Source organism: Bidens hawaiensis, unplaced genomic scaffold, assembly GCF_021521415.1.
Source record: "Bidens hawaiensis isolate Kalapana, Puna unplaced genomic scaffold, B.hawaiensis_p1.1 tig00044022_1, whole genome shotgun sequence".
Classification (NCBI taxonomy): Eukaryota; Viridiplantae; Streptophyta; class Magnoliopsida; order Asterales; family Asteraceae; genus Bidens; species Bidens hawaiensis.
Window position 1 is genome coordinate 53,083 of NW_027505869.1, and position 70,808 is coordinate 123,890.

The 70,808-nt window shown below is 35.3% G+C and overlaps 6 protein-coding genes and 4 pseudogenes across 11 annotated transcripts in view; 4 read left to right on the forward strand and 6 right to left on the reverse strand.

Moving 5' to 3' along the window:
• LOC143615713 (fatty acid amide hydrolase-like) overlaps positions 1 to 2,278 on the forward strand; it is an 8,748-nt gene extending 6,470 nt beyond the window's left edge. For both annotated transcript variants that reach the window (XM_077088774.1, XM_077088775.1), the window contains exons 9-20: positions 60 to 135; positions 219 to 290; positions 402 to 447; positions 543 to 611; positions 723 to 803; positions 897 to 1,000; positions 1,096 to 1,188; positions 1,273 to 1,341; positions 1,609 to 1,673; positions 1,745 to 1,806; positions 1,899 to 1,994; positions 2,075 to 2,278. In XM_077088774.1, coding sequence (XP_076944889.1) covers positions 60 to 135; positions 219 to 290; positions 402 to 447; positions 543 to 611; positions 723 to 803; positions 897 to 1,000; positions 1,096 to 1,188; positions 1,273 to 1,341; positions 1,609 to 1,673; positions 1,745 to 1,806; positions 1,899 to 1,994; positions 2,075 to 2,137 — 896 coding nt within the window. In that variant the 3' untranslated portion in view covers positions 2,138 to 2,278. The remainder of the gene's footprint in view (positions 1 to 59; positions 136 to 218; positions 291 to 401; positions 448 to 542; positions 612 to 722; positions 804 to 896; positions 1,001 to 1,095; positions 1,189 to 1,272; positions 1,342 to 1,608; positions 1,674 to 1,744; positions 1,807 to 1,898; positions 1,995 to 2,074) is intronic.
• A 2,910-nt stretch (positions 2,279 to 5,188) lies between these two features.
• LOC143615724 (disease resistance protein RUN1-like) lies at positions 5,189 to 10,055 on the forward strand (annotated as a pseudogene). The gene is made up of 6 exons (XR_013150524.1): positions 5,189 to 5,658; positions 6,386 to 7,511; positions 7,594 to 7,878; positions 8,394 to 8,737; positions 9,140 to 9,656; positions 9,740 to 10,055. The product of XR_013150524.1 is annotated as a disease resistance protein RUN1-like (transcript).
• A 7,741-nt stretch (positions 10,056 to 17,796) lies between these two features.
• On the forward strand, positions 17,797 to 22,435 carry LOC143615714 (alternative NAD(P)H-ubiquinone oxidoreductase C1, chloroplastic/mitochondrial-like). 2 transcript variants are annotated; one of them, XM_077088776.1, is made up of 10 exons: positions 17,797 to 17,877; positions 18,200 to 18,295; positions 18,382 to 18,448; positions 18,532 to 18,715; positions 18,815 to 18,908; positions 18,988 to 19,200; positions 19,961 to 20,338; positions 20,960 to 21,036; positions 21,360 to 21,463; positions 21,870 to 22,435. In XM_077088776.1, exons 3-10 carry the CDS (start codon positions 18,424 to 18,426, stop codon positions 22,007 to 22,009), a joined length of 1,215 nt encoding a protein of 404 aa, XP_076944891.1. In that variant the 5' UTR covers positions 17,797 to 17,877; positions 18,200 to 18,295; positions 18,382 to 18,423; the 3' UTR covers positions 22,010 to 22,435. The 2 variants fall into 2 exon arrangements, with proteins under 2 accessions (XP_076944891.1, XP_076944892.1); XM_077088777.1 differs by lacking the exons at positions 17,797 to 17,877; positions 18,200 to 18,295; positions 18,382 to 18,448 and having other exon boundaries at positions 18,575 to 18,715; positions 18,811 to 18,908.
• Positions 22,436 to 24,463: 2,028 nt separating this feature from the next.
• Positions 24,464 to 26,027, forward strand: LOC143615722 (F-box/FBD/LRR-repeat protein At1g13570-like). The gene is made up of 3 exons (XM_077088782.1): positions 24,464 to 25,307; positions 25,410 to 25,558; positions 25,637 to 26,027. Exons 1-3 carry the CDS (start codon positions 24,476 to 24,478, stop codon positions 25,922 to 25,924), a joined length of 1,269 nt encoding a protein of 422 aa, XP_076944897.1. The 5' UTR covers positions 24,464 to 24,475; the 3' UTR covers positions 25,925 to 26,027.
• A 2,553-nt stretch (positions 26,028 to 28,580) lies between these two features.
• On the reverse strand, positions 28,581 to 34,524 carry LOC143615716 (TMV resistance protein N-like; annotated as a pseudogene). The gene is made up of 4 exons (XR_013150522.1): positions 33,929 to 34,524; positions 29,984 to 31,109; positions 29,478 to 29,900; positions 28,581 to 29,388 (listed from the first exon to the last, which is right to left on the reverse strand). The product of XR_013150522.1 is annotated as a TMV resistance protein N-like (transcript).
• A 1,109-nt stretch (positions 34,525 to 35,633) lies between these two features.
• Positions 35,634 to 39,441, reverse strand: LOC143615715 (NAD-dependent protein deacylase SRT2-like; annotated as a pseudogene). Its single transcript, XR_013150521.1, has 11 exons — positions 39,246 to 39,441; positions 38,582 to 38,624; positions 38,274 to 38,499; positions 38,141 to 38,206; positions 37,715 to 37,760; positions 37,428 to 37,588; positions 37,194 to 37,323; positions 36,958 to 37,119; positions 36,138 to 36,265; positions 35,949 to 36,048; positions 35,634 to 35,858 (listed from the first exon to the last, which is right to left on the reverse strand). The product of XR_013150521.1 is annotated as an NAD-dependent protein deacylase SRT2-like (transcript).
• Positions 39,442 to 39,951: 510 nt separating this feature from the next.
• On the reverse strand, positions 39,952 to 44,429 carry LOC143615720 (ultraviolet-B receptor UVR8-like). The gene is made up of 15 exons (XM_077088779.1): positions 43,977 to 44,429; positions 43,300 to 43,376; positions 42,916 to 42,994; positions 42,777 to 42,836; positions 42,598 to 42,699; positions 42,400 to 42,493; positions 42,239 to 42,281; positions 42,124 to 42,169; positions 41,975 to 42,021; positions 41,773 to 41,875; positions 41,636 to 41,690; positions 41,476 to 41,542; positions 41,042 to 41,078; positions 40,855 to 40,934; positions 39,952 to 40,757 (listed from the first exon to the last, which is right to left on the reverse strand). The coding sequence occupies exons 1-15, from the start codon at positions 44,287 to 44,289 to the stop codon at positions 40,638 to 40,640; spliced, it is 1,323 nt and encodes a 440-aa protein (XP_076944894.1). The 5' UTR covers positions 44,290 to 44,429; the 3' UTR covers positions 39,952 to 40,637.
• A 6,450-nt stretch (positions 44,430 to 50,879) lies between these two features.
• On the reverse strand, positions 50,880 to 52,582 carry LOC143615723 (F-box/FBD/LRR-repeat protein At1g13570-like; annotated as a pseudogene).
• An 11,013-nt stretch (positions 52,583 to 63,595) lies between these two features.
• On the reverse strand, positions 63,596 to 64,962 carry LOC143615721 (F-box/FBD/LRR-repeat protein At1g13570-like). The gene has a single exon (XM_077088781.1). The coding sequence runs from the start codon at positions 64,716 to 64,718 to the stop codon at positions 63,828 to 63,830; it is 891 nt and encodes a 296-aa protein (XP_076944896.1). The 5' UTR covers positions 64,719 to 64,962; the 3' UTR covers positions 63,596 to 63,827.
• Positions 64,963 to 68,989: 4,027 nt separating this feature from the next.
• On the reverse strand, positions 68,990 to 70,003 carry LOC143615719 (protein DOG1-like 4). Its single transcript, XM_077088778.1, has one exon. The coding sequence runs from the start codon at positions 69,970 to 69,972 to the stop codon at positions 69,190 to 69,192; it is 783 nt and encodes a 260-aa protein (XP_076944893.1). The 5' UTR covers positions 69,973 to 70,003; the 3' UTR covers positions 68,990 to 69,189.
• Between the last annotated feature and the right edge of the window lie 805 nt (positions 70,004 to 70,808).

A 70,808-nucleotide genomic window follows, 5' to 3' on the forward strand; every position in this document is an offset into this window, starting at 1 on the left:
CTGTTTGACCTGTTTCTGTTTAAACCTTTATTATTATACCGCCTGCATTAATTGTATAGGATCTGTGAGAATGCCTGCTGCCCTATGTGGGGTTGTTGGTTTAAAGCCATCCTATGGGCGTATACCGCACTCTGGGTGAGTAAGAAGAATTCAGCTAAACATTACATACAAGATCTTAATCTGTTATACCTAACCGTTTTTTTATGTACTTGTTCTAGTGTTCTTCCCTTGAACTGGACAGTTGGCATGGTTGGAGTACTAGCAGGCACGGTTGAGGATTCTCTGATCGTGTTAGTGTTCTTGATTTACACGCACCTCATTTCATCGTTTTGTTTATGATCTTGTACACGGTTGAGGATTTTTAATTGTGTTTTCATAATGTCCCACTTTGTTATTTTCAGTTATGCAGCTATCGGTGGCCAACCTGAACAACACCAATCAACTGTGGTACCTTCCTTAATAACACAAAACATTAACCTTACCCCATTTTAGACGTCGTGTGCTAATAGTCTTATTCTTATTTTTTTAATCTACATTTGCAGCCTAGACTAAAGTTGCCAATATTGAAGCATTCTAATATGTCTAGTATCAAACTGGCTAAATATGATGAGGTTCTTACTCGGATGTTTAAAAGCTAACCTTTTGTACATTCAACGTTTCGATACATATAATATTCATGACACTTATTTTAACCTTTTGGTTTTCTATCCATGATCCTTCAGTGGTTCAGTGATTGCTCTGATGACATTAGATCTCGTTGTTTGAAGGCTATAGCTAGTCTTCAAAAGTTGTACGGATGGGAGGTATTCAAATTTTGGTCCAATTTATTTAATTTCAGTAATTTTGCTATAATGAGATGTAATAATTTATTTATACTTTTTGGTACATGAATAAAGACAGTGGAGGTGACCATACCAGATATAGAAGTAATGCGTCTGGCGCATTATGTTACAATCGGTTCAGAGTGTACAGCTTCGATTGCTCATCATTTAGAAAATAAGTATGTAACTCTTAATCATTGTACTAAGTTAATTTTTTTTTACTAAAAATTACAAAATCCCATGATGATGAATTTATAAAATTGAAACGAATCAGATGTAGGTCGGAATCAGGGTGGGATGTAAGAGTTGCACTTTCTATATATGGCTCTTTTGACAGTCGGGATTACTTGAATGCACAGAGGATCAGGTATTAGTTCTTACCAATTCCACCGGATTAAATTCTCCCAAAATCCATTTCGGTTATACATATTCATCTATATGTTGACTGTAGAAATCGTCAAATGAGGTTCCATGAAAAGATTTTCAGCATGGCTGACGTCATTGTTTCACCTACGGTCGGGTATGATCTTGTACCTTAACTATAAGTACATTTTGGGCAATGCTGCCTTTAGCTAACTTATTTTTATTTGGTCCGTTTGAGATAAAACACCACACGGATCAGCCCATTCATAAGTAAACAGGTTGAAACTGCAACTTATGTTCATTTGATCCGTTTGAGATTAAACACAACCGGCATCAGCTTATTAATACAAACGGGTTAAAAGCGCAACTTAATTTTATTTGACCCGCTTGACATAAAATGAGTTCTTTTTATTATTCTTGGTAGTGTAACAGCCTATGAAATAAAGGATGATGCTCAGGAGACTGGTGAACTAGACTATGTTAATGGAGGTGTGTATTTACCACTTTATGCTTGGTTTTTATTCCACGTGGCTTTTTTCTTTAATCTATTTTACTCTTAGCCGCACTCGTGCGATATTCAATAGCTGGAAATTTTCTTGGACTGCCTGCTGTAACTGTTCCGGTATGCTTAGTTTCTACTTTTAACCGCTTCTTGAAGTTGTGTAAATAACATTATCTGAACCAAACGTATTAACAGTTTACTGTTTTTGGTAGATTGGGTATGACAGAATCGGGTTACCCATCGGTATTCAGTTTATCGGGAAACCATGGTCTGAAGCTAAGTTGATCCAGATAGCATACGCGATGGAGGTGGGTCCACTAATTACTCTAGTTAGTCGTACTCACTTTGTGCTATTTTTTTCCTAGCTTATACAAATGGTTTGTTTTAGGCGTTGTGCGAGGCCGAATACAAGAAGCCACAAGTTTTCTATGATCTACTAGGCGAGTGCTAATGGGACTTAGAAATGATGAAGATACAATGACTTTGTATGGTGACTCAACTAAAAGTAACCTTTTTTATGTTTATTTGGACCGGACGCATAAAAGTATGTAATAGGCTAATATATACATGTAGTACTTGTTTTCTTTTGTATTGTATATATAGTATGTTGTTCTTTGTTGTGCTTACTTGGAATAATTGAATGTCTTTATAATATTTAGTTCTTCAAAAGCAATCTGTTTGAGTTGATCTTGATGAAATCGTAAAGGAATTGTTATTAAGTGATTATGCATTATGTACATTTTATGGTGCATGAATAACATATGAAGAAGCCATATAGAGGTTTGCAAAAAAGCTAACTTCATGTTTGTGTTGCAACAGCTCCAGTGGCGTAGGCAAAAATATTTTTCTACGGGTTCGGACAATTTCGAGAGATGGAGGACCAATTGTTTATCACTTAGATTTGGGTTTTCTACGGGTTCGACGCTAAAATTTCTACGGGTGCGATCTCAAAATACACTAATATATAACACTAAAACAAAATTTTATACAGGTTCGACCGAACCCGTTCCCCTAAAGCTACCTACGCCCCTAAACAGCTCCCTTGTCGTAATAACGTGACATATTGTCTCAAATCCTATATATGTTTCAAACTAGCTAACATCTTTCGAGAGACTCGGGTTCATGAAACCGATTTAGTAGGATTGCTTTGGAGCTAGATTTGGGTTCATGCATTAACACCCAAAGTATTAAATAACTAAAGACAAGATATAATGTGAATGAAATTTAAGGGGGAGGATCATGAGAGAACTCCTTTTTATGGAGAGAATTAGTGAACTAATAATGAAATATTTTTAATTTAATTAAAAAAATATTTTTAAAATTTTTTTTCTTTCATCCTTCTTATATGTTGTTATTCTTCACCACAAAAAAAATATAAAAATGAAAAAAAATAATAAAATAATAAAAAAAATTAACGAGTAATGCATATATGCAATACACCGACTTTTTTTATATTGCATATGTGCAATAGTGTGCATTTTGATATTTTAAATAGTGTTGAATAGCATATATATAGTTGTTTGTATTGTATATTTGCAATAATGTTATATTATATACAATAATTAAAGAAAATCGATATAGTGCATATGCGTATTAGTGTTGTATTACATATATGCGATAATGTGTTTTGCATACAATTATTAGTGTTGTATTTGCATATATTCAATAGTGTGTATTGGATAATGCAATTGTGTTGTATTATATGCAATAAAACACTATTGTATATATGCAATAAGCATTAGTGCGCATATGCACTACAATACTACACCGACAAGTTTTTTTTTTAGGAACAATATCATCTTATTAGAAGGAGGAAAGAAAAAGAAATCACAAAATATTTTTTTAAAAATAGTTAAAAATAATTCTTTACTAGTTCTATAATTTTCTCTTTAAAAGGAGTTCTCTCTAGATCCCACCCCTGAAATTTAAAAGGCTGTTTTGTAATATATATATATATATATATATATATAGAGATAGGATCATGAGAGAACTCCATTTTATGGAGAGAACTAGAGAACTAATAATGAAGTGTTTTTAATTTAAATTAATAAAATATTTTTAAATTTTTTTTCTTTCATCCTTCTTATATGTTGTTATTCTTCACCACAAAAAATAAAAATAAAAAAAAAAAATAAAAAAATTAACGAGTAATGCATATATGCAATACACCGACTTTTTTTATAATGCATATGTGCAATAGTGTGCATTTTGATATTTGAAATAGTGTTGAATAGCATATATATAGTTGTTTGTATTGTATATTCGCAATAGTGTTATATTATATACAAAAATTAAAAAAAAATCGATATAGTGCATATGTGCATTAGTGTTGTATTACATATATGCGATAATGTGTTTTGCATACAATTATTAATGTCGTATTTGCATATATTCAATAGTGTGTATTGGATAATGCAATTATGCTGTATTATATGAAATAAAACACTATTGTATATATGAAATAGGCATTAGTGCACATATGCACTACAGTATTACACCGACAAGGTGTGTATTTTAGTATCAAGATCATTTTATTAGAATGAGGAAAGAAAAAAAATCACAAAATATTTTTTTTAAAATAGTTAAAAATAATTCTTTAGTAGTTCTCTAGTTCTCTCTTTAAGAAGAGTTCTCTCTACATCCCACCCCTATATATCTATACTAATTAATAAATAAAGGTTTACTTATGTCACATGTCATCACCATGTTAATCCTTACAAAATTTTCCCTCCTCTCTCTCATATTAAATATATTTCTCTTTTTAATATTTCATTTTCAATTTTTAATAATTCCATCTTAATTTAAAAGAATTAATACCATCATAAATATGTTAATTTGTTTAATATAAAATATATTGCATTAGTTATTAATATTAGATTTTTATAAGTAACTAATACGAAACGGGTGGGTTTCTTTAACCGATTAAAGTATCAAACATTGTTCATGACAAAACAATTAAGATTAGAATGACTTTTGATCCACGAGTTGGTTTAAAAAAGTAGTCATTTTCAACTAAATTTTGATATAGAAAATAAAAAAGAAATAATTTATGATTTATGAATTTCTAACAACTTTTTATTTCGTACTGCGTAATGTGTAACTTTTTTACCGTATAATATTATCTTTATATATGTGATACATCTTTTTTGTATTTTACATTATGTTACTATTTAAAAAAATAACTTATTTTAACATGTGTGCTACACGGGTAACTAACCTAGTATATATATATATATATATATATATATATATATATAATACAACTAGTCTTTTATTATCGAGAAGGAAACTTTCAAAGAAATTAAATTAAACAACAAATATGAAAACAGAAAATACGACTTTTGACTTTTGATGGCATGACAAAGTCAGCTTCAACTACTATCAGACATCTAATGTAATAACCAACCAGCCAACCAACCATTTGCTTCATTATCAAATTATTACTAAACCATTGTCAAACTTCCATTTTCATATATCATTCACTATTGTTCATCTTACTGAAATGTCAGGTTATGATGTATTTATAAGTTTTAGAGGTAAAGATACTCGTTATAACTTCACCAATCATCTCCTCAAAGCACTGAAGGAGGCCACCATTGACCCGTTTTACGACGATGAAGGACTCCGGATAGGTGATTTTTTAAAACCTGTATTAGAGAATGCAATTAAATCATCTAAGTCTTCCATTATTGTGCTGTCCGAGAATTACGCGTCTTCAACATGGTGCCTTGATGAACTTGCACTCATCATGGAACAACAGGATCATATTGTTTACCCGATCTTCTATCATGTCAACCCTTCCGATGTCAGGAAGCAACGAAACAGCTTCAGAGAGGCCATGGCTGAGCATCAACATAGGATGGAGGCGGAGCCGAATGCAGAGAAACAAAGTCAACTGTCTCAGAAGATTGAGAAATGGAAGAAAGCCTTAACGGATGTTGCTAATATGAAAGGAGTCGAAGCGAATGGCAGGTAATCATATTTTATAAAACTTGTATATGCTCAGTCGAAGATAAAGTGTTTTAGTTAATTTGTTGAATATATATGATTTGGAAGTGGTCACTATTTATTCCATGAATTTTGTTTGAAATTAGGACAAACAAAAGAGGGTTAAATGGCTTAAGGAAAGAGGGTTAACAATTTTGGTTTGCAGAGTTGTACAAGTGTTGTCAGCTTTTGTCTGGTGAAATGGAAATTTCGTCGGTGTTCTATCAAATGAAATGGCGGAACCAGTTTGAATAATTTATGCAACTGTCATTTGAAATGACATATCTTGAATCATACTTGTTAGACAAGTACATCTTTGATTTGATGTAATAGCTTTTTTCATGGGATATGCCCATAAAAATGGCAAATCTTAAAATATTTAAACTAGTTCCGCATTGAAATGGCGGAACACCAACAAAACTTTCATGCCACCATATAAGAGCTGTGCTAACACAAAGGATCCGGCATTTGAATTGACGAGTCATTAAACACACAAAGAAGAAAAAAAAAACATTTCCCCTTCATTTTTCTATCCATTTTGAAAACAAAAAAAAAATCTTTATTCAATTGTGGAAAAATGCTACGATGAATATATTGCACGTTGTTTTATATAGTTTTGTCAAAATGGATGATTCTTGACAAGCTCTTCATTTTTGTTTATGTAATATTACTTGGGTGGTATCTTCTTGTTCTAATGCGATCTGTTCCACAGCGAGCCCGAACTTATTGAAGTAATTGTTAAAGATATAAGTAGCAGACTGGAGCTACACAAAAGGAGTGAAATTCCAAAATTAATTGGGATGGAGGATTCAGTTAGGATCATCACTTCATTCTTGAAAGATGGATCCGATCAGCAAAGCACAGAATTTTTCACAGTATGGGGAATGGCTGGGATTGGGAAGACGTATTTGGCAGACTATATCTTCAAGTCACACTATCGAAAGTTTGATAGAAGCTGCTTTCTTCGAGATATCGAAAGGAAGTGTACCTCACCAGATGGGTTGCTTGATCTGCAGAAGCAGCTCCTTGAAGATACTAAAGCGAGAAGTTGGGAGGCCATAAAAGATGTTAGCGTGGGCACCTCGAGGATTGAGAAGTCAATTTCCGAGAAAAGAACTCTTCTTGTTCTTGATGGTATAGATATGGTTGAGCAACTGGATGTGTTACTTGGGACAAAAGGCCTTCACACAGGAAGCAAAGTCATTATAACATCTAAGAGCGAATTGTTAACAGAAAAATGTAGGTTGTTTGAAACACAAGCTCCATCAAAGCATACAAAGCTCAAGCTTCAAGGCTTAAAAGATATGGAAGCTCTTCGACTTTTAAGTTGGCATGCCTTTGGACGTAACGAACCTAATGAAAGTGACAAGACGAAGGCTAAAAAGGTCGTAGAATACTGTCAAGGTCACCCATTGGCTCTTAAAGTTTTGGGCAGTTCTTTACGTAACGATGATGATACATGGGATGACATCTTGGAATCACTAGGGAAACAAATTAAACCAAATATTGAAAAGGTCTTAAGAATAAGTTTTGATGCATTGACATCTGCACAAGATCAGAAGTTGTTCAAATATATTGCTTGTTTATTCGTTGGTGAAGATAGAAAGTCCACCGAAGACATACTAAAATCTTGTGGTCTATGCAAACCATCTGGGGTTAAGACTCTCATCAATAGGTGCCTTCTCACTATTGAATATCCTGATAAATTGATGATGCATCAGCTTCTTCAAGACATGGGGCGGGATATAGTCCGCCAAGAATCACCTGAGAAGCCATGGGAGCGTAGTATCTTATGGCGTCATGAGGAGTGTTTGGATGTGCTGCAACATTATAAACAAGTAAATACATATTATTTGTACTTTGATTAATTTGTATATATACACATAACTTCTAATCATTTATTATTTCAAATATTCTTAGAGAACAACAATTATTCAAGGACTTGCCCTTGATATGAGAAGATCTCGTGTAACAAAAGGTTGCTTTGAGACACATGCTTTAAGTGAGATGCATACATTAAGACTGCTCCAACTTAATTATGTACTACAATTCAGTGGATCCTACAAGAATTTTCCCCAAGGTTTAAGATGGCTGTGCATGCACGGATTCCCTTTAAGTTATATACCGTTAGACATACAAATGGAGAATATGGTAGCTCTTGACATGTCTAATAGCAAACTACAACAACTTTGGAAGAAACCCAAGGTATTCCACTTATTTTGTCTGATGCTTTAATTAAAAGGTGATCAACAAGATGTTTTATTTTCTTTGAACTTGATTAGTTAAACATAACTGTAAATAATTGTGTTCAGAACTATTGTTTATATTTATATAAGAATTTTTGTTGTTATAGAAACAAGTTTTCTTTAAACAAATTTATAGTTTATAAAATGAAATACTGAAATTTTGATGTGATATAGAGTCTATATAGTTTGCGATCTTGCAATATTGAAATACGTTAATCGTTAATATATTCATGGTTCTCTTCATGTGATCAAATCATTAGGTTATACAATTTTAAAGTTATATAAAACAAAAATTCGTATATTATATATTACAGATATTTTGAATGTGTTTCTTAACACTTGTGTTTAAATAATCATGTTTAAAAAAAATAACAATATCTTGTTGATCACCTTTTAAGACTTACATAAATGTAGGTTTAGTATCTTTGCAACACTAACATGGATCTTAATTTTATTTATTTTTAAATTTAATAGCAGTTAAGCTCACTGAAGTTTCTCAATCTTAGTAATTGTTATGAGCTTGTTAGCGTGGGCCACTTCTCCGGTCTCCCTCAACTTGAAAAGTTGATCCTTGCAGGATGTACAAGTCTAGTTGAGGTATGTGAATCAATAGGCGTTTCGTGTCAAAAACTTGAAGTCCTTGATCTCAGAAAATGCGATAAGTTGACGAGACTTCCAAGAAGCATCCAAGGATTAGAGAACCTTACTCAACTTCTACTTGATGGCTTTATAAATCTTGGTGAATCATTTGAAGTTGAAAAGTTTGACGATGTTAAGTCGAAGTCTCATGGGACTTCCTTCTCTACCACGGTACCAAGCAGTTCCAAGTCCCTTGTGAGTCACTTAACAAAATCAAAAAGAAGTTCCAAGTCCCTTGTGAGTCATTTACCAAAATCATCATCCCTTGTGAGTCATTTACCAAAATCATCAACAAGTTCCAAGTCCCTTGTGAGTCGTTTACCGAAGTCATCAACAAGTTCCAAGTCCATTGTGAGTCATTTACCAAAATCATCAACTTCCAAGTCCCTTGTGAGTCACTTACCAAAATCACCAGGAAGTTCTGAGTCCCTTGTGAGTCACTTACCAAAATCATCAACAAGTTCCAAGTCCCTCGTGAGTCATTTACCAAAATCATCAACAAGTTCCAAGTCCCTTGTGAGTTTACCAAAATCACCAACAAGTTCCAAGTCCCTTGTGAGTCATGTACCAAAATCACCAATACGTTCCGAGTCCTTTGTGAGTCGTTTACCAACATCACTAGTAACGTTGTCTCTTATAAATTGTAATTTGTCTAATGAATTCTTTCCAATGGAGTTTAGTCGCCTTTCAATGTTGAAGGAGTTAAATTTGGATGGAAATCCAATTGATTCCATGCCTGATTGTGTGAGAAGCCTTAAAAAGTTGGAGAGACTGACTTTTACATGGTGTGATAACCTGAAAACAATCTTGCATGCTCCACTCCAATTAACGTATTTGGGTATAGAACGTTGCAACTCACTGGAGCAAATAACATTTGATCCAGATAAGCCAGCTCTACCTGAATTCGTGTATTTTGATTCTATTAATGTGACTGAGATTCAGTACACGTTCAAAATGCAAGCTCTATCAGAGATTGATGAGGAGGTACTACGCTGTTTAGACTGGATTATTAATACAGAATATTTGGAATATTGTCTGTTTTCGATTGCCGATTGTCATGGATATTACTATTACACCGAAAAAAGAATTCCAATGCAGGTAGAGTCTCTTAATATATAATTAATTTTCCTCTTTTAGTATGCATTTATGTGATTCAAGCTAATAAAAATTTCATGTGACAGATGCTTTTTGAACATGGAATATTCAGTACATATCTTCAAGGGCAAGAGGTTCCAAAGTGGTTCACTCAAAGAAGCAACGGGTCATTGTTTACTTTGCAATCGTCTCCTAAAAATGGTAAGATTCGGGGGCTAAATGTGTGCATTGTGAGGACGGTTTCAAGCATGAAAGAAGTTGGTCCTTCAAGAATTGAAATAAGGAATTTGACAAAGAACACCTCATGGACATACGAGCCTAGGATGTATGTTCTCGTAGATGATGATGAGTTTAAACATGGTGATGAAGTAGTTATAGTATGGTTAAGCCATTGGATGTTTGGAAATAATGAGTTTGAAGATGTTGATCAAGTTATCATTCACTTTAGTGTGAAATATCATTATCTCGCTGATGGACGTTTTTATTTGTGCTATGGTGGCGAGGGACAAGATTATGCAAATGTCAGGGAGTATGGTATCAGCCTTGTGTATGATGACGATGATAATGATGATAACGGTGTCGATGGTGGAAATGAGAAAGAAGATCCCATGGGTTATTACAAGTCTTGGAAACATATCTTCGGTAAGGATCTCTCTGCTTTTGAAGCATCCTCAAGTCGAGGACACTACCTTCTAACACCCTCGCCAAATGATGAAGAATAGAGTTAAATGCACAACAACTAGTTTTAGTTACCAATAATACTCCCATTTGTATGGTTCAACCTTAAAATCTACATGGAAGGCGATCAAACTAAATTTTAGTGATTTTGAGAAGAACGGCTCGGGTTGAAAATGAACAGTTTAAGCTCAAACAGGCTGTGAAATTTGAAGTGTTGAATGGGTCCTTTTGAAAATCGCAGAGGTTGCCCATTTGAAATTTGGTGAGATAGTTTTCTAAATATGAATGTTGAAATGTTGTAATCAAATTGAGATGGAAGGTAATTAAATATATTTTTGGTAAGTTTTATTTTTAACATCTAATGCGAAAATACATAGCGTGTGATGAATCAATCTTGAATATTAATAAAATTAAGGGTTTATTATGTTATTTTACTTATTTGAATTGTAGTAGGTTTAGGAAATATATATCTTGGTGAGCAAGTTTAATAAGTCTATAAATAGGGTCTAGATTATTAGTTTTAAGAGTGAGTTGAGAGAGAGTTGACAGAGAGTTAAGAGAGGGTCAAGGAGTCTCATCTCCATGTATGTTTGACAAGTTCGTGAAGTTCGTTTGTTAAGTTCGTTTGATATATGAAAAGAGTCGTGGGTTGTCACCCCAATATCGTGTGTTCGTTTGTTTGATAAGTTCGTTTGATTCGATTGTTTGATCCGTCTGGGCCAACAATTGGTATCAGAGCTTAGGCTCGTTGTTCGTTGAAGTTTGTGGGTTTCTTGTTTGAAGAGTTTGGAAGAATCGTTGAGCATCAACTTCTTGGGTGGCGTACGTTCTTGCCAAGGGCAACCGGTAGCAAGATTAAGCAAGGTGTGGTTACTTTTGTTCAATAAAAAAAGTTAATTAAAGTTGGTGCAAATTTGATATAATGCCTGCCTACCAGTGTTTTATTATTCAACCCACAGGTGACTTGCTTTCCAATTTGAAAAAGAAGTCCTAATTATATAAAGAAACCAAAGGAGGTTATTTTGTTTTGTTGTGGGATTCAAATTAACACAGCATCAATTAGAAGAATTAATTAAGATAATAAAATCGATTCTTGCAAAGAGTTAATTTGTTCATGCTAAGTTGAATGACTTGTCGATCAAGTAAGAGAGAAAAGAAAAGTTTGTGAGGTTTGGTTATATATTGGAGATTGATTTCGAGATCGGGAATCAATTCCAACTGAAATAGCAAACAAGAAAGTAAAGATAGGATATGCACGATGGTGAGTGAGGGACTTCCAGTATTGACGAAATCGAACTACAAAGTATGGTCGACCAAGATGGAGGGATTTCTGAAAGAGTACGGTTTTTGGGATGTTATTGAACCTACAGTCGGCGTAGGTGTAGATGAAAGGAAGATGTACATGGCGTTGGGGTTCATATGTCAAACCCTACCGGAAGACATCTTAGTACAAGTTGGCATGCTCATGAATGCTAAGGAAGCATGGCGTGTTTTGAAGATTCAATTTCTTGGAATTGATTATGTACGAAAAGTAGAAGATGAAAAAGCAGCTCTAGAAGCCGCTGAGAAAGAAAGATTGGATAAGATCGTTGAGAAGGAAAGACTGGATGCTATTGTTCAAGAAGAACAAGCACGTAAGAAAGATGCTCTAGAAGCTACAGAGATAGAAGAAGCTTTGCAAGCTGTTTTGAGAAGTGAAGGTAAAGAAAGGTTGAATGAAGAAAAAGAAAGAATTTCTTCTTCTTCAGAAGAAGAGAAGATGGAGAATCTTAAGATCGTTGAGAAGGAAAGACTGGATGCTATTGTTCAAGAAGAACAAGCACGTAAGAAAGATGCTCTGAAAGCTACAGAGATAGAAGAGGCTTTGCAAGTTGTTTTGAGAAGTGAATGTAAAGAAAGGTTGAATGAAGAAAAAGAAATAATTTCTTCTTCAGAAGAAGAAGAGAAGATGGAGAATCTTAATGTATGTTTTTATGACTCAAACAACCTTGATGATGAGAAAATTGATAAGATAAGTGAGCAAAAAGGAAGCAAGAAATCTGCTACTGATGATGATAAGAGGGAGGATATTGTATTGAATGAAAGGAATGGTGCATCTAACAAGTTTGCAGATTTAGAAGTGTATGTGAAAGCCAACAATTAAGCATTTGTTGATGAAAAGTCAGAACCGAATGAAAGGTTGAGAAGAATTGCCAGAATGGAAGGTTCAGTAGGGTCTGATAAAGAATGAATGAATAGCCCATCTGCAAGTTTTGATGAACAAAGAATGAAAAGAAAAGTGAAAAAGAAGAATGTGGAGAATGAAGTGGTATGTGAGATCAATGTGGATGGTTTGAATGATAAGCGTGAAGAACCTGCTAAACAGGTTTGTTACAAACAACCGAAAAGAAAGGGTAAAGATGAACCAATGATTAAAATTGAAGAATTGAGAGCGTTATTGGGAATTCAAGACCTTGGCGGTACAAAGGAGATGAACAATTCAAGATTAAGGGGGTGAATGATGAATTAATCTTGAATATTAATAAAATTAAGGGTTTATTCTGTTATTTTACTTATTTGAATTGTAGTAGGTTTAGGAAATGTATGTCTTGGTGAGCAAGTTTAATAAGTCTATAAATAAGGTCTAGATTATTAGTTTTAAGAGTGAGTTGAGAGAGAGTTGACATAGAGTTAAGAGAGAGTCAAGGAGTCTCATCTCCATGTACGTTTGACAAGTTCGTGAAGTTCGTTTGTTAATTTCGTTTGATATATGAAAGGAGTCGTGGGTTGTCACCCCAATATCGTGTGTTCGTTTGTTTGATAAGTTCATTTGATTCGATTGTTTGATCCGTCTGGGCAGCATGTGCCATATGATCAATTTTTTTGTTTGTCACCAAGTGACCCATTATTGTTTTCTTTTAGTGTATTGAATTATAGCTTAGCAAGTTGATTCCATATTGTTGTAAACTTACTATTTCAGAGACAATGAGTTTAACTTGAACCTGCATCGTAGATTTGTTGTTAAATGTATTACTCATTACTTAAATATGTATTAAACAAAATTTGAAAAGAAAAACAAGCCAAACCCGCCAAGTCTCGCTAATGTTGAATATGAGCTTAACTTTAAGCTCAACTGGGAGATCACAAGCCAATCAAACTCAACTCGTATATATATGAGTCTTTGTTGCTCAGCCCACTCGTTAAAATCCTTATATGCTACCACATTGATGGTGTTGCTTTGATATTCTTTGTCAATCTGGTGCACTCATGTGTCAATGTCATGCATTTGTTGCATGTAAATCTATTCTTTCATGTTGAGTTCCTTTGAATTTCTAGTGAACCCTATGGCCCAACAAAACCATGTTTGAATCTTAGCCGCGATAAGTGAGCTAGAAAAATGCAACAATAATAAGGGCACTTAGGCTATGTGTAGTGGAGGGGCTACAATTGAGGGCGAATTGTGACACGTGGCGCCCAATTAGCATGGAGTGGAAATTTGTTTTTGGGGTGTAATGGTGTAGGGGCTACAAGTTGGGCCAACAGTGTGGTTTTTTATTATTTTCTTTTTATAATTAAACTAATTAAATAAAAACCAATTTATTTAAATAATTAAATAAAAATGCATTAAAATTAAAAAGAAATACAAAAAAAAACATAACTAAAAAAATACATAACTAAAAATATTAAAAAAACATAACTAAAGAAAAAAAAACATAACTAAAAAAGAAACTAATATTCGTAATATTCGCGCATTTTTCACGTTGGCGTTGCATCAATAATGCGACATCCTCGTGAAACCCCTCCGCTTTGAGGGATTCGTAGTCGTCTTCATTTGTTTTAATTTGAACGTTTGATTCAGCTTTTCTTGTTGTTTGTTGGATGCTCGAATGTCGGCTCCAATTACGGTGGCATTTGTTTCTAAACAACCGACCAACTCGTTTATTTTAACGGGCTCCGTATTGAATCGTGTTGACGACGAACCTTCCCCCTTATTTTTCCTTGATCTCCCGCGTGGTCGAGGCAACTCCTCTACCTCATCTTCGTCGAGTATATTCAAATCATCGGCTAAATTGACCGTGTCGTCGAGTAAGAAGCTACGAGCATCGGAGGGTGTGTTTGGTGTGATCGGATTTGTCGACGACGATGTCTTCGACCTTTTTGAAGGTCGGGATGAGCAGGCTCGTCGGGCGGCCGGAACGGTTGGTACCACATTCCATTTCGAGCAACGACGTAGCTTGTCCCAACAACTCAAATACTTGAACGGTTTCCCGGGCCGCTCAACAGTGTGACCATGAGCTCGAAAGTCGCTCAAGGCTTGACCTATAATGTCGACGTCGTTATGCCCGCTACGCCAGCCGGACCCCTTCAACCGGTTAATTATCCCGGCAAGTTTTTGACAATCGGCGTTAAGCCCCTTCCAGTGGGCTTGAACCGCTTCTTTTCCCCGGTAGTCTTCGGGTTTACATGTTATCGCGAGCCAAGCTTCAAATACTTTCTTCCAAAACACACCGGTGGTTTGAAAGTTAGCTACAAATTAAATTTATTTGTAACAGTTAGTATATATTTTAATAAACACTAAATACATTTTTAATAAATACTTAATATTAAAAAACTTACCGACGTCGGGATCCTCCGAAATGACGATCCAAGCCCTTGCAAGGGCCACCTCCTCCTCATCGTTCCAATGCTTGTATGGATCACGTTGCGCCTTCGTCTCCCCCGGTTGTTTTGTTTTTGTGTTTACGGGTCGGATTTTTGCTTGAACCGGAGGCCCGTGACGTTTGCGTATCCGGTACCGTCACCGGCTCCGACTCCGGTGGTGTAGACCCGAACGCCGACATTGTGTTTTGGGGGCTGAGAAAGTTGGCGTACATGTTTAGGTTCGGGTCGGAAAGTTGATACGGATAGCTCGGTTGGTTCGGTTGGTTCCATTGTAAGTTCGGTTGGTTCGGTTGGCTTGATTGCGAACCATACGTTTGACCGAAACCAGGGAATTGGTAGTTCGGTTGGCTCGATTGCGAACCATACGTTTGACCAAAACCAGGGAATTGGTAGTTCGGTTGGCTCGATTGCGAACCATACGCTTGACCGAAAGCAGAGAGTTGGTAGTTCGGTTGGTTCGGGTTGTTTCTAGGATTCATTTTGTTTATTTTTTGTAAGAAATTGGGTATGATTTGTGTATAAAATGGATATAAGATGGAGAAGAAGGGTGTATGTTTATATATATATATTGTTTAATTTTTTTTAAAATTTGACCGTTTCACAACGGTCATTTTATTAAATTATTATTATTTTCTTCTTCAACGGGTGACAATTATACCTCGCCCTCGCCCATTTTTGCCCAATTATCGCCGGGGGGGGGGGGGGGTGTTCCACCTCTTTATCGCCCATTTTCGCCCAATATTCCCGCCCAGTACACATAGCCTTATTAGTCTCCTTTTAATTTTATAGTGATGAATCCTGCACGCGTTCCTAAGAAAAATTGAAAAGTCAATTTTGATTTTTTGGTTGGTTTGACCAAAATGTCAATGAAAGTGAAAGCATGAAAGATGGTCTTGGTCATAGAGAGAAGTGCTGGATGGATTTAAGTTGGAGTTAATTTGGCTTTTCAGTTGGAGATATTGATTTTGGGGTGACCATGGTCAAATTTTATTTTATTGAATTGAGTATAAAAATTTGTTATTTTAATATGATTATTATTATTTTTAAGTTTTGTGCTGAGCGGAAAGTCAGCGTTGACCAAAAGGTCAACAATGGGGTATTGATGGTCCACCGTCCATGTCAGGTATCGGTCAATAGGCTTTATTGTTGTTATGGGCACTATTATTAACCCATATAGTAGAAATTGGTAGGGATGGCAAAAATCCCCGAATCCGACGGGGAAACCCGAAAACCGGCTTATTTCGGGTCGGGTCGGGTTTTGTTTTTTCGGTTTCGGGTCGGGTTTCGGAGATTGTTTCGGGGATTGTTTCGGGTTCGGGTTCGGGTTCGGGTTCAGGTACCCCCGCCCCGACCCGCCCCGATATAATATATAAATATAAATATAAATAATATATATATACATATATTAAAAACCTAAACCTAACAATCTCAAATCTCTATCTCTCTGCTTAATCGCCGTCTCAGTTCCACTGTTCCAGACTACCACCGCAGTCCGCAGCCACTCAATCTGCAGCACCAGTGCACCACCAATCCACCATCACCTAACAAGGAAAAGGAAAGTGACTGATTAGGTTACACTGCAGCACCAGTGACTCCGCCACCGCCATTCCGCCCCCGATTCACTCAATCGCTGTCTGCACCACCATCACCATCCACTCAATCGCCGTCTGCACCACCGGACCACCCTCCTCCTCCTCGTTCTCATCCTACCACTCTACCAGGCTACCACCTGGTTTTCGGGTTCGGGGATCGGTTTCGGGTTTTCGGGTTCGGGGACGGGGCGGGTCGGGGGGGTACAAAAAACCAAACGGGGAATCCCCGAATTAAACCCGACGGGTAATGGGGCGGGTACGGGGATGGTTTTTGGTTTCGGGTTCGGGTTCGGGTTAAGCAAAACCCGCCCCAAACCCGCCCCGTTGCCATTCCTAGAAATTGGTTTGTTGTAACTAATATTAATCATAGGTAGGGACCGATCAGAAATATTTACACCGTTTAGAAACAATTAACAAAAATTAAGAAAAATGGATTCTGATCTAAACAAGCCAGGTTGGAGTCGTTTTTTAAGAAGAAAGACCGGGTTTGCTAGGTTAAAAATGTTTAACCAAATCGGGTTAGACTAGACGGGCTCAAACCAGTTCAATGTAAAATAGTAAGAATAGTAAAATGGTAAATCAGGCAAGTAGGGCCGGCCCAAATCCCAACTTTTACTATTAAAATAAATATGACCTATTAATCTAGAAGAAATGTTATGCTAAACAACTTGACACGAATACTAAAATAAAAGTGTTAAAACTAACAAACTAGCATTTGAACGTGGAAGTTAAATTAACCACATCATCCTGTCCTTCTCTTCTTCTTCTTCTTCTTGTTCGTGTTGTCTGTAATAAACTAATAATCATAGTAATATCCAGATTATTATTATTATTATTTTTATTGCAATGGCTCATCATCTCAATGCTGCCGCCTCACTCCTCCCAACTCTCAATCGTAAGTTTCAATTCGTTGAAATTAGATTCCACGAATTACTTTATCTTCGAAATTCATTATTACGTTGAAATTCATCTTGTAAACTTTCAGAAACTATCAATAATGTTAATTATAACATAGATAAAATTAACCCTTAATTAGAAGCAAAGGAGATACAAATTTACAATACAATTGATTTGAATTTCTCATAGGGATTAAAAGTGATTTGACTTTAAATAATTTTGTATTTCAGGTGGAGTTGTTCATTGGGGAAAAATGTTCCACTGCTCATCTTTCGCAAAGTTTCGCTCGAATTTCGTTGGTATTTGGGAGTAGTTCAAGGAGTCTGGTTATTTCTGCATCAGTCGGGAAGAATTTGGACAGCACGGAAGGTTCTCGAGAAGAGGATATAAAACCTTATTCATGGCCAGATAAAAAGGTTGGATTTTTGGCTTGACTCGCTTGTTGTTAGATAGATCTTAGATGCATATTACTTGTGGTGTTTGCTTGCTTGTCGACTTGTCGTACTGAAATCATACGTTTAATAAGTATAAAACTCTTATCGGGTTTCATTCTAGTTGTTACCCGACATGGATAAAAGATAGAAAATCGAAACATCTAAAAGTGTAGTATGGTTAGAACTTAGGAAAGCCTTTATGTGTGTTTATAAACAAGCCTTTAATTCCAGACTTCGAATGTGTTAGAATACGGGTTAATCAATCGTCTTCGTTTTGTTAACACTTTATTCTTATTTGTTATAGAGGCCACGGGTGTGCATACTTGGTGGGGGATTTGGAGGACTATATACTGCTTTAAGATTGGAATCACTCACATGCCCCGACGATAAGAAACCGCAGGTAACACTGGTGGACTTTTCACATGATAAGATTCTTTTTTTCCTAATAGCAGGTCATATCATATACAAGTTTAGTAATTGCTGCAGGTGATTCTTGTTGATCAATCTGAACGCTTTGTCTTTAAGCCCATGTTGTATGAGCTTCTAACCGGAGGTACATGCTTTCATTCAATGTTTAATGCTCAATTTTGACCATTGTATACTGATTGCTTGAAATTTAATTTTGAGTTATTTTAGAAGTAGACGCATGGGAGATCGCTCCTCGGTTTTCAGATCTGCTTGTAAACACCGGCGTGCAGTTTCTAAAAGACAGGGTGAAAGTCCTCAGTCCATGTGACCATGTTGGAACAAATGGGCCTAACGTATCTGGATGTGGAGGAACCGTTCAGCTTGAAAGTGGACTTGTTATTGAATATGATTGGTATGAAACCCCACAAATTACTTTCTATTTTTCCTTAAAAAAATATTGCTTTGGGCTCATGTGCAGCTGCTAATTCTATGTTTGTATGTGGGCAGGCAGGTTGGTACTTTCTTTAGGAGCTGAACCGAAGCTTGATATCATACCAGGTGCTGCTGAATTTGCACTACCCTTCTCGACCCTTGATGATGCTTTGGTAAGTTTATGTTATCTTTATTATCTGCAAATGTTTGCAAATTGATGGCTAAGTTTCTAGTTTGTATATTGTGATGCAGAAAGTAAATGAGAAATTAACAAAACTGGAGCGTGAGAATTTTGGTAAGGCAAATCCAATTCGTGTGGTGGTGGTAGGACTCGGTTACTCGGGTGTTGAGCTGGCAGCTACAGTGTCAGAAAGACTGGAAGGTAAAGGAGTTGTGCAAGCCATCAGTGTTGACTCCTCAATCTTACCAACTGCACCTCCTGGAAATAAAGAAGCTGCATTGAAGGTAGTAAAGAGACTTTTCTTTTATTATTAATCAGTTCATATGGTGGTTTTTAAAAATTAAATTTTGAAGTAGCTATTATATGACTTACCTGAAAGATTTCTTTGTACATTTACTATAGATATGGCTAATGGGTGGTTGGGTTGGATATATGGTCAATAAGGGTTGACCCTCAACAGTTTTGTTTATTACTTTTAAACAGTAGTAGAGAGTTTGTTATTACAATAATAATTAAAATTAAATGATATGCATTCTGATTCCAAGGGACATCTGAACTCTGAAGTATGAGCCTGTGATGGTAATTTCAACTTGCTTAAAAATGGTCAATTCAGGTTGTATTTTATTGATAAGGGGTCAAATGTAGGAAATCAGCTAAAATGACAGGTCAAACTGGTTGAACATGCTAAACGGCTCATTGTCGCCTAAAATGTATTCAAATCCTTACAATTGTATATTTTATTCAAAATACATCTTTTTATTATAAATATGTAGTTTTTGTGATCAAATTTGAATTGCTTATTCTTTGCAACTTACAAAAAGATGTTAGTAGAACAACCTAACCGCTTTGACATGCTCATAAGTGGTCTTTTATTACCTGAACCGATCTGACCCGCAACCCAACTTGGCCCGCAAACCTATTTTCCATCTCTTGTTATAGCCTAATGTGTCAATATTATATCGAGTCTTACATGGTATGCTATAACCTTAATGAATCTTATATTTCTTCATGTTAACATATCTCAAAGTAAAAGATATTTCACAGGTTCTAAACTCGAGGAAAGTTGAACTTCTACTAGGATATTATGTGCGACGTATAGGAAAATCAGGTGATTTCACAAGTTCAGATGTTGCAGCAAAGGACAGTAATCCTGAACAGTTAATTCTTGAGGTGCAGCCTACTGAAAAAGGTGCAAAAACACAACTTCTAGAAGCCGATTTGGTTCTGTGGACTGTTGGAAACAAGTCATTACTTCCACAGTTGGAACCAAACGGTTGGCCCTTTGAGCTTCCTGTAACGGGTAGAGGTCAAGCAGAAACAGATGAAACTCTTCGAGTCAAGGGTCACCCACGCATTTTTGCTGTTGGTGATTCTTCCGCTTTAAGAGATCCAAAAGGAAAAGTGCTTCCAGCCACTGCACAGGTACTATATATGAGAATATGTTAAAAGTACAGTTGGGAAATGGCGGGTTGATAACAATAGTATATATAAGATTCAAGTGGAATCTTGGGAAACATAATCATTGCCATCAATATATATATGCAATTATAGTCAACTGCATAGGTTTTAACTTGTAATCTTTTTAAGAAAATGCTGCAATTTTCTGTCCCAAAATAGAATCCGACATTTGACTGGTCATAGTTTGAAGCACCCCAAAATCTTGTGATCTAAATAATTACTACCTCCGTCCCAATTTAAATGTCATAGTTTGACATTTTCGGTCTTTCTTGTTTAACTTTGACCGACAATATTTTTGTTTGTGTTACATAATATTTGATGTAAAATATATGAATGGATTGAGTTTTAAATGTATTTTACATTGATATAATTTTCATCAAGTATTATATGACACGAACAAAAATATTTACGGTCAAAGTTGCAAAAGAAAGACTTGAAAAGTCAAACTAGGACATTTAAATTGGGACGGAGGGAGTAATTTTTTTTGTTTGTTTTGGTTTTGTTTTTTAGTGTAGTAGTGTGCAAAGAAAGAGTATAATTTTGTCATTATCTTGTGTTTGGTGATGTGTTGTCATGATTTTCCAGGTTGCATTTCAGCAAGCAGATTTTGCCGGTTGGAACATTTGGGCTGCTATTAACAACCGTCCACTGCTGCCATTTAGGTTTGATGTTAAAATATCACTTTCGTTACGCGTAAAAATTCAACAGTTGACACAATACATATTTTTAAAGAAAATATTTGCCTATTTTTGAAATTAACTAAAATGGATGGACCAAGTTATATTAATCCATCTATTTATAATATTGATAGTGAACACATATTATTTTTATTATACAACAGACAATAAAGAAAAATAAATGTTAATATTTATGGGACTTTGTTATGTTTTGCAGCATCATTATAATGCTTGGTATTCACAACTCACAATACTATGAAACATATTTTTAATTATTCTTCAATATTTGATACATATTATGTGTACAGATTTCAGAATTTCGGTGAGATGATGGTTCTAGGGAGAAATGATGCTGCCATTACACCAAGTTTTATTGACGGGTTAACATTGGAGGGCCCCATTGGCCATGCTGGTAATTATTCTTCACTTTCTTTATATTACCTTCTGGTAGATGTGGCAATTTTGACCCATTTACTTTCCTGTGGTCAAACTGGTAAAACCATTCATTTTTAGCTAAAAAGGTCACGGGTCAACAGGGTCAAAAGTTGGCAAAAGTAATCTTTTTATTTCAAAAGTAAGATTATTAATAAAATAATATAATTATTGTAATCAAGACAACTAGTTATATATTAAAAACTAAAAAGATAAATTGGACAAAAAAGTGTTTTTGGTCAAACCAACCCGACTCGTTCCTACTAAGTCTCACTCATACCAAATATTATGGTTTGACCTGTTATCCAACCCGTTTATTTTGCCATTGCTACTTGTCATTAAACCTCAGAGATTGAATGATGGTTTTTTTCTGTTACAAAATGCAGCTAGGAAACTAGCCTACTTGATCAGACTACCAACCGATGAACACAGGGTTAAAGTTGGGATCAGTTGGCTTGCAAAATCTGCAGTCGATTCCATTGCAACGGTGCAGAGTAATATCACCAAAGTTCTTTCAGATTCTTGATCTTTGTTTGCAAAAATGAAATTCGAATGCTCTGTATAAGATCACAGTGATATATATAATTTCATTACTGAGGTCAAATAAGGTATTAGCCTCTTTAATGCCATTAATAGCACTGCTATGTAGTTTCTCTGGCTCTAAATCTTTTCATCTATACATTTTCTTCCATTTGTAATATTGTGGTTCCTTATATAATTATAGTGCTAGTCAAACAAAAGCTCACTCACATACCACGAGTAACCTAAACCCCTAGGCTCGTTAGGTTATGTACCAGTTTATATCAATATTACATAATGTAACGAGTAAACGTACCCGTACTAAAGCAGTATTTCCACCACAGCGTCCATAACTCCTTCAATTGAAACACCATCTACTTCTCGAACAACCCCATCTGTTCATCCTCTCATTATTACTTATCATCACATACCACGCCCCACAGGCCACAACCGCTGCCCCAGTCATTGAACATTCATATCCTGCTGTTTGGTATGTTAAAATTCTATATGATCTCGGTTCATTTTAGTCCCACTATTTCAGATCAATATCTTTTCATAAACCATTTTGCCAGTTCCTCTACGGAGGCTAAGTTCCGGATAGTGGCTTCAACAACAGAAGGGGAATGGTTAAACTCTCTAAACTTGGATACAAATCCATTGTGACCCCTACCTTCTATTGTGATAATTAAAGCGCCAATCACTATTATGCAAATCCCGTTTCCTACTCAAGAATTTCGTAAACCCAACATCGACAAAATTTTGATGGTTCAATTTGGGTTCAAGACGTGAAAAGGTTCAAGACGGTTCAATTTGGGTCACTCACGTTGCCGGGGATGATCAACTCACCGATGCTATCACTTAGCAGTTACTCAAACAGCGATTTCAGACGCTCTTGTCCAACCCAGTTTCCCACCATTAAAATAAAAACTTTTGAATTGATTGTATTATTGTAAGGTCCTAGATAATCTGCTGGTTAGTTGTATAGTCTTCATTGTCTATAAAATCTTCTTATGTTGTTGCTATCAATCAGAAAGTACAACCACCATGGGCCGCTGTTGCTCTCTATGTCCCCTCAAATTAAGCCCCGGTAACACCTCATATTTCATGGTCCCGATGCCTCACGCAAAATTTCATGTCAACCCGACATCTTTTGATAAGGTTTTGAAACTTATGATTCCTCAAAATTTTATCGTCTGTTCCTCATTTTGCATTTTATTCAGAATATAGGGGGTGCACGGCCAACCAACATTGACCTTCTATTGGGACATGTTTTCTGATCCACATTATCACAAATTAGATAAGAAAGTCATCAAAATATAATTTGTAAAATAATTACTTAATCTTTTTGGCACAGGGAGACGAAAATGGTCCATGAGAGGATGGCGCGGAAATTTAAAGTTGGCGCAGGAGATTCTCGGTTTCAGCCAATAATGGAGCAAGATTTGATGTGTTGCGTCACAAGGCGCAAGAGAAGGAAAAAATAATGGCGTGTGAGGTATAGGGGTTGCACAAGAGATGAAGTGTTGGCACATGAGAAAAAAATAAAAGCCTATTTTTGTAATTAAACTATTTTCATAAGTTCTTAATCAATATTTACATTTAGATATTAATTAATATCTTTTTATTTTAGTTTCAAATCACGTTTGAAAGGTATATATATACACTTGTTTTAATCCTATATATATACCCTAAAACAAAACAACTTCGTGGTGCTAGTATGGATTTCACACGTAAGATTTTATTTCACTATTTCATCATCCTCGTGTATAAATATGTATAATGGCTTACTTTGGATTTCATTGGTTGTTGTCAATGATCACCCGAACAAATTTTTTGCACCGATTTGACTAATTATATTCATAAGCACTAAATCTTATATATCCAGGCTTGGTTAACCGGAGACCAAGCCAAACCATTATTATTCTGATAACTTTGGGTGTCTATGGTTGAGTTTATTTTAATAGTTTATGAGATTCGTAAAAGATTACAGATTTATAATTAAGGTTTATAGCTTCTTGATCAATAGTTTCATCCATCAAACACTATCAATAACTTAATTCATCAAGCATTTTTGCAAGTGAGTTTTATGGTTTAATTAGTTTTGTTTATATATGTATTGCGAACTGCGATTAAAGCCTAAGTGAGCATGAACTGATCTAGACCATAAAATTGAAAGTGAACCAGGCGGCCTCGATTATCTAAGAAAGGGCGGCTTAGCTCGTTAAGTGATAAGTAGGGTTTTTGAACTGTTTTCCTTATTATAATTGATAGTTGTTGCGATTGGTTTTGAGTTTTATCTTTAATTTGTGTGTGTTCGTTTATTCGTATCGTGTTCTTGATATTGATTCAATCTTTAAAAATTTACAGTTAAGAGAACCGCATTCCCCAAAAAATCACAAGTATCAAGTTATTTTGTTTTTTTGATAACCATCCATTCTCTTATAAATAACTCAATTATGTTTTCTTAAATCTAATGACAGATACTAATAAGAGGCTGGTAACTATCGGGAACTTGCCGGAGCATTTGACGAGCTCAGTTTTAGAGCGGCTCCCAATCCGAGATATTGTAAGGACAAGCATTCTGTCAAAAAAGTGGAGGTACAAATGGACCACAATAAGCGCAGTGGTATTTGATGAGCAAATTTCGAAAACGTTGGCAACTAGATATGGAGCTTTTGGTAGACATGGGTTTATAAGGGTCATAAACCATGTCTTGTTCCTTCAGAAGGGTCCTATCTCCAAATTTTATCTATGTTTACCGTTCTTGCAACTTGATAGCTTCCAAGAAGTTGACCACTGGATATTATTCTTATCAACAAAACATCTAGAGGATCTCACTCTTGATAATTACTCAAATCTACGTTATCAACTTCCATTTTGCGTGTTCTCTTGTCTCGAGCTGCGAAACTTGGAACTTAATAATTGTATCTGGAAGCCACCAAGTCAGTACTTTGAAGGGTTTCTCTATCTTGAAAGTCTCATTCTCAATAACATTGATTTTACTACCGAAGTAGACAGAGGTATGATCAACTTACCACAACTTATGAGGTTGGTAATGCATTCGTGCACAAATGTATACAATCTTAAAATCAAGGCTACAAAATTGCGGATTTTGGTTGTCGAGAATTGCTCTGATGTCATGTTTCTTGAGTTGTTGCATGGAGAAAGTCTTGCTTCGGTTTGTATAACTCTCAACACATCCGCAAAAGACTTTGTAAGACTTAAAAGGATGAATCTCGCATTGATGTTTGATAACATGCCTAAAGTTCAATCCTTTCATATTGATGGTCATTTGCTTAGGGTATGTCACAAAATTTTAATTTGGAATTTTATACTTCACACATATTTAAGTTAGAATCTGACTTTCAACTCCTAGGTTTTTCATACATATTACAGAAATGCTAAAGTGATTTCGCTTGCAAATAATAACAGTTTAAAGTGTATGATCGAGTTGCAAGATATTTCACTTGGTGATATGCATCATCTCCCTGGTGTTCTTTGTTTGCTTCGAAGCTCGCCGAATCTTGAAGAATTGCGTATAGTGAATACTCAGACGGTAAAATTTGTATTTTCCCTTTATGTTACAAGAGTTGGATGCTAAGCTAGTGTTGCGCGCATATATTTTGTCCAGGAGAAGTTGGAATTGATTCAGGTGGAAACAGCATCAAATCATTTGGAATCACCTGACTGCTTGGACCAAACACTTGATCAATTGCAAACTGTGGAACTATCATCTTTACAAGGATCAAGACCACAACTGCTTTTTATAAAGCTTTTACTTGCTCATTCGCCTTCTCTTGAGAAGTTTGTCATTCAACCATCTAAAACTTCGGATGCTTATAGAAGGTTTAACATCGTTAAGGATGTTATGCGGTTCCCTAGAGCCTCATCGAAAGCGGAACTGATCTACTTAGACCCCTAGTCATGTAAGAATGTTTAACTTCATATCCTTAACACACATTTCCTAATTACATTTGTTTCTATTTTTATCCTCATTGTTTTGTTTAATATTCGTAAAATGGTTAATGGAACAAGTTCTTATTACTAGTTTCTGTGGCATAACTTTATTTTGCAAACGATGGAATAATTCGTTTACTTCTTTAGTTTTATGGGGCATCTTATTTTACACGTAAATGCTTAATTTGTTTCACCTTCTTACTTTGCAGGATGGTTGCGGCTAATTATGCGTATTCAAAAAATGGTTGGGGGAAGCAAGGTGTTGTGTTTGTGCCTCTAGGTTTACTAGCTCACAAGAAAGTTTCAATTTGGTTGTCTTCCTACCATGACATTGCGTGAAATTATGAATTCTATTGTGCTGTCTGTATTCAATTTGGTTGTCTTACTATCATGACATTGCGTGAAAATAATTATGAAATTATCAATTATTTTTGTCGATTCTGTTTAGGACGGGAAGCAATATTAAACAAAAGGATAAAACCAAAATTTTCAGTCTCCATTTGATTTTGAAAAATTGTTCCATCACATTTATATTTCCTAAATATATCTTTTAAACTTAAATGTATGAGGGAGAAGGGGCAAAAGGAACTTGAAAATGGATACATGTGGCAGTAAAAATAAACCCGTGGATATTACTTATGCATAACTTTATTTGTATAGTAAATGTATAGGTAATGAGCTTAGTTGTTTTATATTTGTAGAATTTTTAATAAGGGGTGTTGGTGTCAATATTTTATGAGGCAGGTGAAACATAAAGCGTTTGATAAATAAATTTTACATTCTTCCATTTTCCCATTTACAGTTCGCCGGATCTTCGCTTTCTGGCCGGAAATTTTTAACATTTTGTTTCTTTTTCGTCTTCCAGGTTTTATAGGAGACGAAACAAGAGGGTCCAACTACAAGAAATTTTGTTGGCTGAGTATTCGAGTATACTAAGAATTTGGCTGACCAGAGGGTCAGCGGACCGTTCTGACCCTCCCATAGTTCCGCTTAAGAGGGGAAAGGGCACTCATAGGTATTACCCATGCACCGGTAAATCTTGCACTGCCATCTCATTTCTACCCTTATGTACCCACAAACCACAAAATCACCAGTGACACCTACCCACAAGTACCATAGAACATTTTGTATTTTTTGCTTTTTATAATCTAAAATAAATAAAATAATTAATTGTAATTCAAATTTCGTTAAATTAAAAATATAACATAACTGAAAACCGAAAAAAATAAAATACGACTATTCAAACCAAAAAAATTTTAATACGGAAATTTAAACTAAATGATCATTCGACCATTTATATTGCTCGATGATGATGTTGCCGTGTTTTCATCTTCTGTTTGCTCGATGAGATCTTTGAAAAAATTTTATGCTACTATTGTTTGAAAAAAAATGCCGTTATCAGAGTCATTCGACGGTATGAAATTCCGATATCAGCATTTGAGAAATTAGCCATTGAAGGTTTGAGTGAATAAAAATGATTGAAGATTTGAGTAAATAAAATGGTGAAGAGTTAGTGGTATTTATATGTAATAATAATAATAATTAATTACATATTTATGTTTTCAAACATTCATATATTCTTCGTGACAAAGGTTTGCCATGAATTGCAATTTGACAATCTACCCACATGAGTCAGGGTGGGTATGTTTTGTGATTTGGAACCCATGAAGCTTACCCTTGCATGTGCTCCTTCCCCTCTAATACATGCACAGTTGCACACTATGTATCACAGGACAAGATAAGTGCATTGTGAATCTTACAAGTTTGGATTAAATCTGGTAGGATAACAAATATTTATAACATAATTAAATTTCAACATATAACTGTTGAAAATCAAACCCATGAACACAAAATTTGATCTTAACCAAGATCGATTCTTTTTGTTTATTATAATTCTTGACGCACTTGCAATAACCCTAGAACATCTATTTATACTAAAATAAACCACACTAATCCTTCTCAAACTAAGCATAAACTTATCATACAAAAACTCAAATTTTTTAGACTAGAACTTGCAAGTAAATCAAGTAAACAAAAGAGATAATTCAAACGATCCAAACTAAAACACTTTCACTTAGTTCCCACCCCCACCCCACAGTGGTTGGTAGTGAAGGTGGCAGTTGGGAGTCTGCCAATGGCGGTGGCAATGGAGGTGGATTGAGGAGCAATAGCGGTTGTAGTAACGGTTCGTTAATTGTAGATCTCCTAAAACCGGATCTTACATAACGAATGGATTTTTTCATGATAAACGATCAAGATGGTGCGGTGAAATCAAACGATCGAACAAATAATATAAAGATCAATAATACGGATAGTGAACGATTCCGTAATCGGTAATAAAACATGAGATACCCTTGGGTGATTGATTACACCATAGAAAACACACACTATAAAAGAAATACAAGTTTCCTATTTATAGCTAAACATAGTGACCAAACATGCTAGAAGCTTTCTTCTCGTTGAAGCTAAACGTGTGCATCGAAGCTCCCGTCTCGGATCCGGATTACACGCCAACTTGATCCAACTGATTAAACAAAATATATTTAATGAGTTTCGCCACATTGATATCGCAAGTCACAATTTTTGACCTTACATTAATGTTTGGGGGGGGGGGAGGATGCACTAGTTATATACAATATCGTTGGTTAGTTCTGGCCAACAAGCGTAGTACCCGTTTTCTATATCATGGATTATGAAACCCAAGAAGGACATGGTAGCATTCTTGGAAAACTTGACATCAGGTGGAGCTAAAGTTTTTGGATGATATGTTACTTTCTCCAATGAGTCGCAATATAATATATCCAAAACCTCCAACTGGATTGGAGTACACAAGACGGTTTTCAGGCTACGACATCCCTGGAAAAAGAGACACTGCAGACTAGAAAGGCTTCTCACACAATCAGGCATAGAATCAATTGGATTTTCATCTAAACACAAGGACCTCAACTTTGGAAGGATACTAAACTCCATTGGAAAAGATTCATTATACAAATTACAACTTTTAAGAGATAACTTCACTAGTGATCTTGGTAAAGAACTCACAGAGAACTTGGAACTTCTTGGTATCATGATATTAGAGGGAAGAAACACGGGAGACTTGTTAATATTGTCAGAGATTAGAACTTTAAGTGATCCCATATCCTTCATTTCGACCGGATATTCACAGAGATTTGAACAACCACTAGTTAGAAGTCGTGTAAGGTTCCTTAACTTTCCTATGCTTCTCGGAAGTACTTTCAGCTTACTACATTCACTTAGATCAAGGAATTCAAGTTTTTGACAACAAATGCCAATTGACTCACAGATCTCGACTAGACTTGTACATCTTGCGAGTGTCAACCTTTCAAGTAGAGGGAGCCCAGAGAAGTGACCCACTCTAACTAGCTCATGACAACTACTGAGATTAAGAAACTTCAGTGACCCGAGTGGCTGTTATTTAATTAATAATAAGATGCATGTTAGTGTTGCAAATATAGTTATTGAACAAAATAAGTAGAATTAAGCCTGAGATTTAATACCTTGGGGTTCTTCCAAAGCTGTTGAAGTTTGCTATTAGGCATGTCAAGAGCTACCATATTATCCATTTGTAAGTCTGTAGGTATGTAACTCAAAGGGAATCCATGCATGCATAACCATCTTAAGCCATGGGGAAAATTCTTGTAGGATCCACTGAGTTGTACATAGTTCAGTTTGAGTATCCTTAAGTTACGCATTTCACTTAAAGCAAGTATCTTAAAGTCGCCTTTTGTGTAACGGTATGATGCACGCATTCCTGAAACCCAACCAAAGAACCACCAAAGAAATGAGAGTAGCAGTATGTGAACCCAATTGAATGATGAACGTGATCCAAACTTTTCCATATCGTCACTCCCAGGTGCTATCGATGTCTCAGTCTCAAATGTTCTCATGTCAAGGGCCAGTGCTTTAATTTTTGTAGTTGCCTAGTAATTTACATATGGCTAAAGATGTTGTCTAAATACAATACAAATTAATCATAGTGCACATAGTAGTTAAACTTCATTACCTGTTTATTTAGCAGCACATCCAAACACTCCTCATGATGCCATAACACGCTACGCTTTGATGGCTCTTTAGCTGATTCTTGGCGGACTAAATCTCTCCCCATGTCTTGAAGAAGTTGATGCATCATAAATTGATCACGATTATCAATACTGAGAAGGCCTCTATTGATGAGAACCTTGATCCCAGATGATCTGCATATACCACAAGCTTTTAATATGTCTTCGGTAAGCTTTCTATCTTCTCCGATGAATAAACAGGCGATGTGTTTGAACAAGTCTCTGTCCTTTTCAGATGGTAAAGTGTCGAAACCTATTCTCAGGACTTCTATAATACCATGATTAATTTCTTTCCCTAGTGATTCTAAGATGTCATCCCATGTAGCTTCTTCACTACGTAAAGAACTGCCCAAAACTTTAAGAGCCAATGGATGCCCTTGGCAATATTGTACAACCTTCATTGCCTTCTTTTTGTCATGTTCAGTATTTGGTTCATAGCATCCAAAGGCATGCCAACTTAAAAGCCGCAGTGATTCCTCATCATATAAGCTTGTAAGGTAAAGCTTCTCGTGCTTTGGTGGAACTTGTTTATCAAACAACCTACATTTTTCTGTTAACAATCCGTTCTTAGATGTTATGATGACTTTGCTCAGCGGATGAAGGCCTTTTGTCCCAATTAACACATCCAACTGCTCGAACGCATTTATACCATCAAGAACAAGAAGAGTTCTGTTCCTAAAAAGTGTGTTCTCAATCTTCAAGGTGCCCTCATCAAGATTTTTTATCTCCTTCCAACTTCTCACTCGAATATCTTTAAGGAGTTGTTTTTGTAAATCAAGCAATCCGTTTGGTGGTGTGCACCTCCTTTCGATATCTTCAAGAAAGCAGCTTCTTTCAAACGTTTGATAGTGCGACTGAAAGACGTAGTTTGCTAAATGTGTCTTTCCAATTCCAACCATTCCCCACATTGTGAGAATTTCAATACTTTGTTGAGATCTGTCTTTCAATAATGAACTGATAAATTGAATTGTAGACTCCTTTCCAATTATATGTGGCAATTTACTTCTTTTGTGTAGATCTAATATGCTACTTATCTCTTTAACAATTCCTTCGATAAGTATCGTCTCTCGCCTGAAACCGATTCCAATTACAACAAGTGAAATAGCATATAGATAAAATAAGCTTATCATGAGTTGCTTTCATCTTTTGTTTATTTGTAATTATATATCCTTGAATCACAACTTGAATATGAAAATTAAAGCATTTTCCCAGGCTCTTTGATTCTCGAAAAAAAAAACCCCTTTAAAAGCTATGCACTAGTAAAATCAATCCAACATCTTAAGAGTCAAACTAGTAGGAAGAAAGTGTATAATGTTGGTAATTTCAGACTGTGTTCACTGGTTGATGAGTATGAAAGGACCTAAGTTGACAAGTTGGTTTAGTTTTCTAATTGTAATATGATTACTATGGTAATTGTCACAGCCCCCGACCCCTATACCCCGGGATGGGAAGCCGTGAACATTGATTGGTGGTGTTTATTAAATTATTTTGCAGCAGAAAGTTTCATCAGAACCGTAGTTAGGAAAAATGATCAGAGTTATAAAAACACCATGATTATTATTATGATAAAACGGGAATTTAATCCCTTTTGATACAAACATAAGTTTTATAGGGTTAAACCCTTATTTACAAAACATGTTTCTTTATTCTGGTGACAAGCCACTTATTTAAGATGGAAGCCCATAGGCATCATTCATTTGTCTCTAACAAGTCACCTGAAACATGTTTAAAAATATTTGATCAGCAAGAAATACTAGAAATACTGGTGAGTACATTCATTTGAAAATGACACAGTTTACAGTTACAGCATTAAGATGTTTTTACATCTGCCTGCTTACAAATTACCGAAAGGTACTTATCACTCGACCGTATCTATGACTGTGGTCATATTACTTATTGGCTAACACTTGTCCAATAAGTAACGTGTAATAGCCCAGTAGGCAAGCCTTGTATACAAAACCCCACAATACCAGTAGTAACCATCCCGTAAGTCTACAGAGACTTAATCACTGTAATGTATTTTAAATAGTTTTGAAAATATTTAGACAATCTATCATGGGTTTTGTAGGTTTTGAAATAACCATGACAATGTCGGAAAAATAGTTGTCTCACGTAAATGTGAGTTGTATAAAAACTTGAATGTCTCACCTTGCAAGTTTATAATTAAAGAACACCTCCTGGTATTAAGCACCTAGGATAAACACAATGTAGTATCACTAGATTAGTATAAAACCAATAATCTTAACGATAATCACGAGAGTAGAAACTTTACACGATGGCACAATGTCATACCTTAACAGGCAGAGCTTTTGGATTCGTGTATATTTCTTTCGATCGGATAGGGTATCGTTACGACACTCGGGTATTATACTATCTCTTAATATTATGTGCATGTGTGTGTTCTCAGAGAAAGAAAGAAATTTTGTGCGAAGAAATGAAGTCCCATTCACTTCCTATTTATAGCAAGTTTCGGACCCCATCGAGGTACGTGATGGCCATAAATAGAAAGTCATCGCGTACCGCGAAGCATCTTATAGCTTCGCTGAGTCAGCCCTAGGCCTGCTACGTGGCACGCCACGTGTCCTCTATGTAACCTCCACGTCGCGGTACGCGATGGGTAACCCAAACCCGTCGCGGTATGCGATGGAAGGATTTTTATTTTATTTTAATTTGTAGATTTTTATTTTATTTTAATTTGTGCGAGCGTGCGAAGTGCAAAGTGCGCCATCAAAGCGCCACATTGTGCCCGTGCCCGTGCGCGTTCGGGTGCTTCGCACCCTCCGCTAGGACCACTGGGTGTGATATGCCTTATAAGAACATTAACATATAAATTTCCTTTCTTATAAAGAGCTCACTAGTTTGTTAATCTAGCGATGTAGGACAAGAGTTTACAAACCTATTTATACTAAAGTGGGAGCCTCTCCTTTTCTTTCCTCCACCAATGTGAGATGGAATTTTCCTTCTTTCATTTTCTTACTTTTTCCTTCTTTTGTTCCTTTATTTATTTTTATGGTTTGTTATAGTTATGTATCGGTCAACTTTATATAATTGTAATAAACTTTCACCAGCACCAATTAGGTTACTGAAACTTTTTCTGTTTCATTTATGTTATTCGCAAACTTTTTTTTGTCTCAATTAGGTTACCCACAAAATTTTTTGTGTTATTTATATCACTCAAGTTTCACCTATGTACTAATTATACGATTTTTTATCATTTAGGTAGATAATTATGCTGACGTGACATATATTTCATTTAAAAATTTTGTAAACGGTGATGTGGACCGATGATATGGAATTTAAAATTAGTGACATGGATTTTATTAATTAAAGAAATTGACAAATTAAAAAAAAACATGTTTTTTTAATTATTAAAATTTAAAGAAATTACATTTGTTTGTTTTCTCGAAAAGCACCATATTACAATTTTGTTATTATTAGAAATACTTTTTTTATTAGAATATTTTTATTTTTATATTTCACACACTAATTAACATTTTATTATTTAAGTTTAAACATATGGTTAAAATTCTAAAAAAAATACATTAAATTCATCTAACAATAATTTAGACAACTGATATCCAGTAATAATTAGCCGTTCAAAAAAATGATATAATAATTTAAAATAAAAACAAGTAATTCATCATATAATCTAACTGAGACAAAATAAATAAATAAATAAACATTTGTAAGTGACCTAATTGAGACAAAAAAAAGTTTATGAGTAACCTAATTGAAACAAATAAAGTTAAGAGTAATCTAATTGATACAATGGTTAAAGTTTGTTACTATTTTATGAAATTTTTCCGATTATAAATATAGGGCTGGGTTACAGGGAGTTTTTTCTTGCAATAATAAAGTGTTTGATCGATCACGTGTTTTCGTATAATTACCTGCCATTTGCTTCTTCTCGTTTTAAATCAGCAACTTGTGTAAGTGCTTTCTCCCACTGCTTTATCTTCTGACCCCATTGACTTCTTTTCTCTTCATTTGGCTCCTCCTCCATCCTATGTTTATGCTTTGCCATGGCCTCTCCGAAGCTGTTTCGTTGCTTCCGGACATCCGAAGGCTTGACATGATAGAAAATGGGCAAAACAATATGATTGGAGGTCCTCCGTTGCTCCATGATGAGTGCTAGTTCATCAAGGCACCAAGTGGAAGACGCGTAATCCTTTGACAACACGATAATAGAGGCCCTAGATGATTTGATCGCCCTCTCCAATTCCGGTTTTAAAAAGTCTCCTTTCATCGTCGTCGAAAAACGTTTCTATGGTGGCTTCCCGCAGTGCTTTGAGGAGATGATCGGTGAAACTGTAACGAGTATCCTCGCCTCTAAAACTTAAGAATACATCGTAATCATAGGTAGATGAAGACTGTTCAGAAATTTTAGTAACAACGACCATGGTGGGAAATGAAAATGGAGTGTATGAAGCAAATTTGAATTTGGTTTGTAATAATGATAATGAAGCAAATGTTTGGTTATTATAGATTATATGTACATGAGATAAAGTTGACTGTGGCGTCAAAAGTCGTCTTAAATAATTTCTTAGAAAGTTTCCTTTTAGATGATATCAAGACTAGTTGTATATATTGCCTTTAAAGCTAATCCATCAGTTTTAACAATGGTCATAAAAATTGCGCCTAGAGTTCCATTTGAGATTCATATTTTGATTTACAACTCAAGTTTTCTAATATGATTAAAGGTAGATTGGGAATCAAATATCGATTTACAAATCAATTTTCGAATCGGTTTATATGTAATAGCATTACGTCGCATACACACGCATGCAAGCCCACGCCCACACAGACATACAATGTTCTCAGGCAATTTAGTATTAAGTATAAACTAGTCTTGTGCAAAACCATCTTGTGAAGGCAGCAGTTTTGGGTGTCTCGTGTGCTAGTGACGACATCGAAAAAGGTGGAGTAGCAGTGACGATAATGGGGTAGCGGCGTCAGGGGCAGCGGTGGAGTGTCAATGTCAATGAGGTAGATAGAGTCAAATACATGCAGGTGAAGACAGACAGTGGTCAAAAGGTAATAGTTTTCTGGTTTTTTAAGTTTAGAAGTTTTATAATAGTTATCTGGTTTTTTTAACCCGTTGACTAATTTACTATAAATGCCCTGCTGGCGGTGCACGCATATAATGTATATATGTGTGAACTCTCGGGTGGGCAAAAGTAAAATTGCACTAATTTTGACGTTATTTTACTAATCTCGTGAAAATAACGTTAAAAGTGGGGGAAGGTTAATCAGGCATCATGTGGTGGCGTTGATAGCCGAAAGACAAGGGCACGTGCACCAATCAGCCGGTGTCCCGATGATTGAGTGCTATGTGCCTTATGTCCAAGGCTTGATGCAAAACTACTATCGAGCCGGGGGTCTCATCGGAAGCAGCCTCTCTATCCCTATGGGATAGAGGTAAGGTTGTCTACATCTTACCCTCCTCAGACCCTACCATAGCATTGCTATTGGTGGGATATACTGAGTACGATGATGATGATGATGATGACTAATTTACTATAAGTATAATCCAATTTGACCCACCGACTAATTTAAAGTGACCCATTTTGACCCGCTAACTAATTTAAAGTGAAACTGAAAGGATGCCAATCTTTCATTGAAGGCATGGATATAACATCTTGAAAATGCATCTCGGTTGCTATAAACACACGTTGCTATAAAACAATTGAATAGAAAAATTCACGTAAAAATACACATCCATAGCTTTTGAAGACAAGTTGAGACCTTGAGTTGATTTTTTTCAGGTTCTTAGATAGCAGGAACACTGAGGGAGCCGGTTTTAAGCAGGCGTGGTAATATCTGCATCAACCAGAAGAAAACCAAAATCAGGATTCGCTTGATAGAAAAACTTGTTATTGTTATAATAATATATGGTTTTTTAGTGCAAACCTCTCCCAGCCGTGCGTTTATTTTCAAATCTGCAAAATCATCAGCTCGGGTCGTGCCAATATTAACAATTGCTGTAGCAGCACCAGCCTCATGAGCTGCTCTGTTGTAGAAATTTAATTAGTGTCACGTTATTAACCAAAAAATAGTTGCTTTCGGGTGAAAGAAAGACGAATGAAGAATAATTTGTACCTGACAAGTCGGAAAGCAGACATAGTCATAACTGATGAACCGAGGACGAGGAAAGCATCACACCCTTTAGCAGCTTCCATAGCTATATTAGCTCTATCCTTTGGTACATTGTCACCAAAAAATACAACCTTCGTGCACCCGGTACAACAATTAGATCATGTGAGTACTTAATGGACTATAAGTGGCAATTCTGACCCTTATATATTTATGTTATGTTATATCTTAACACGTCAAATGGATTAAAAAAAAGCTAAAGAGGAAACTAGGGAAATCTCCCAAACTGTATTTTAACTAAATGAAACTTAAATTATTAAATTGTTTTATTCAATAAGCTAGATTATTATTGTAACAATATGTTTACTAATCCACATTAGACACAAATTTCATAAACAAACAAACAAACAAAAGATTGAGCCCACAAAGTGTAGGTGACAAAAAAGAAAGATTTATTGCAGAAAAAATGGGCTATACTAAAGCTTAAAAGAGCCTGGTAGAAAAATATATATATAACTTACACTCCTCGGTAAAAGCTGAATGTTTAGTATTTACTATTCCATGAATGATGTTCATTACTGGAAAACAAAGTAACAAAATAATACAACTATACGAGTGTTCGGTTGTTAGTCAAACGTCTAAAATGCCCTACATGTAACAGGGGATCATTAGACCAAAATAAACACATTACAATGGGTAAATAGCTACAAATGCTCAAAATAGGAAAGAGATGTTGTGATTCATATAGCTACCGTCAAAATTTTAATGACTATATATTAACAAGAAATCAGAATGGAGATGACAAAAGTTACAAGATTTTCCTTACATCGGGTTTAAGTACTCCATTGCATTTAGAGCATGTTGGTATGTTGAAATCTTCTTCCCAGAATTTTTCATCAATTTCAATATCACCATCCGGCCTTTGCTTCATCCCGAAACTCTTGTCTGAGTTGCTGTCATAATCCAGACTCTATATAGCTGCTGCCCACTGCAATAAAATATAATTATCTATCATTAATGCTGCATTATTATAAAGTTATAATTAATGCTTGAAAATTTGACCTTTGGATTTAGGGATTTCAACTGGTATTGAAATACTTCACGTGGATAAGAAAACCCCCAATCCAAACAAGCAACGACGTAGACGGCCCCATGTAACTCAAGTGGATTGCTACCGGCACGATGATGCAACCTGAAAAATAAAATAACAATAAAATAAAAAATTATTATTATAACCTTAAATTAAATTGTTTTGAAATCAACTTATTTGGTAAATTTTTAAATCATAAAGCTGACCTGTCAACATTTTGTGTAATCATAAAGCTTAATCGATTGAGTTTTTCTAAAGATGCTAATGCGGTATGAGCTGGACTAGGCTTAGATCCGTTGAATTTCCTCCATCCTGCATAACTCCGTGCCCAATACCGCCTTCGTGCACGGCTAGAACGAGTAAATTGCTGTGCATATAAGAGAAGTACAAAGCAATATTCCATTATTATCCATCAAAAGTTGAACATGATATATTTGAATAATTAATAATTAGGAAAAAAAACAATTGTTGAAATTAAATGCCTTCAAACTACCTGATGAGTAATTGGCTTGAAACCGGTACTATAAGCTCCATTGGGGCTGCACTTATAAACAATGAATGTTGTCATTATTAAAAGATGAACAGCTTTAACATCAAAGTATAGTAAGCAAGACTTAAGTCTGCTTTGTTCAATGATTTTGATATATGATACTAATCTTTCACGTGGTTCATCTATGCAACCCATTAATGCATTAAACTTTCTATTAAAAGTTACTCCAAAAGTCCTGGTAAGTTGTAACCCTAGATTTTTATTAAAAGTAGTGTTGTTGTAATATAGGACACACTAAAAAATCAGCACAATAGATATCAAATGTTTTGAACTAAAAAAAATAAGTATTTCAGACCCAACCCGTCCCAAAACCCCATATTATACAGTGTTTTGTTGAATCAAAATAATGTAGATATAGATTGGACGTACCTTCTATAATCAGGAATTCCACACTCTGTGCTTATTCCCGCTCCAGTCAAAGCAACAAGTTTGGTACTGCACAAAGTTAGGAATGTTAAGCCTCTAAAGCTGGTTAAACGAGCTTGAAACTGTAAACGCTTACCTTTTATCAACAAACTCATACAAAAGATTAACATCTTTAGTACTTGGTGGATCTGAATCAGGAACCACTTTCCTGTCTTTTAAAGAACTTGATGGTGGTATATCAGCACCTTCCCAAGTGGTACCAGGAGCTGAGATTCTACATACTGTCTGAACAGAACGACGAACCGATAACGCTGTTGCTTTCCCGTGAAATTTACAATATCTTCTAGCTGGATTTACCGCATCTGTTCCCTTCAAAACGATAGATATAGCAAACTGTAACAATTTATTATATACACTTTTATTCAAGAAACACGAATTACTTGCCTGTCATAAAATGTGAAAGAATTTCCCTAGTGGTTTTGAAAGACTGCATATCAATTAAAACACATCAGAATAGTGTCGGTGGTAGTTATAAAGTTAAATGATACGAAGAATACAATTTTAAGAAAAATTGAAAATTTTGTTCTCAACTTTCAACTAATCAGTTTCACAAACTTTTAAAATCTAAATGAGTCTTTGGTCATGGATATCAAATTGCAGTGCTATTCATATGTAAATTTAAATTAGGAGAATAAACCGATAAAATGTGGTACTTGTGCATCACGTGAGTTCACCATCAGGTAAATCCTTCATAACCTATGTAACTGGTTCGGTTGGGTTGAAAACCAGTTAACCTTATTAACCTGAACTTTATTACTTGCTGAAATTTATCGGCTTCGGTAAACCGATTCCTATATAATAATCCCTAAGTTAACATCGATTACAAACCAGTTTCTACTTAATATAACTTAGCCTAGGTGTCTGTCTAATAATTAATTAATTAATGTTTGTGCAATTTGAATTTCAGTAACAACTTCCTACAATTAAACATAAAATCAAATCATAATCTAACGTTATTGATTTATGACTGTAAATTATAAAAAATGAAAGAAATGAAGAAATAATTAATTAAAAGAGGGAAAAAGTAAAGGAGATTATTATTACATACATAAAAGAAGAAGAATTGGGAAGAAATACGTGTCGCCATGGCCATGGGAACCTCTGAATTCTATTCTATTCAACAACAGATCAAGGAAATGGTTCATCGTCGTCGTCGCCGACATTTTTAAGTGGTTTGGTCGGTTCTATGATATATGATCTGATATTTCCACGTTGCCGGATTTTCCACCATTTAAATTATTATTATATTTCCAGCTCTCTTTTTATTTTAACCAACTAAACTTAAACTCCGAAAAAAGGCAATACTTTTGCAAACGGATCAATTAGGGTTCGCAATTTATACCCGAGACACGAACTTTAACAGGTAACATGTAAGGCTTTAACAAGTTTCGTGTACTTAACAGATAGACACGAATTTTACTAGTTAATTCGTGTCTATCATCATCATCATCATCGTACTCAGTATAGCATAGTAGGGTCTGAGGAGGGTAAGATGTACACAGCCTTACTTCTACCCCATAAGGATATTATCGTGTTTCACTAAACAGGTTGTTAAATATGTGCTTCTAAACAGCTCTTATCATGTATTATCGTGTTTTATCGTGTATACCAGGTAGTACAGGTTCGTGTTCGTGTTTCGGATACATGTACGCGATAAGTTTTCGTGTCGTGTACAAGTATACACATTTCGTGTCTGTTTCTTATCGTGTTCGTGTCTTATCGTGTACACGATATGCCAGCCGTTGGATCAATAAATGAATGAAATTGATCATTACTATTATATTGATTTATTTTTACTCTTTGTCAGTTGCAGCAAATGACACAACCCGTAACTCGCTTAACAAAGAATTCTTGCTTAGATTGATTACTTTGTTGACTAAACTAGCAGACTCATCAACACGTTTAGAAATAGAATAGACATAGAGATACAAAGCTATTTTTATAAGGTCAACCCATCAACTCGTATGACCAGTTTAATCCATTTATTACAACCCTAAAACCCGTTCCACTAGCTCGACACAATTGACACCCTCGAGTCCAATACAACGACCCATGTTACATATCGAGCAAAACAATCTACAAGGCCAGGTATCGATTTCAATGCTAAGTAGGTTTACAAAAGAAACAAAAGGTACTCAGCTTAGGATACATAAGAATCACACACATGCTTGTTTTTGGAATAAACATGATTGTTTTTCGGATAAACAAGAACCTCATATACACTATGCTCTTGAGATATTTGCACAATGTTAACTTTACATACATTTACTTATTCACATGCAGTGCAGTTTCTCGATTCTTATGACTTTTACTCCATTATTCTGTTTGACTGTTATTTGTACTTGTATAGATCAACTGTAATCTTTGGATAATCACCGATTTGACTGCACATTCAAAACTTGAGCTTGAATAAAAAGAACACAGGTTTTGTTATTTGTAATTAGTTGTATTCAAGTACAGCCCCCGTGTGATTGAACCCACATGAGATCTGCAATGCTTTCACACTCTCACCGAAGTCAACCATGGTAGGTTCAACATAATCCACATCATCCCCTAGGCCCTGCACCCACAAAATTTTATTAGATATTATTACATGAAGATTATGTTTGGGTGTAAAAAAGGAAACCAAGACGACGCCAGTGAATATGGAAACGAACCAACTGTCCACCAGAAGAATGCTCGGCTTCAAAAAACGTGCCCATGGCACCACCCCAACCCCAAGTATAAACATTGCCATCTGAATATATAAACAGCATCACCAAAATTTAACAATAACATATAACAATATACCAAACTGAAAATAAGAGCACCAAAGATTATGGTTTCTAACATAGAGGTACTTACCGGAAATAGCAGCTGTATGTTTCCAACCACAGGATACCTGTCATATACAACGTGTCACACAGTCACACTACTAACTAAGCCGGTAGAGGACGCAATTTTGACCCAATTATTATATACTGATGGGTCCATTTAGGTTATCTTGTATATCTATCGGGTCAAATGGATTAGACTAAAAGGAAACAAGTCAATCTATTCAAGCAGGCTAAAAGGTTGAAAACCATTCAAAATGTATTCAAATGCATAAAACCTTCTAAATATTCTCATGATAAATTACAAGTTAAATATATTGTAGTATGATAGTAGTAAATTAGTAATCGTATAGTTCTGTAATCGTATGTAGCGCATTAATTAAAAACAAGGTTCCAGAGAAAATAATAAGAGAAGTTTGTTCATGGCCCGGCCCGCTTTGACCCGTACTAGAATATGACACTAACCTTGCTAACAGAATTCCTTAGGAACGGGCCTTGTACTCTTTCCGGCACATGAACAGCATGCGTATCGCTATAATAAAAGAACATAATAGTATCTACTAATATAATGTGTGTGTTTAGCCCATAAATGTAAAATATCTGTGATGAAGTATTGATGACATACCCAGTACCAAGACAACCATTTTCATTGGATCCCCATGTATACAATTCTCCACCACCTTCGTCATAAAGGTTATAAATTCAAGGTTAGAAATACAGATGGCACACGTGATAAATCAAGATAAAGTGATGAAAAATTACTGGTGATGACACATGTGTGATGAGCACCACATGCAACTTCTTTAGAATACGGTAGTTCTGCTATCTTAGACGGAGTTGAAACAGTACTTTCTGATCTTGAGGCCTACATTGACTTTAATAGTTCATAATCAAGAAGACAAAAGTGTCAACTTTATATAAATATAGTTTTTATTTGATATGCAATCATGATGTTGGCACTTACCAGCTTCTGTACTGCTTTTTCCCCGAAAACATATACGGAACCATTTTCTGAAAGTCAAAAATTGACGGTTATGGCATGCAAGTTTGACCATATAGAGTTGAAATAATATAAGAGTATCAGGTAAAATAAGAAAATAGAAGACGAGGTACCATCAATGCATGCTGAATGTAGCATCCCAGCCGCAACACTCTTTATCTGTGTTATATATGAAAATATTAGTTTTAATTTTAACACATTAGATATGAGAGATGTTATAGTCGGTACCTTCACTCCTTCAAGTTCCTTAATAAGCCTTGGTGTATATTCACTGCACAAGAAGAAAAACGACATGTTATCTTTTATACTTGAAACATGAGTTACTCAACCAATAGTTAGCACATATGGTGAAATAAAAAAAAAAAAAAAAACAGATAATTCAAACATACCTGGTAGAACTCAAAAACCCCAAGAGGCTCGATTTGTGTCCATGACCAAGCCTTCCCGATTCTCCTCCGCCCCAACTTAAAACCTCACCTTTATCTGAAACACGTGCCAACCAATATCAGAACACAAAGATTCAAAAGAAATCATAAATCTTTATTGTACACTCATTAGAAGGAGATTTATATTTATATTTTTCTAACCTGTGACAGCAATAGAGTGATCAGACCCCAAAGCAGCCATGGTAATAGGAACACCGTTCAAAAAATCCACTTTACTTGGTACTGGGATTACCTTTGATGCCTCTGTGAAGTTAAAAAAAAAAAGAAATTGTTAACACGAATAAATAAACTAATGAAAGAACAACAGATAAACATCTTACTCCTTCCAAGCCCAAGTTGACCACTGGAATTCTTGCCCCACATATAAAGTTCTCCGCTTTCTGCAATTCAGAAGCATGTTTAAAGTTCCATATATCTTTAATTCTCTGACGAAACCTTCACTTAATTGGATGTACAAACCTGTAATAGCTGAAGAGTGGTAATAACCGGCTGAAATCTTTACAATGTCCTTGGGAAGTCCAGAAACTTCAACTGGCTCCTGCAATGACGAGACAGACGAACATTTCACCAAAGAAGTTATATAAAAATTAAGGTACCATTAGAGAAAATCCTACCCTTTGTCTATAATGCACGGTTCTTTCTAACTATCTTTCAGACCCTTTTAAACATAAGACATTCTGTATTGTTTAATGGTCAAAACTCAGACAAACTCCTAATAGAAAAAACAATTTTTTAACTCAAATGTACTAGCACTAAGTCAAAACTACAATGAAATTAAGGCTAGCAAGATAACAAAGTCAACAAAAATTGTCAAAATATACTAAAAAGCATAAGATACCGTACAATCGTGTAACTTCTACCATCTTCCACACCCAATTGTCCACAGTCATTAAGTCCAGCAGCATATACATTTCCAGTGTCTGTGAAACACACAAAAATACATCAAACTCATGTTTAACTTTAATTATTTTTAAATTCCTAATAAGTACAACTGAATCAAAACTACATCCTTGTTAAGTTGTCATAATAATAAGAGACATCAAGAGCACAAGTATATTAAGATGCTAATCTTACTTTAAAAATCAACTAGGGGTGTGCATGAAACTGAAAAAACCAAATCGATATAAACTAATTCGTGTGTAATTATAACCGTAAAAACTGAACCGAACTTGTAGATTTTCCTTTTTTATATTTGAGTTTGAAGTAATTTATAATAATTTAATACATAATTTAACACATATATTTTAGCCCAAATATATAATAATCAAATTAACTATTAACTAACGTAAAAGGTTTAGAGTTTAGACTTAAATTCATTAACTTTAGCCATTTTTTCCAAGACCCAAATGGAAATATGGCATAACCAAGAAAACCGAAACCAAAACCAAAACCAAACCAAAACTAATAACCGAAACCGAACGATTTTCAAAAACCGAAATCTTGGATTTTGGTTCGGTTTTAGCCCAAAACCGACCCGACCTGACCCATAAGACCAACAACCCATATGAAACAAAAGCAACCTGTTAAAAACAATGTATGAGCTCCACCACACGCAATCTCTCTAAGACTCCCATCCCCAAACCCCGAAACAAAAGCCGGTCTCCATTTCGACTCCAAGCTACCGAGACCCAGCCGCCCGTAATCACCATTACCCCATAGAGCCACAAATCTACGATCCTTTACACTTTCAACATAATTGTTATTATTATTAACCACTTCCTGTTCTTCACAGCTCAAAACCCTAATAAACCTCCTTTGACCAAACCTTAATTGTGCGTTTCCTGAAGCTGATCTAGCAGTTTTGAAGATTAATCGTGTGGCAATCGAAGACATTATGTGTCGGAAACAGGTTGATTTGGGATCATAAGACGAGTGACTGGTTTGGTTTTGTGGAACATAGGAGAATGTCGTGGAGTCTGTTGATGCCGGTGGTGTTTTGGGGATGATATTATTGTTTTTATATGTTTGGGAGAATATGAAATTACGAAATCACCCTAGAGATTATTTTGGTTATTATTATCTATATCTATACTATATATAACAATCACTATTGCATAATATACAATCATTAATGCATAAAATTTTAAAAATTTAAGGACAATATTGTAACTTTGACATCTTGAATGGTTAGAATTGTTGACTTTAAAATATAGTTACAAAAATGATCCTTCCAACTTCAATACAATTTGGTTAATTTATAAAGTAGTTACACATAAACCCTCTATCTTTACCCATTTAATTGACAAATTTATTTAAAATGTTTATTTCTTCAATATCTTTTAATATATTGTGTTTTAAACAAAAATGAACTTACCATTGCAACATGCTTATTTTTGTTGACGTTTCAATGTAAATTTTGTTTTATTTTGAGGTGTTTATTATAATGTACAAGTCAATTAAGCATAAGAGTACAACTCAAATATGCAATTATGAACCTAAAATATAATTTTAAATTTAACCCTTCAACTATACTCAACTTTTGTAAATTTAATTAATAATTACTTTTCCATCCCCTTAAGTTTACCCATATAATCATCTATATTCTTTTTCATTGTTTTTTTTATTTATATCTTTGAATATAATATGTTTTAATAAATTTCAAACATACAATCACGACGTGTTTATTTTTGTCGACGTTCAAGTGTAAGAATATTGATGCATATGTTATAACCAAAATGATTTCGTGTCATTTAAAAATAAAGTATCAGTTATGGTTTAAGTCAAAATGAGTTTGATCATTTAAATAATATATACTTTTATTGTTTCGGGTTAACGATTGAGGACTTTGACAGGTCAAAACGAATACGAATTTTAACTGGATATAAGCTAAATGAGTTTAGGTCATTATAAAAAATGTTTAGAATTTTGTTCAGATCAAAACAAGCAATAAATAAAATGAGTTTGAGTCATTTTAAAAAAAATGTCAATTCTGGTTTTGGTCAAAACATGTTATAAGCGTAATGAGTTCGAGCCATTTAAAAAAATGGTTTTTGTTTGCGTCAAAACAATTATATGCAAAATGAATTCATGTCATTTAAAAAAAGTACCAATTTTAGTTATAGGTGGACATTAAATCTTTGGTCGTTTATGATGGTTTCAAAATACTCCCAAATAACTATGACTAACATAGTAGATTTGGTTCAAGTTATAATGCTCAGCAAAATGAGTTTCGATTATTTTTTTAATATTTTATATTTTCGTGCTAACGATCGAGGACTTTGATATGTTAAAACACGTTCGAGTTATAATGGGATGTAAGCCAAATAGGTTTAAGTCATTATAAAAAAAAATTTAAAGTTTTGTTCAGATTAAGATGTGTAATAAATAAAATGAGTTCGGGACATAAAAAAAATTGTCAAAATCTGGTTAAAACATCTTATAAGTATAATGAATTCGAGTCATATTTTTTTTTAAAAAAAAAAAAGGTTTTGGTTTGCGTCATAACAATTATATGTATCCATTTTGGCTATGGGTGAACATTAAATCTTTGGTCATGCATGAAATTTTCAAAAGACTTCCCAAACAATCATGACTACCATAATAGATTTGGTTCAGGTTAAAATGCTCAGCAAAATGAGTTTCGATCATTTTTTTAAACTACCAAGCCACGAGTATAAAACTTGGTTTTTATGACTCGTATAATAATTGTAACGTACAAAAGATATCATTCATGTTTTGAAAAAACCGTATCGTACCATATGTTTTTAAGGTTGTAATTACTAAAAATCTATTTAAACATATTGTCGTAATCGCAGCATCGCGCGGGTATACTACTAGTTACTTTTTATAATATAGGTTATTATTACTATATATAATTAAAGAGTTTGGTGCCGCAAGTGGCATACTAGGCCACTTGGCGGCATAGTATTTAGTTGTTGATTTTTTTCGTTCAGTTTCAAAATAAACGTAATCAAAACCGACGAAACATTATATTTTTTTGCTTTAGTTATGGTAATAAAACAAATTTGAAAGAAACCCACCGAGTTCGCACAGACTCGCCGTCTTATATAAAGCCCATGACCGACAACGCCATCGACCGACCCCCCCCCCCCACCCCCAAATTGGTCGTTGGTTCACCTCAAGTTTTATATTTTTTCGTATTTTAGTTCCGGTACCGTAAGGTACGTAATCAAAAACCAATCGACTTCGTGTCAAGTTACCGCGTCAATGCTCAAGACCGACAACGTAGCCCAGGTTTACCAAACAAATAAACAGCGTCTTAATTATTTTATTTTCTTATATGTTAATGTTTTTATATGTTAGTTTGACGAATTAATTTTTGGGTTATAACCCTCAAAGTTAACAAATGGTGTTTATATTATAACAAGCGCAACACCGACCGAATTCATGTTAACTCATCATTATAACGCTCGGGTTTCAACGACGGGGTTTTGCCAGCTGCCCCGGCGCAACGCGCCGGGTAGAGAAACTCGTTTTATATAAAAATTTGTTAATTTCATGATCAATTTTATTAGGGGTGTGTAAGGTGTATTGGCCATTATTGGGTTGTTTGGGTTGGTTTTAGTTTAAAATTGTAATCACAAAGGATCGGTTATGGTGGTTGCCGGTTTTAGTTAACAAGCTTTGAAGGTTATAGCGGATGGGATCGGTTAATTAGGAATTTAGGGCTAGCTAAAAATAACACAAAACAATATAACTGGGTCGAAAAGTTTGGGTTTGAAATTTATTAAACATGACAAAAATTGTAATTGTACATTTGTATATGTTAGAAAAAAAGTTAATGACCAAAACTTTGACAAGAGTGATCAGAAATCAGAATGGAGATTTTGGAAATCTTTTCCTCATTTGTTTGTTTGGGTGTTGGGTGAACTGGTGTGTATACTCTAATCCATAAAGGTTTTTTTTTTCAAAAACGAGTTAAAAAGTAAGATCAACGTCTTTGTTATGTAAGTAATGAAGAAGAAAAATAGGAAAAAAAAAGAATTTTTATTGTGGTGCTATCATAAATTTATAATATATAAACATTATTTTAAATCCAATGAGGTGAATTGTTAAAGAACTAGGATAGAGCCCGTGTGATACACATGTGGTTAAAAAATAAAGCAAAAAAGTTAAATTTAATAATAAACATAATAACATATCATTTGTATTCATAAGATATAAATAATTTTTTAAAATAAATAGACTAGTAAAAATAATTTGTATTTGTATTTGTATTTTAAAAAGAAATTAAAATGGAAGGTTGTGAATCTATACCAATTAAGAAAAAGAGAAGACTAACATCAATTCATCCTAGTTGAGTTGGTAAGCCACAAACATTTTAGAGGCAAGGTAGTTAGTTCAATTTCCACCGATAACATATTTTTCATTTTATCATTCATGAAGGGGAAATTGTAAAAATAGGAATTTGTACACTTGGTAGCCTACGTGGAGGGTATAATTGAATGACATGTGTAATTATCTTGCTTTAATAGTATAGGTAGATGTAGTTCTAATATCTACTGGGCTACTACAAAAAAAGGTATTCCCTGTCTGTTACAATTTATATCGTGTAACTGAGATTTGTACTTTGTTTAATTCACAAATAAGAAGCATTTGCATATGAGCCCGGGTAATAATGGGTCGAGACGTACATTATCTACTTAAGACTGGCTCGTTAAAAGCTTAATAAGAACTGAGCTTAGTTTATTTCGAGCCTATATTAGATGTCTACCTGCAGTCGTTACTAACCGCCATAAAAACATATTAGTGGATGAAATCATTTGAGTATTTTTTTTCTTGAAATAACTAGTTTCAACCCGAGTCCATTTTGGTAGAAGCCCGTTTTAACCCAAACTGTTCTAATACTTTTTAAGGCGACTTGTTTGGACCTGAACCTAGTTTCACCCAAACCCGCTTTCCCATTGTGCCATCTCTATCAAACTTTAATTCAACTTTTACAGTTAAAAACAAGTAAATGAGTAAATAACTACTTGTAGTATAGGACGAGTATTGTTAAACAATGGCCATCTTATAACCTGTATTTCTTGTGACATTAGTCAATTTCGGGTCTCGTTTGTATTCGTTTTTGTATTCGTTTATCATGTAAACCGACCCATTTTGTAAACCAAGGCTTATGATATAATCAAAATGATGGATTTTATGTTACAATATTGTTTTACACTTGTTGGGTCTTGAAAACATTCTTTTTGGTCCTTAAAACTCCTTAAAATGACTTAAACCAAACTTTGGGGACTATTTTTGCATTTATCAAAAACTTGTTTGACCATTTCAACCATCACATGCATCTTTACCCTATTTGTATGAACCATACTCTTACCATTATAAAAGCAAGGCTCCATACACCGTTTTGGTTGTTCATCTTCTCCAAAATCTCTCTCAAATCCAAGTATTCATCTTCAACATTTTGTTATTTTGATTTCTTAAGGTCAACTAACTATAGTCTTTCATTTTAACTTGTTCATCTAATATTACTAACACTTGAATATGGTGGTACAACTTATATATAATACACACCCCTTGTTTCCTTTATTTGTTACTTCATCGACTCCGGTTGGTTAAGTTTCGAATGTCATAAGGCAAGGCTTCATGGAGGACTTCGTGTTCTTGATATATATACACACACACATAACTTATTATACATATCACTTATAACTAACTTCTAACCCTTTTAGTTTGTTCATCTTATTTACAAGTTCCATGGTGTGGGTTTGTATAAGACTAACCTCGGTTTAACCGAAACTAGTCCAAACCGGAAACCGAACTTTTGTTTACTAGTTTTGTTAAAATAGTTGTTTAAACATGTTTATTGCTAGATTTGTGTTTCAAAAATCATTTTTATAAGTTCTTTGATATTAAGCATATGGAATCCATCTATGAACTCGTTGGGAGATGGAAACCGAACTAAACCGAAACTTTTGCTTAAAAGACTTGTAGTTAACTTTTTAGTTGTAAAATTTAAGTTTTCTTCATTTATAAACCAATATACAAGTTCTATGATATTTGGGCATGTAGAAACCATCTATGAACTATTTGTGAGATGGAGACCGAACCAAACCGAACTATACCGACTTTTACTCGCTTAAGACACACAAGTGTGTTTTTAGCTATCAAGACTTGTATATTTCTTTAAAAATAGTTTACAAACTGATTTTAATTATTTTCTTAAGTACTTGGAATTGTTGGATCCAACTTGATCTCATCACATAGTTTGGACCGACAAAACCGAACACTCGCTTAACGTGCGTTGTTAGTTTTAAACAATAGATTTACATACTTGGTTAAGTGTTAGTATATTTTAATGAGTTATCTCACAACAATTAATATGTTGAAAAGTTGACTTTGGGTTTGACCATTTGTCAAGACCCGAATCGACAACCCGAACACTCGTTAAAAACCCGTTTTAGTATCTTTGTCCCAAAGGAACTTGCATTTTAGCATTTTCCCCACCTTATTACTTAACATTGGTTAAGTAAATATTAACGTTAGATACTTTAACTTGGTTTTGAGCAAACTTACATTTTTAAAGGATTGTTATTATAAATTCTTAAATAGTTACATTTTAAACCTTGAACTTTAATTGGTTACTTTTTGCAACAATTATTTTATTTAAAGATCTTCAAGACAACCATTCTAAATCCAAGATTTTATTGTCATTTAGGCCTTGCTCGTTAAACTTCATCCATCCGGTTATTCATCTTTTACCGATCAAGTTTTATACTTGAACGTGAGTAACTTCATACCCCGTTTTCTATCTTTTGTTTTGGGGTGACATTTCATACTTATTCAAATCAAATGCTTTATACTTGAGTCTTAAACCACAAACGTTGTTGTATACTTTACTTGAATAATTGCTCGATTTGGTGTTCTTTGCTTATATGCCTATGTGTTTATCGCTTTCGGTTGGTGGAATCTATAAATCCTAGACTACTTGGCATCCCCTTGTAGCAAGGTGTCGTTAACGTAATGCAATTAACGATATTCTATTAAATCTTATACTACTTGGCAATCCCTTGTAGCTAGGTGGCGCTAACGTAATTCTATTAGCGATTGTCAATATATCCAAGTTTATAGCTATTATTTATGGTCTTGTATACTAGTTTTGTGGCTTTTCATACTATATATCTATTGTTCAAACTTATGAATTGCTCACCAACCTTTGTGTTGATAAACTTTATTTTATGAAATGTTACAGGTTTGCATCTAGGTTGATTTTGGAGTTTGGTGAAAAAAACGTCACAAATACCGTTAGGATATTAGCAAAAATGAACAATATTTGATTTGCTATATTTTGTTATATTTTGTTGTATTTGACTTATGAATATTTCGTTATGTGACATTTTCGATGTTGTGAAATGAAATGCGTTTGTTAAATATTGTCGCTTTAAATAGTGTCATGCGCTTATGAGCAATCGTTGCACCCCGGCATGTTCCGCCGCCTTTGGTCGGGGTGTGACATTTCTAAAGCTCAATCTCCTAGACATTTTACTTTTATCTTTTGGAAGGAAATATGCAAAAGATCCAGTGAAACAATGGAGCACCAAATATGCAAAAAAAGCTTCATTGTCCGCATACATTTAGTAAAAAACACTCATAATGTTAAATAGAAGACAAGATATAAAATTACGAGATACCACCATATTTAAATCTAGTTAAACATTCTTATAGAATTATATGACTACGAACCCAAGTATACGACTTTTGCTTTCTGTGAGGCTCGTGGAAACATCATAATATCCTTTGCAATGTCGAGTTTTTTTTCAGCATCAGCCGTAGCTCTTGGTCGGATAATCATATTTTCAAGACGTGGAGAATGATTGAGTAGAAGCTTTATGAAGAGCATCTCTGGTCTTGATCCTTGTACAGATGTAAGTTCTACAGTCTGCAACTTGAACAATGTTGGCCAACAGTCCAGCGAATCTAAATAACTAAACGTTAACTCCCAATCAGCCCCGGGCCCCTACGAAAAAAAAAAACATAAAAGGTAAACAAAGTCTTACGATCCTGTTTTACTCTAAAAACCAAAAACGTATTAACAAAACTTTAGCCATGTTTACCATTTGCATATGTGTCACACTAAGTTTTTTCAAATTAGGCGAGTTTTGTAGCAAGATAGAGCACCTTGAACTTGATCCAAATCATCAAAACTAATTCTTCAGAACTCCAATCGTTTTAGGCATTTTACCTTATTATCTGGAAGCCACTTTGGAAACTTTTCTGCAGCCAAAAACTGCCAAAATAGCAAGTGAAGTACAGCTAGATTATTTTGTGCAAACACTAGATTATAACTTACAAAGAACAAAGGTTAAACGTTTCTGTCATACCGTAAGAATATGACCATCAATGGAAAAATATGCAATCTTGGGCAACTTGCTTAACATCATCGCCAGATTAAACCTTTCAACTCGTGGATTATATGTTATGGATTACTTCAAACTTATGCGAACCATACTAAGGTTTTTACTATGCAATAACCGAAGCAACATAGCATCAGGGCAATTAATGACACGCAAATTTCGCAATTTTTCAGCCTTTATGTTGAAATTGTTAACATTGACACAGTTATCGAGCGTCAATCTCTTAAGTTGTGGCAAGTTGATCACAATTCCACCTAAAATACCACCAAAATCAACTTCCTTGAGAAAAACATATTCAAGACTTGGAAATCCATGACACTCAAGTGGTGCCTTAAAAATACAGTATTGTAATACCAACCGTCTCAATTCTAGACAAGAGAATACCGAGGATGGAACTTGATAAATCCGATTTGAATTCGTAATGTTGAGTACTTTGACATTGTTTCTTGATAAGATTAGCATCCATAGATCAACTTCTTGAAAGTTATCAAGATTAATATCTTTTGGTATATGGAGAACAAGTTTCAAAATAGGACCCGTGTGACAGATCATAATCTGGCTTGTAGTCAACCCATTACGCCCGTAACTTTGAATTTTTAAGAACTGTTTAGAGAACCGGGAATCTAGAATCAGTGTCCTCATTGTTGTCCATCTATACCTCCACTTTTTTGATAGAATACTTGTTCTTGCCGCATCTTTGATCGGGAGCCGCTCTAAATCTGGTTTATGAAATCCTCTGGTAAGTTACTGATTATGTCCTCATCAGCAAGCTGATAACTTACACACCTCCTCTTATGATTCTCTGGCATTAGATTCAAGAAAGCCATGACTTAATCAGTTGTTTTTAAATTCGAACAGAATTGGATTTAAAAAGTAAACAACATTATAAAGATTTTTTTTTCTTCCTAAGAACTAATTAATACAAATATTCATGTAATAGAACGTGAAAATATATCAAGAAACATGAAAGTTTGTAAAGTAGAACTTACCCATGAATCCTTCAAGCGATCAAAGAGATTAGAAAGCAGAAGAAGGGAGAATTTAGCGAATGAAAAACCTTGTTTTGATATTTAAAGAAAAAAAGAAAAGTTCGGGCTGGGTTTTCCTATTTTAACGCTTTTTGGCTAAATTTAATATATCTTTTATTTGAACGATAAACCCTTATTTTTATATTCTTTTATTATCATAGCCGTGATTTCAAATTAATTAATTAGAAAACAAACATACAAACATGATTAAAAAAGGTGAATTAAACTAAACATTAAAAAAAATTGAAATACGCCAACTCTTCTTTTTACTGACCGTAATATACGGTAAGGGCATCAGAGCACACAAGTTGAAAAACGCTAAACTTCCAAAATTTGTGCGTAATGGATTCAATCCCCTAGTTAATTTTGTAATCATTTACTAATCGTTACTTTATTAATATTTTCCAAAATATTTTTATAGACTAATAGTAAACGAATACATAAAAATGCATAAATAAATAATATAATAAACCTAAATGTTGGTGTATATGTTTTCATTTTTTTTTTCTTTTTTTCTGTCAAATGCTCAAAGTTAGTACCGAGATATTTTATGCTGATGATTTGTTATTTTTCATACTTAAACTTAACTAGGCATTCCAAACAAAAATTTAAGCCCAAATGGAAAAATCGAAAAAACCAAAACAAAAACCATACAAAACTAAAAAAGTGAAACCTAAATCTTGGTTTTTAGTTCTGTTTTAGCCCAAAACATACCCGACCCATACACACCCCTAAAATCAACAACCCGTACGAAACAAATTAATTAACCTGTTAAAAATTATGTATGCGCTCCACCACACACAATCTCTCTGAGACTCTCATCCCTAAAACCCCAAGACCCAGCTGTTGGATTTAGTGGTCGGTTCGGGTCAAGTCAACGCGGACCGACCCGAATGTGACCCGGTATGAGTTACACCGGGGATAACGAATATAAACCCACTTAATTGATAACCGGGCCCGACACATATTCAAGATGGTAGATTAGGCTTTGTTTTGGTGATTGGGCTAAAAGCCCATTGGGTTTAATTGGTTTAAAACCTAAATATATACTATATGTAATATGATAATATGATAATATTGTTAACCATCATCTTCACCAAAATACCCTAATCACCGTTACATATATCCAGCCGCCACCTGAGCCGCCATGACTTTCGGCCGCAGCCTCCTGAGCCGCTGCATCTATCAACCCTGCCTGAACCACCGACTGCCGTCGCCGGATTCCGGCAGCCCGTTTTTTCGGTCGAAAAACCTCAACCAAAACACCACCGTAGCCTAGCTGCTGCCGCCGCCGCTGTTTGGTTTTGTTGTTTCCGGCTGCCGCAACCACCACGAGCCGCCGTCTCGTTTTTTCGGCGAGCCCGGTTTTCCGGCGACCTGGTGTTTTCCGCCAGCTGTTGTTGCAGTCTGTCTGTTGATCTGCTGCTGTTCCGTTGTTGTTCAGCTGCTGTCCGTCGCCAATACCCACCTCCACTGTCTTACGTCGTCGCCAGAAGTGTCCGCCGCCGCCGTGAACCACCGCCGCTATCATATTTGTTGCCGGAACTTGATTGTGTCAACCTCTAGCATCGTTAGTTAAGCCCTCGGTGTCTTCCCGGTTTCAATAACCGAGGTACAATAACTTAACTAGATCTATGGTTGTTTGTCTTATTTTGTAATCGTGCTCGTGTAACGTTGTAATCGGATCCGGGTTCGGGTTTCGGTTTTTGGTTCGTTTACTCGTTAATATCCGCTGTGTTTTATAGTTCGTTTATAAGTTCTTATATTAATATTGATTAATATTTATCGAAACGAAACTATTAACTAAAATGGGTTTGAAATACTTGACCGTTTTCGTTCCGAACCACCGTTGAAACCCAACAGTGGTATCAGAGCCGCGGTTACAACGTACGAGTCGATTCCGGTTCGTTTAAAACCGGATCTACATCTTAAACTTTAAATCGTTTAAAGTTTTGATATAGATTTATTTTTGGGTGATTATGGATTTAGTCAAAGTTTTGTTTATTTTATTTGACCAAGTTAAAACGACCCGAAATTTTATTTATTTTGAATATGTAAATTCGGCCCCGACCTATGCTTGTTTGGTTGTGTTTGGTTGTTGAGCTTGTTTTTGGCCATATGGATGGTTCAAAAGTTGTAAACGGTTATTATTTATTTTTCGGTTTTCTTTTGGCCATAAAGATGGTTCAAATTTGTAATAGGGCAAATCATTGTTAGTTTATAAATTTGTAATAAAGAAGACGCGAAGATAACCGAGGACGAGCTCAAGGATTTCTTGGAGTTAGTGGGAGCTCGGGCAAGATGACGGGATGCACGAAGAAGTCCATCCTTGTGGTTGTTTTGTGTTGTGAACCCCTTGACCCGATCGGTCTCCCTAATTGGTTCTAGCGAGACCGATCACCTTTTGGCCATAAGGATTTACATATTATTATTTGCTATTGTGGTTGCTTGAATTGTTTATAATAGGATTATAATATCAGCGACCTAATACCAAATAAATTTGAAAATAAACATTTTATTAACCAATTAAGTTTTGCAAATTAAAAGCGTTTTGATTTCCAAAAACTTATTACTTAATAGATTTCTATTAACTTAAAATTGGTTAGTTATATCGCGGCAAACTTAGTTTCTAATAGGTTATTTAAAACTAAGTGTCATGAGAGATGAAAGGGTTCAAATCGTCCCGATAATAAATACAGTAAAATTTGACTTTTACTCTATTTGGTAATTATAAAATTAATCCCAATTTAAAACCAATAGTTTATGCCAATCCTACTACAAGTCACACTTGAGGCATAATGCGAAATTTCGAGTGTTTGGAGCTACAGCACCGCACTTGTTTTCTACCCTATCCCATTAAGGTGAAAGCGTTTCGTTGACACATCCGGCCCTTTCACACGTCACTATACTAGGACAACTATTACTTTACTCTCCTGTTACGTGCTAAAGCTGTCTGAAGACTTAAAGTGGGCAAAGATGAGGCTAAATGTATCTATATAGATAATCGTTGTCTCTATATGCCTCATAAACTGAGAGTTGTGCTCTATTCACAATTGGCAATCGTTGTCAGTCTGCCTAACCACTTATTAATATTGTGTGCTACAGCTGCCTTTAATAACTGGAAGCCGGATTCTCATGCTCCTATTTCATTAATGTTATTGGGTCATTAATAATGGGACTACAACGTCGAAAATACTAATTAAATTTACTTTTGCTTAATTAATCAGATGTCGTCAAACGAAAACTCACCCTACGCCCTTAAGACTATCCTTGAGAAGGATAAACTGAATGGTACCAACTTCATCGAATGGCACCGCAACTTGAGACTTGTTCTCACCATGGCAAAGCGCCTGTATGTTCTCGATGGACCTGTTCCAACCGAGCCTGAAAACAACACAGCCGCTGCTCGAAAAGTTCTTGAGAATCATAAGGATGACTCGGCTGATGTCTCCTGCATTATGCTAGCCACCATGACTTCTGAGCTTGCTAAAGGCTTGGAAGACTTTGGTGCCTATGAGATGCTTGAGCAACTCAAAGGCATGTTCCAGAGACAAGCCCGTCAAGAACGTTTCGACACCATGAAACAACTCATTAGTTGCAAGATGGCAGAAGGGTCTCCCGTCAGTGCGCATGTTCTCAAGATGAAGGGGCACATCGATCAACTCAAGAAACTTGATTATCCCATGCCCGATGAGATGGCATCTGATTTCATCCTCAACTCTCTCCCTAACTCATACGATAAATTCGTAATGAATTTCAACATGAATGGTTGGGTGAAGACAGTGCCGGAGCTTCATAACATGCTGAAGACGGCTGAGATGAACATTCCTTCAAGGACCAATCAAGTTCTAATGATTCGATCTGCTAGTGTCAAGAAGCCTAATCCCAAGAACCGGGGTTATAAGGTTAAAGGCAAGAAGAAAGTTACTGTTGCTGTCAAGGTTGCCACCAACACTGACAAGAAGGTTGCAAAGCCACCACCGCCGCCCTTTGAGGAGCGCCAGTGCTACAAATGCAACCAGATGGGGCACTGGATGCGAAACTGCCCCGAATACCTTGCTGAGATCAAGATGAAGAGAGCCAATGGTGAAGGCTCTTCTCGAGGTAGTTCCATATACGTTATTATACTTTTCACTGTCTCTAGCAACACATGGGTATTTGATACCGGATGTGATTTCCACATCTTTAATGTCTTGCAGGAGCCTGAGAAGTGGAGGAAACTGAATAAAGGCAGCATGGAACTCATCGTTAGAGATGAGAAGAGAGTACCAGTTCTGGCAGCTGGAGTATTTCATTTTACTTGTCCATCTAGCCTAGTTTTTACTTTTGAATAATTGTTTGTATGCTACTAGTTTGACCAGAAACATCGTTTCAGTTTCGTTGTTGTTTGAACAAGGTTTTAAGTACGTTTTCAATGGCATGGCTATTTCTACTTACTTAAATGATATCTTTTATTTTAAGGCTAAACCTTGAAATGATATATATATGAGATTGATGTTCAAACTAACAATAACGTATATAATCTTTCAAACGTATCCGATCTGGCATCAATGATACATTTCTAAGGCATGTCGAATTTGCCACATAAGCAAGACAAGAATTAAAAGACTCCAATCCGAAGGGATTCTTGAATCCACAGGACCGGACTCTTTTGACGATTGTGTGTCTTGCTTAGCTGGAAAACTCGCCAAAGTCTCCTTCACTCATAAAAGTGAATGAACAAGAGATCTGTTAGGACTCATACACACTGATGTATGTGGACCTTTCAGAACCGTGTCTAGAAACCATGAAAGATACTTCGTTTCTTTTATCGACGATTATAGTCGATAAGCTTATGTGTATCTTATGAAACACAAGTATGAAACTTTTGAAAGGTTCAAAGAGTTTCAAAACGAAGTGGAAAAACCAACTTGGTAAAACCATTAAGATACTTCGATCAGATCGAGGTGGAAAGTATCTCAGCTCAAAGTTCTTCAATCATCTAAAAGAGTGTGGAATAATTTCACAGCTCACTCCACCTGGCACACCCCAACATAATGGCGTGAGCGAGAGGAGGAATCAAAATTTGCTAAACATGGTTCGATCAATGATATGTAGAACTAACTTGCCTCACTCCTTTTGGAGTTTCGCCCTTATGACCGCCTCCCGCATTCGTCAAAAACTACAACCAAAGCGGTTATTACATCATTCATCATGATACAAATATGATTTCTATCAAGAGGAAAGACCACTTCCTCGAGAAATAATTTCTCGATCGAGGAACTGGAGATTACATTGTCGATCTTGAAGCAATTCAAGAACCACAAACAACCGCTGAGGAAGTTGTAGCGTCTGATCAACAAGTTGTTGTTGCTGATACGTCAAACATGAACACGAGCGTTCGCAGAAGTAGTAGGACTCCCACACCAAATTCTAGATACCTATGGCATCTGGATGGTCCAGAAGTCTTATTAGTAGCCAAGTCTAGCGACGAAACTACTAACTACAAATCTGCAATCTTGGATCCGGAATCTGAGAAACGGCGAGATGCCATGAACGCCGAGATGCAATCTATTCATGACAATCAAGTTTAGAACTTGATTGAGCTACCCCCGAAGGTCGGGCAATAGGGAGCAAGTGGATTTTCAAACAAGCATCTCGTAGCTGGAATCTTCATTTTGATGAGAAAATCAAAGAGTTTGGTTTTATAAAAAATGAAGATGAGCCTTGTGTTTACAGAAAGGCTAGTTGGAGCACTATATCATTCCTCATCTTATATGTGGATGATATACTGATCATTGGAAACAACATTTCTATGCTTAAGGAAGTTAAGCACTGGTTGGAATCTTGTTTTGCAATAAAAGATCTTGGAGAAGCCGCATATATTCTGGGAATAGAAAATCTACCGAGATAGATCTAAGTGACTTCTAGGGCTAAGTCAAAGTACATACATAAGCGAACTCATGACACGCTTCTCAATGGACAACTCCAAGATATGAGCTGTTCCATTGCTAAAGGAACCGTTTTAGCAAATCGCAATCTCCGGCAACGGACATTGAAACAAAGCACATGCAAGCAATTCCATATGCTTCAGCGATTGGCTCTGTCATGTACGCTATATTATGCAATAGACCTGACGTCTCATAAGCGTGTTTGGAGGAGTGGAAGAGAAGCTCACAGCTCACTGTAAGGTGTTACACTGACGCTAACTTCCAGAATGACCGAGATGTATCTCGCTCATAATCTGCTTCGATGAAGAAATTCATAGCCAACCTCGATCTGGTTCCAAGTTTAGGAAAATGATCGACGTGATATGTGATAACACAGGTGCTATTGCTCAAGCCAAAGAGCCCAATATTCATCACATGGTCAAGCACAGTTTTAGTTCCACTATGTACGAGATATACTGGAACAATGTGACATCATAGTAAGCAAAGTAGACACATATCAAAATCTAGCTGACTTGTTTACTAAGCTAATAACTCAGGACAAGCATAGAGATGCTATCGGGCTTAGACTTGCTAGTGTTTTATTTTGATTTAGTATTTGGATGTATGAACATTTAAACAGTTGTACTTTTCAGTTCACTTTTGATTTAATGGTTAAATGCAAATGTTGAATAATACAACTGTGTTCCTTTTAATACATTTAATCCATGAATATTGTATTCTAAAATTATCCGTAGTCGGTCAGACTCGTGGGAACGACTCTGAATTAAGGCTATTCTGACTTTAGACTCAAGCAGTTGACTTCCAAACTCACAGACCTCATTATGTATGATGTTGGATGTAACTCGCATCAAATCATCTTCATGGATCTTGATCATAAGATGTTTTGATAATAGTATGCTCATTTAGTATCCTTAGACCTGAGATACATATTAGAACTTTCGTTTACCGAGGAATATTCTTTGATCATGTCAACCGCTGTTGCGTAACTGCCAGCCATAAAGGCATTGGTTGGGAATGTTCTGGAGTTCAGTGGGAGTGTTATGTAGTCAAGATGGAATTCTGTACTCTTACATTAAAATGCAACAGTTAGACATATTGGCGCCCTCGTTGATTCAAACTGGTAAAGTGTGAGGCCTCACCCAAACTTACCGTGTGTTTGATTGGACCACTTTGACTCTATATCGAGAACTACAATAATTGAACACCATACGAGATTGATTTGATCCATGTCTCATTGTTCAATTAATGTCTTATACAGAAAGGATAGATGACAACGATTACTATAAATTCATTATCTTGCAATAAGGTATTCCAAGATACTTTGGTTATGGATTTAAAATGTCATATTCGGTTGGGGGACAGCTATTTGTAGCTAGAACGCCTCTAGCTGTTAGCGTTGTGATACTTGACCCAAATCCGTCCAAGTGGGAGACTGTTGGATTTAATGGTCGGTTCGGGTCAAGTCAACGCGGACCGACCCGAATGTGACCCGGTATGAGTTACACCGGGGGTAACGAATATAAACCCACTTAATTGATAACTGGGCTCGACACATATTCAAGATGGTAGATTAGGCCTTGTTTTGGTGATTGGGCTAAAAGCCCATTGGGTTTAATTGGTTTAAACCCTAAATATATACTATATGTAATATGATAATATGATAATATTGTTAACCATCATCTTCACCAAAATACCCTAATCACCGTTACATATATCCAGCCGCCACCTGAGCCGCCGTGACTTCCGGCCGCAGCCACCTGAGCCGCTGCATCTATCAACCCTACCGGAACCGCCGACTGCCGCCGCCGGATTCCGGCAGCCCGTTTTTTCCGGTGGCAAAACCTCAACCAAAAAACCACCGTAGCCTAGCTGCCGCCGCCGCTGTTTGGTTCTGTTGTTTCCGGCTGCCGCAACCACCACGAGCCGCCGTCTCGTTTTTCCGGCCAGCCCGGTTTTCCGGCGACCTGGTGTTTTTCCGCCAGCTGTTGTAGCAGTCTGTCTGCTGATCTGCTGCTGTTCCGTTGTTGTTCAGCTGCTGTCCGCCGCCAATACCCACCGCCGCTGTCTTACGTCGTCGCCGGAAGTGTCCGCCGCCGCCGTGAACCACCGCCGCTGTCAGATTTGTTGTCGGAACTTGATTGTGTCAACCTCTAGCGTCGTTCGTTAAGCCCTCGGTGTCTTCCCGATTTCGATAACCGAGGTACAATAACTTAACTATATCTATGGTTGTTTGTCTTATTTTGTAATCGTGCTCGTGTAACGTTGTAATCGGATCCGGGTTCGGGTTTCGGTTTTGGTTCGTTTACTCGTTAATATCCGCTGCGTTTTATAGTTCGTTTAAAAGTTCTTATATTAATATTGATTAATATTTATCGAAACGAAACTATTAAATAAAACGGGTTTGAAATACTTGACCGTTTTCGTTCCGAACCACCGTTGAAACCCAACAGTCCCGTAATCACCATTACCCCCATAGAGCAACAAACCTACGATCCTTAACATTTTCAACACCATTAACCACTTCTCGTTCTTCCCACTGAAAACCCTAATAAACCTCCTTCGACCAAACCCTTATTTTGCGTTTCGTGAAGCTGAACTAGAAAATTTCAACACGAAACGTGTGGCAATCGACATTATATGTGGGAAACAGCTTGAGTTGGGAACATAATGTGATTAGTTCTTCATGATAGTTATAGAAAAAATTATTAATAAGTATATTTATATGTTTGGGAGAAACTTAGGGATATATTTAGAAAAAAAATTATATTAAGTATAGACAAATATCTATTTAAGACCGTGGACCATAAAATACAGATTAGATACGAGTAGATAGTCTTTAAATGATAAAGTATGTCTGAAATTTTCGTTTGAAATAAGTTCAACGAATGTTAGTGAATTATAATTTCTGGTGAATATATACTTATTCCTTAAGTCAAGTAATGTTTTGAGTAATGCACGAACTAGTGTGTGTACTCCATAAAGACCTTTTCAAAGAGAGTGGAAATGTAAGATCAGCATGTTTGTTATGAGAGTAATGAAGAAGAAAAATAGCAAATAATAATAATAATAATAAATATATAATAAATAAAAAATTCTATTGTGATATCATAAATTTATAATATAATCATTTTTTCACCCTCTTGTATCTACTGGACTACTAGTACAAAATGGTATTCCTTTTCTATAGCAACTTATACTTTATAATCACATTTTACAAAATCCATAACTTCTCTCGGGATTAGAATCGCTTAGTATAGATTAGCTAAGATTTGCTTTGTTTAATTCACAAATAAGAAGAATTTGTATGTGATTACCTGAAAAAAATAAGTCAATACATGCATTATCTATCTGAGATCGTCTCGCTTAGTTTTAACATAACTAATTTTTAACCTATATTAGATCTCACTTAATGTGCCGGTCCGAGCTCAAACTTTACGTATGGAGCTTTGCTAGGCTAAGTATTAAGCTCATTAGTTTCTCGAGTTGTGTTGATTAAGCAACTAGTATTTGGTATTATTTGTCTCCTTGGTTGAAGAGTTACTTGGTGAGTTGCATGACCCCACTTTTAAATAATGCTAAGGTGTTGAGTATTCACCCAAACTTTTAAAAGGACTCGTCAACGTTTTCGCCCTACAATTGTCTCAACCACCACCAACCGATCAAAGTCAACTCGACTATCACTGGTGTCACTACCACATCCGCCATTCTCGACCATCACTGGTGTCACCGCTCCCACAGCTATTGTCAACACTCAACACCAACACCTCCACCTTCGTCGCGTTCACGGCCTCCACCCACAATCATCACTAGCCGCCGTAAAAACATTAGTTAGTGAACTCATTTAAATACCTTTTTCTTAAAATAACTTGTTTCAACCCGAGTCTAAGATCATGATTGAGATTGTGATTGAAAAATGCTTATTGGCTTATTGATGTTTTCAAAAAGCCAATAAGTTATATGTTTGGCAATCACAAAAATCTTTTTTATTTTAGCTTTTTGAATAGGTTAAAAAACAGTTTTTCAAAAGCCCCAAATCCTGGCTTTTTAAAATGACTTTTTGAAAAACCCAATAAGCCAATAAGCATTTTTCAAACTCAATCACAAACCCGCGTTTTCATTGTGCTAGCCCTACCAAGCTTTAATTCAACTTTATACACTTAAAGACAACTACTTCTAGTATAGGACGAGTGTTGCTGCACAAGGGCCATCTTATAACTAAAGCTCAATGACAATCTCCTAGACATTATACTTATTTAATATCATCAAGAGTTTGGAATATATTTTGGAAAGAAATATGCAAAAGATCTTGTGAAACAATAAAGCACCAAATATGCATAAAGGGCTACATTGTTCATTGTTCTAGTCAACAGCACACCAAAATGGTAAAATAAAAGACAAGATATAAAATTTCAAGATACCACCAGATTTAAATCTAGCTAAGCATTCATTTAGAATTATGGCTACGAATCCAAGTATACCACTTTTGCGTTTTTTGAGGTCCGTGGGAACATCATAATAGCCTTTGCAATGTCGAGTCTCTTTTCAGCATCAGTCGTAGCTCTTGGTCGGATAATCATATTTTCAAGATGCGGAGAATGATTGAGTAGAAGGTTTATGAAAAGCATCTCTGGTCTTGATCCCTGTACCGATGTAAGTTCTACATTTTGCAACTTGAACAATGTTGGCATACAATGTGGGGAATCTAAATAGCTAAATGTTAACTCCAAATCAACCTCAGGCCCCTACAAAAAGAACACAAAAAGTTAAACAAAGTCTTACCGTCCTGTTTTACTGTATAAAGTATTAACAAAACTTAAGCCTCGTTTACCATTTGCATATGTGTTACGCGAAGTTTTTTCAAATTAGGTGAGCTCCGAAGCATACATAGAGCACCTTTAAGTTGATTCAAATGACAAAATCTAAATCTTCGGAACTCCAATCGCTTTAAGCATTTAACCTTATTTGGAAGCCACTTTGGAAACTTTCTTGCAGCCAAAAATTGTGTGGTGAGAGTGAGATTGTAAGTTTGTAACTTACAAAAATAACAAGTGAACTACATCTAGAATTTTTTTTTTGTGCAAACACTAGTTTAAGACTTACAAAGAACAAAGGTTAAACGTTTTGACTGAAAGTTTGTGCCATACCTTAAGAAAATAACCATCAACGGAAAAATATCGAATTCTGGGCAACTTGCTTAACATCATCGCCAAACTAAATCTTTCAACTCCAAGAACATTTTTTATGGATTCTTGCAAACATACCTCATTAAGGCGTTCACTATGCAATAACCGAAGCAACATGGCATCAGGGCACCTAATGACACGCAAGGTCCGCAAAGTTTCGGACTTTATGTTGAAATTGTTAACATTGACACAACTATTGAGCTTCAATCTCTTAAGTTGTGGTAAGTTGATCACAGTTCCACCTAAATTCGCCAGAAAATCAACTTTCATGAGAAAAACAAATTCAAGATTAGGAAATCCTTGAAACTCAACTGGCGCCTTGAAGATACAGTTACGTAATGCCAACCGCCTCAGTCCTTGACAAGAGAATACCGAGGATGGAACTCGATAAATCTTATGATTTGAATTCTTAATGTTGAGTATTTTGACATTCTTTCTTGATAAGAGTACCATCCATTGATCAACTTCTTGAAAGCTATCAAAGGCTATATTTTTTGGTAAATGGAGAACAAATTTCGAAACAGGGCCCTTATGATTGATCATAATATGGTTTGTAGTCCTTATAAACCCATTATGCCTGTAGCTTGCATAATTTATGAACTTTCTAGAGAATTCATAATCTATAACCAGTCTAGTCATTGTGGTCCATCTATACCTCCACTTTTTTGATAGAATACTTGTTCTTACCGCATCTCTGATCGGGAGCCGCTCTAGAATCGGGTTTATGAAATCCTCTGGCAAGTTACTGATTATGTCCTCATCATCAGGATAACTTACACACCTCCTCTTATGATTCTCTGTCATTAGATTTAAAAAAAAACATGATTAAAAAAGTAAACAACATTATAAACATATCAAGAAACATGAAAGTTTGTAAAGTAGAACTTACCCATGAATCCCACAGGCAATCAAGAGATTGAAAAGTGGAAGAATTGAGAATTTAAAGAATGAAAAAACCTTTTGAGAGTTTTGATTTATCAACAACAAAGAAAAAGGCTGAGTTCGGGTTAGGTTTTCCTATTTTAACGCTTCTAAATTTTTTATATATCTTTTACTTGAACTTAAGTTTTTCTTTTTATTATTCTTTTTTTATCCTGGTCTTGGTTTCAAAATTAATTAATTAGAAAAAAGAAATACAAAACATAATTAGCAAACGTGAAATAAACACTAACATAAAAAAATTACTAGTTGAGCCACGCCAAAATGAATTTGCCAAACTCTTTTCACTTATGGTAACAGTAAGGACATCCATAGTAGCGTCATGCGAAAATAAAAAAATGTTTCGTTATGGCACTGCCACGGAGACAGTGAAAATTTTCCTAGATTTGTGTGCATTGGATTAAATTTCGTGGTTAATCTTGTAATCATTTACTATTAATTACTTTTTTAATATTTTCCTAAATATTTGTTTGGGGCATTTACATATTTCCCTTTTCTAACATCCTTAATTATATATTTCCCCAAAACTAAAAAAATAATTACATATTTCCCCTTCCTAACACATATAAAAAGGGGAAATATATAATTGATTTTTGGGGTTGTGGATATATGTAATTAAGGATATTTAGCAAGGGGAAATATGTAAAAATTCCATATTTATACAGACTAATAGTAAATTTCATAAACTTAAATTCTTAAGTTAAATAATAGCAAGGAAAGCATCAAAATGCAAAAATAATATAACGAAATATTGTGGTATTTATTTCTATTTTTTTTCTTTTCTTCCGCAAGTATACGATCAAAGTTAGTACCGAGATATCTCATGTTGTGGATTTGCAATTTTTCATACTTAAACTTGACTAGGCATTCAATCTTCTCGTCTAACTTGTCCATATTCTTTTGATAATCAAAGCTCGGTTGAAGATGTCGGGTTTTTACCTATATTTCTAGCCGAAGATCTTTTTATCTTGATCAAGCTTGGTGGTTGCTTCATGGGTTTCATACTCATCATCCGTTTCATTTAAGTTGATGTAAGAACAGTCAATATCAGAACCAACTCGAGACGAGCTATTACCGGTGGACTCCAAGGTTTATGCATGTTTGTTTAGATGAAGTGGCCATCAACGGAATGAGATGCCATTTTGTACTTTCTCTCAAAATGTTCCAGGATTTTTCCGTATGAAATACTACAGTACTACACCCATTTCAACTTTATAAATTTCAGATGCTTGTACATAAATATCGTGGTCACTTTGACTGCTGTGTCGGTTGTTATAAAGTTGAATGTGTATGCCTTTGATTTTCGATAATGAGTGAGGAACGGGTTCGGTAGGTGAACACGCCGGGGCGCGACGTGATTGTTTTAATGCATACAACACTATTAAAGTGAATATTGAAGTAACCCATTCATTTCATTTAACATCCAATACAATACATCTTGTTCGTACAAATACAACAAAATACAAGGAAATAAATAATTCATTTAAATAATAACCTAATGGTCCAAAATAAAAATAACGTTTTTAAATATTCAATTACCAATAATCAAACCTGGAACGTTGCATAAAATATATTTTGTCAACACGAATGTTGGTGAACAATTCTATTATTTTTGTATATATAATATGAGGTAAAATCCAGAATTCTTATGTGAAACCGTAAATAATGACAATTGTGGTATATAAATCACAAATAAATGAGGTATCTTTTTAATAGGTAAAAACTACCAAATTACAAGCATGAGAGTATGATCATACTTATTGAGGATGTGGATATGATGCCAACCAACAAAAGTAATAAGCATTTAGCAATTAATCATATGTGCCATATCACACAATCGATCAATTATTCTAAGTAACACATAAACTAGAGTTTGCGATTTGAGGATCCAAGACTTAAATCATGTTTGTTTGAGTAAGCATGCAAGCTACCCACAAAGTATAAAAGAGAAAACGATGATGAAATTACTCATTTGGACAAAGCAACGTCAATGAAGAAACTTAGAATAAAAATCCTAAAGAAAGCGAGCCTGTCAGTTTAACGTGCGTGTCCTAGATTGAAAGGTCTTGAGTTAATATCGAGTCTTGAAAATGGAATATAAATGGTAAAACAGTTCAAAAAATAAGGCCTGGGTTTTCGGGATTTTAAGTTATATTTTACAAAATGCGGTTATAAAGTATGTATGAAATAAAATGAGTTTTACATGAAAACGGGTTTTTGATGTTTAGTTTTACTCAACATTTGTTAAGTTTTACATAGGGGAGTTGGTTTAGTGCTAGTGTGCAAGACTCCGCTAATGTAAGTATCAAGATTCGACTTTTAATTAATGGTTTTTTGGTTTAGTCGTTCGGGACTTGATAAAGTATCAATTCCTAATCCAAGTTACCAACCTATTTAAAGATATGAATTACTTCAATAAAATCAGTACGTAGCTTAAACAAGTTTGAGAAATTTTATTAGTTAAAGTCCCAAACTCGGGTTTAAGCGAGTGTAAGTCGGCCCTATCTTAGTATAATACCAAGTTTGGTTCCGGCATACCATAATCTTAGAAATATAAATAATTAAAGTAGAAACATAAATTTAAATGGGTAGGATAGATTTTTGGTGGTTTGAACGGTGACTAGCTCGTTAAGATGAGTAGTTCGAATTTTACCCGAAACTTAATTGGTTTAAGCCAAGATTTGTTCCAACACTTCCAAAATCTTAAGTAATATGATAAATATATAAAGTAAAACATATATAACTTAAAAGATAGAAGAATCCTTTTCAAGCAGAGGAACAACTGGTTCGCGAGTTCTTGTTCTTAGGTTGATTGTAATAAGTTTACTTTCAATGGAATAATCGTTTAAAGTGATATAGTTATTGTTCTAATTGTTTATTACTCGTTAACGTTAATTAGAAGGATTCAGTTGCACCTCTGATATAACGTTCCAGTTTCATCAAGATCTATTCAAAGACCTACAATTGGTATCAAAACTTTTGCTCAAAATTGTGTGATTTAAGATTTGATTAACAAGTTGTTTATGAGTGTTTTAACGAGATTTCACATCAAAAAACCCTCACAAAACTCATCATCACCGAAATATCACCCTATCAGTTCATACCCGTCACCGTGCAAGCGTCACAAACCCTAAAAATTCTGATTTTGGAAAGTATTAGTCGTCTAGGAAAAGTAATTATCGCTAGGGTTTCTCAGACCTAGTGAAGTTATCTTAAACGAAGTTACAAGTTAGGCAAACTTGTAACCCAAGCGAAGTTGACTAGGCGAAGTTATACTTCGATAAACTTAGTCAGGCGAGCTTAAACTTAAGCGAACTTGCTAAGTTTGCTTCATCTGACACTCAGGCTACTTATCAATTATTTTATTTGTTGCTCACACGTCTATTCATGGGACTTCGTTGGCATAGATATAAAGAATCTAAAATTCCACATTGGAGCCACTGCCATTGAAGTATACGCAAATAACCCGAGTCTCATTAAAGAGAGGAAAGGAAAAGAATTGAAAGGAAAAAAAAGTGTTAGTGTGTTCCCAAGTTTTTTGACAGAAAAGAAACATTATATTGTGTTTCCAAGATTGATTAAAGAAAATAAAAGGTATGGAAAATAGAGGAAATAAAGAAGAAAAATAATAGAATCTCTTTCTTTCTAAAATAGAAAAAAAAAAGGAAAAGAAAGGAAAGAAGAAGAAATGAAAAAGAATATAAAAACTTTCTTTCCTATCACCCGAGACACAAACTTCATTTAGCTTTTTCCCCTTTCCGTGGGCATGTCTTTTCGCGAGATCCAATCATGATCTTTACATGGTGAGTTTGTCCAATTATAAACCCAAAGTCAGCCACACGAATCAATAAAGATTACATATTTGTTTTTCAGTCAATTCTTGACTTTCAAATATACCAACAATCAATAAATTGACCCACAACTCAATCCACATGCTAGGGGCCTTTCCTAGCGACGGGAATGGCGAAGTAAACCTGTGAGACATTGTGGTGGTGGCGGTGATGGGGCGTGATCAGAGAGGAGAGAGCGATAGAGAGATGTATACAAATTTTTTCATATAAACTTTTTCTAGTTATTATTTCATTTTTTTCCGAGTTGCATGACAGTTTTACAAACTTGTACATTATTTATCACAACCCAAACAAAAAAACATTTTATTTCATACCAAATCTTATTAATATATTTATTATGAATAACATCAAGTGTGACTTCATATCTTTTATTGGGCGTTACATCCTCGTTACTTGTAACATCTTTTTTATCATTTTCCCAATCATACCCGTACCCGTACCCGTACCCGATAATCTAAACCAATTCAAACTTTCACCTCATCTAATCAACTAGCTCTTGATTCAGCATCCCTCTTCAGCCCCCAATCATGCAACCGAAGCCGCAGCTCGGCCGCACCAATTAAGAAGTGCACGGCCTGAATCGGCGTCAAAATCTCAATCACCGCCTTCAACGTGGCCATCCTTAACTCATCCGCAAGATGCAACACCTCTTCCAACCCATCCGTCTTCGGCTCCAAAGCCGAATCCACTCTCCCATCATGTTCGTTACTCTCGTCCCCTTCGTTCCTCATCATTTCGGATATAACATTGGAAAGCTCCACCATGGACTTGTCCGCAACAGACTCTTGCACCGTCGCCATTTTCTCGCTTATATTCCTCTCTTCCCTAATTGTTTTCTTTTGTAACTCGTCCACTAGGTTAATCTGACTCAAACTCAATCCGCCTAGGTCGTCCGAGGTAAAAACCGGAATGATTAGGTTAGTTAAACTAGCCTCAAACTGAATACCTGACTTTGAATACAACAAATGGATAACTGTTGTGGGTCTCCACCCAGCTATCCACAAAAACGCATCCTCAAGTGACGTCAACCATGCAGGTGAAAACATTGAAATGACGTCACCTTTGGCTGCTACTGATTTCATCTTGCAGTATTCTTCGTAGTGTGTTACAGACTGCGCAATCAGGAGGCGTAAAACCGATTCGTTGGGATCGCAGTTGTGGTTGTTTGCGGCGGAGATGAGTTGTTGGAGGTTGGTGTTTAGTTCAACCAGCCAACTGTTGAAGAATCTGTGGAAGATTTGAGGTGGGGTGTTTTGAGGTTCTGTCATGACTCATGAGATATGTTGTTTAGTTGTTTAGGTTTATTGACTGTTGTCATATGTATACGTAGAAGGTTTTTCTGGGGGCGCTACCTGTTTTGGAAGGTATTTACACTACGCCTCCCTTCACTTATATTTTGTTGTAATTTCGTGCGTTTTTTTTAAAGACGATGATGTTATAATACTAGCAAGATACTAGAACAAAGTTACAAACATTACAAAACACGTTAAGTAGTGGGGAGCCACACTATCACCACCGGGTTCGGCCGAACCCGGTCATTTTTCTGTTTTATATATAACCTATAGTGTTGAATTAACGAGCGAACCCATTATCGTTTTAAAAAGTATATTCGAACCGATATATTTTTGTTATGATAGTGATATTGCATTTTATTTATCTAACCGAATGATCAACCCAACCCGAACCGACTCATTCAGGCGTGAAAATTTGACACCGGAAAAAAAATCAAACATCAAAAATTCCGAAACCGTAGGAAAAAATTTCTGACTCTGCGACTGACGTTAAGAATCTTAAAGAGATGACCAAAAGCTAGGAAAGTGAAACCATACCATGAGATACATATATAATACATTCATGCACTCTCCAATTTAGGAATTAATTTGCCAAGCAAACATCCTCTTAAAAAAAGCTTTAATGTTTTATTGCCTTTATTACTATGGTTATTATTATAGTTATTATTAGGGATAATACTATAAAAAACCAACATACTTTCTGTGTTTTCTCGTTAAAATCCTTTACAATTTTTTGCACGTTAAAGTCCCTGTACATGTTATATTTGAACAAAGAAATGGCATAACTTTTATGAACAATATGAATTTTTTTT

Excerpts from the sequence above, each read along its gene's own strand:
- LOC143615720 (XM_077088779.1), bottom strand. The coding sequence starts at position 44,289 with ATGTCTTCGATTGCCACACGATTAATCTTCAAAACTGCTAGATCAGCT. Across the intron at positions 42,995-43,299 it reads ATGGTAGAAGTTACACGATT|GAGCCAGTTGAAGTTTCTGG; the intron begins GTACGGTATCTT and ends TCGTCATTGCAG. Across the intron at positions 42,700-42,776 it reads TCAACTTGGGCTTGGAAGGA|AGGCATCAAAGGTAATCCCA; the intron begins GTAAGATGTTTA and ends TTAACTTCACAG.
- LOC143615714 (XM_077088776.1), top strand. The coding sequence starts at position 18,424 with ATGTTGTATGAGCTTCTAACCGGAG. Across the intron at positions 20,339-20,959 it reads TGCTTCCAGCCACTGCACAG|GTTGCATTTCAGCAAGCAGA; the intron begins GTACTATATATG and ends ATGATTTTCCAG. Across the intron at positions 21,037-21,359 it reads CGTCCACTGCTGCCATTTAG|ATTTCAGAATTTCGGTGAGA; the intron begins GTTTGATGTTAA and ends TTATGTGTACAG.
- LOC143615719 (XM_077088778.1), bottom strand. The coding sequence starts at position 69,972 with ATGACAGAACCTCAAAACACCCCACCTCAAATCTTCCACAGATTCTTC.
- LOC143615722 (XM_077088782.1), top strand. The coding sequence starts at position 24,476 with ATGACAGATACTAATAAGAGGCTGGTAACTATCGGGAACTTGCCGGAG. Across the intron at positions 25,308-25,409 it reads TGGTCATTTGCTTAGGGTAT|TGATTTCGCTTGCAAATAAT; the intron begins GTCACAAAATTT and ends GAAATGCTAAAG. Across the intron at positions 25,559-25,636 it reads GTATAGTGAATACTCAGACG|AAGTTGGAATTGATTCAGGT; the intron begins GTAAAATTTGTA and ends TTTGTCCAGGAG.
- LOC143615721 (XM_077088781.1), bottom strand. The coding sequence starts at position 64,718 with ATGACAGAGAATCATAAGAGGAGGTGTGTAAGTTATCCTGATGATGAG.